The sequence below is a fragment of the Nicotiana tomentosiformis genome, chromosome 4 (genome assembly GCF_000390325.3).
Source record: "Nicotiana tomentosiformis chromosome 4, ASM39032v3, whole genome shotgun sequence".
Taxonomy (NCBI): Eukaryota; Viridiplantae; Streptophyta; class Magnoliopsida; order Solanales; family Solanaceae; genus Nicotiana; species Nicotiana tomentosiformis.
The window spans coordinates 61,791,879-61,863,967 of NC_090815.1; the positions used below are offsets into that span (position 1 = coordinate 61,791,879).

Sequence of the window (72,089 nt, forward strand, 5' to 3'; positions counted from 1 at the left end):
CCGTAGAGATAATGCCTCCAAATCTTCAATGCATGAATAATGGTTGCCAACTCTAAATCATGAATGAGGTAGTTCTTCTCATGGGGATTCAACTGGCATGAAGCATAAGCAATCAACCTACCCTCCTACATAAAGACACACCCAATACCAATCTGAGAAGTATCATAATATACCGTATATGGACCAGATGCTGAAGGAAAAACCAGAATTGGAGATGTGGTCAAGGCAGTCTTGAGCTTCTGAAAGCTCTCCTCACATTCATCAGACCACCTAAATGAGGCACCCTTCTGGGTCAATCTGGTGAAAGGTGCAGCAATGGATGAGAAACCCTCTACAAAATGGCGACAATATCCGGCCAAGCCAAGAAAACTCCGAATCTCAATAGATGAAGATGGTCTGGGCCAACTCTAAACTGTCTTAATCTTCTTCGGATCTACCTTGATCCCCTTATTGGACACCACATGCCCCAAGAATGCCATAGAATCAAGTCAGAACTCACACTTGGAGAATTTAGCATAAAGCTTCTTCTCCCTCAACATCTGTAGTACAATCCTCAAATGCTACTCATGCTCCTCCTAGCTGTGCGAGTACACTAGTATATCATCAATGAATACTATGACAAAAGAATCAAGATATGGCTGGAATACACTTTTCATCAGGTGCATAAATGTTGTTGGGGCATTGGTCAACCCAAAAGACATCACAAGGAACTGACCATAGCGGGTCCTGAATGCCGTATTCAGGATATCAGAATCCCCAATCTTTAACTAGTGCTACCCCAACCTCAAATCAATCTTAGAGAACACTCTCGCACCTTGAGACTGGTCAAATAAGTCATCAATGAGCGGTAAAGGGTACTTGTCTTAATTGTAACTTTGTTCAACTGCCTATAATCAATGCACATCCGCATAGAACTGCCCTTCTTCTTCACAAATAGAACTGGTACTGTGATGACCCGATAGGTCAACTCATATTTTGAAACCTAATTCTCTGATCCGAAGCCTTAAAAATCATATTTTAGCCTTTCTCGATTTACGTGCACAGTCCGAGTGTTCTTCCGGAAGGCTTATATGTTAAAAACTAAAAAATAAGAATTTTTGCCTTAAAAATTAATTTGAGTTGACTGTGGTCAATGTTTTAAGTAAACAGACCCGGATCCGTGTTTTGACGGTCTCGGTAGGACCGTATCATAATTTGGGACCTGTGCATATGCCCGGAATCGAATTCCGAGGTCCCTAGCTCGAGATATGGAATTTTGATAAAAAATTAAAAGTTTGAAAGTTTAATGATTTTTAGAATTGACTGATGTTTGGTCTTATTGATACCGGGTCCGTATTTTAGTTTCAGAACCCGGTACAGGTCCAATATTATATTTATGACTTGTCTATGAAATTTGATGAGAAACAGAGTTAGTTTGACGTGATTCGGATGTTCGGTTATGAAAATAGAAGTTTTAAAGTTTTCTTAAAAATTTCATTTGATTTGGTGTCCGATTCGCAGTTCTAGGCATTATTTGGTGTTTTGTTCGCGCGAGCGAATTCGTATGAGGTTTTTGGACTTGTGAGCATAATTGGTTTGGAGCCCCGAGAGCTCGGGTGAGTTTCGGATTGGCTACGGAAGCTTTTTGCACTTAGAAATCTGGGTTTTTTGTGCTTCAGCTGATATCTGGTGTGTTCTTCTTCGCGTTCGCGAAGGTACTCTCGCGAACGCAAAGAGTAAACTGGGGCAGGGTGATTTTCTTAATCGTGAATGCGGTAGCTGGATTACGAACGCGAAGCAATGGGGGTCTTACCCTTCGCGAACGCGACCAGCTTCTCGCAAACGCGAAGCTTTAGGGACCTGGGGGAGTGGTCAATCATTGTTCTACGCGAACGTGAGCATGGGCTCACGAACGCGAAGGCCATGGGGGAGCAGCCTTTGCGAACACCAAGGAGGACTCGCTAACACGAAAGCCACTCGGGCTGCTGCTCATCGTCAACGCGGCAGGCCCTTCGCGAACGCGAAGAAGGCCTGACCCCCAGACTTTAAAATAGAACCAAAACGGGATTTTACCCATTTTTCATAAACTCTCCATTAGAGCTCGGCCTAGGTGCGATTTTGAAGAGAAAACTCAATATCAATTCATAGGTTTGTACTCTTTAACTCATTTTCTTCCATTTCTAACATCACCCATTAAATTCCTAGCCCTAATCTTTGTTCTTTCATGGTAGAAAACTAGGGATTTAGGAAGAATTGGGGTTTTTTTGCAAATTGGGGATTTAGACCTCAATTTGGGGTCGAATTCCGAAACTAATTATATAATCGGGCTCGGGGGTGAATGGGTAAATGGATTTTGGTCCGAACCTCGGGTTTTGACAAAGCGGGTCCGGGGTCGATTTTTGACTTTTGGGGGGAAAGTTTGGAGAATCTAAATTTATGCATTGTAATTGATTTCTTTAGCAATATTTGATATTATTGAGTCGTTTGTGGATAGATACGAGTGGTTTGGAGGTGAATTCTAGAGGAAAAGCGGTAATTGAGCATTGAGTGGCCTTTGGAGCGAGGTAAGTATCATGGTTAACCTTGACTTGAGGGAATATGACTTGTTTGTCTATTTGCTATATGTTTAAATGTTGGGGAACAACGTATATGTGGGGTAACAAGTACTTATGCGTTGTAGTCGGGTTAAAGCATGCGGTGGGGCTTGGTTTCTTGCAATTATAGCTTCCTTTGTTCATGTTATCCGTGTTTAGACTAGTATTGCTAAATTGATCGTTCCTATCATGTTTACGGATTTTCTGGTGATAATTGAGTATTGATTCCGGAGTTGAGGTTGATATTGTGGAACCAAATGTTGAAGTAAGGCTTGTCTTTGTTATTCTATCTCCCTGTTGTTATTTGTTTATTGCATTATGGTAAAAGAGATTGTTAATGCACGAAGGATGATGTCGTGCCATATTGTGAGTGTTAATGCATGAAGGGAGATGTCGTGCCACATTGTGAGTGTTAATGCACGAAGGGTGATGTCGTGCCATGTTATGAGAGTTAATGCACGAAGGGTGATGCCGTGCCGTTTCTATTGATTTTATGGTGAGGTTGAGAGTAAAAGCACGAAGGGTGATGCCATGCATTTTTTCTTTACTGTGTTTACTTGTTCTTATTGGTTCATAGTATATTGGCTGTTCAAGTTACCATTCTGCTGTAGTTCTCTATCTCGTATTCCCCTCAGTATGTTTCCCCCTCCCAATAGTACATGTTTAGGTGTTATTTGTACATATACTGTTAAATTGTACAAGTTTGTTATGTAGGTATTTTGTCATAGCCTCGTCACTACTTCGCCGAGGTTAGGCTCGACACTTACCAGTACATGGGCTCGATTGTACTGATACTGCACTCTGCACTTCCTGTGCAGATTTTGGTATTGGTCCCAGCTGATCGAGAGGCGTAGCAGCTCGGATTGGTTCATCGGAGACTCAAGGTAGATCTGTTAGCGTTCGCAGACCTTGAAGTCCCCGTCTATCTTTTCAGTTTTTTTTTACTGTTTCTTTCGTTCAAACAGTTGTATTTCTTTCAGACTTTTATTTGTAGTAAATCCTAGAAGTTCGTGAATTATGACTCCAGATCCGGGTAGTAGTGTATATATTGAGGCTGTTATAAATTTCCGCACTCATTTTAACTCGTTACAGCTTAGTTACTGTTATTTACTGAAATGTATAAGAATTGGCTTGATGATTCTCTAACGTTGGCTTGCCTAGCAAGTGAAATGTTAGGCGCCATCACGGTCCCGACGGTGGGAATTCCGGGTCGTGACAGGTACACCCCAAGGCGACATACTAGGCCTAATGAATCCCTTATCAAGTAGCTCTTGAAGCTGTTCTTTCAATTCCTTCAACTCTGTCGGTGCCATACGATACAGAGGAATAGAGATGAGCTGAGTGCCCGTCACCAAGTCAATACAAAATCAATGTCCCTGTCGGGTGGCATGCCCGACAGGTCAGCAGGAAACACATCCGAAAAGTCTCTCACTACCGGAACAGACTCAATAGTAGGAGTATCAACACCAACATCCCTCACGAAGGCCAAATATGCCAAACATCCCTTCCCAACCATCAGTTGGGCCTTCAAATATGAAATTACTCTATTGGGAACATAGTCCAAAGAACCTCTCCACTCAATCCTAGGCAATCCCGGCATCGCCAACGTCACGGTCTTAGCATGACAATCTAGAATAGCATGACATGGTGACAACCAATCCAAGCCTAGAAGCACGTCAAAATCAACCATACTAAGCAGTAAAAGATCAACTCTCATCTCCAATCCCCTAATAATCACCACACACGACCGATACACATGGTCTACAACAATAGAATCACCCACCGATGTAGATACATGAACATGCATAACTAAGGAATCACATGGCATATCCAAATAACGAGTAAAGTTCGATGATACATATGAATAAGTGGAACCACGGTCAAATAATATGGAAGCATATTTGTGGCATACTGAAACAATACCTGTGATCACTGTGTCTAAACCAATAGCCTCTGGCCTGGCGGGAAAATCATAGCATCAAGCCTGACCACCACCTGATCGACCTCCCCCTCTAGGGCGATCTCGAGCTACCTGAGTCCCACCCCGAGCTGGCTGAGCGGGTGGTGAAGTAATTGGTGTGGAAGTCATAGTATGACCTCTCTGCTGAACTGGACCTCCCATAAGGCGGGGATAATACCTCCTCACATGCTCCACCTCTCCACACTCAAAGCAACCTCGATCCGACAATGGAGGCGGGGACTGAATCGGACCACGAGAACCAGAATAACCACTAGACAAACCTGGTACAGACGATCTCTGAAATGATGGAGCATGGGATGAACTCTAAGTTAGGAGGGAACTAAATGATAACTGACCCGGACGAGCACTGTATGAACGATGGCTAGTTTATGGCCCAATCGATTCGAATCGGTCAGTCGAACAAACAAAGACTATAGTTCGCGATCAAGTCGCATCATGATGAACCGGATGAGACATCTGAGTGGGCCTATAAGGATGACCCATGTTGTGGTGGGACTGTCCTCCAGATGAGGCACTGCTGAAACCACCTGAACTATGAGGCCTCTTGGCCTTCCTTTCCCCATGCTCCAAACTGTGAACCAACTCTAGGCGTCTAGCAATATCCACCACCTCGTCAAAACTCAGACCCGTCGCAATCTCCCGAGTCATGATGAATCGTAGTCCATAGTTGAGGCCATCAATGAACCTATTAATCCTCTCCCTCTCAGTGGGAACCAACCATACCGTGTGACGAGCCAACTCTAAGAATCTCATCTCATATTGAGTCATTGACATCCCCTTACGGCGTAGCTACTCAAACTGCTTACACAACTTCTCTCGGCGAGTCTGTGGAACAAACTTTTCTAAGAAGAGAACTGAGAACTCATGCCACATAAGTGGTGCAGTGCCGGCCAGCCTACTCAACTCATAGGCTTCCCACCATCTGTAGGTTGCCCCTGTTAGCTGAAAAGTAGTAAATAAAACTCCACTGGTCTCCAAAATCCCCGATGTGCGAAGGATCTGCTGACACCTGTCTACAAAATCTTGAGCATCCTCTAACTTGGCCCTACTGAGCTTTGGAGGCTTAAGCCTCCCAAACTGCTCTAGTCTTTTTTGCTCCTCATCACTCATAGGTGGGCCAACCTGCACCCGAGCAGCTACAATGGGCTGTGCTGGTAGTTCCCCTGGTATCTGGTGTCCCTGAGCTACCTGGTCTGGAGTACGGGGGACAGGAGTTTGAGCACCTTCCCTGGCCTGAGAAGTGGCTAGTATAGCCGGAACCGATACAACCTAAGCCATGCTCTTGCATATAGTCAATATCTGGCCAAAAGCCCCCTGAAGGCGTGGAATCACAATGTGCACAGCTAGTGCCTGAGCTAGTCCAACTGGCTCAACAACATCTGGTATCTGCCTCTTAACTGGAGCAAATGGTGGCTCCACAGGTGGTGCTTTAGCTGCAGTACAAGCCCACCTCGGCCTTGTAATACCCCAAAAAATTTCGAAGTACTTAAGTGTAAAGCCCGGTAAAGTTTGCAAAGGAAATAATGTTTCATGGTGCCGGAATAGGCTTACGTGTTTGAGGATTGTAGAGGGCTCGGACTTTTTGGGTTGAACAATGCACCGGAAAGTAAAGAAAAATTTTCGACGAAAAAGTGCATTTATGCGGTCCATTATGCGACCGCAAAACCACTCTGCGGACCGCATAATGGCCGCATAGTGAGGCAGTTGATTGGGTTAGTTGGAAGCAACTATGCAGTCGACTATGCGACTGCATAACTATTATGCGACCACATAACAGTTATGCGGACTGCATAGTGATCGCATACACAGGCAGTTCTTTTGGCTATTTTGTAACCAAATATGCGACCGATATGCGGTCCGCATATCGGTTATGCGATCGCATACCTTGTTCCGGAGCTCCATTTTTGGTTTTTTAAAACCCGATCCTATTTCGTTAAATACACTCTTTGGGCCATTTTTGAGACATAATCTGATATTTTAGAGTGAGAGAGAGTGCCCTAGAGTGAGAAGGTGTTCTTCCATAATTTTTCTTCAATTCTTGCTCAAGTTTTGGAAGATTAAGAAGGGAAGCTTACTAGGTCTTCATCCTAGAGGTAAGATTCTACACCCTAAACCCTAATTTTGAAATTTTCTGAAAATGGGTAACTAGCAAGATAAATTTCTGGGCATGAGAGTTGTTTATTTTACATGCATGTGTTATCAAAGGATTTAGAAAGATTGTTGAACTAAAAATGGTAAAGATTGGGTTGTAGGATGATGAAGTCCTTCATAAAAAAGACATTGAAACCTTATGCACACCTAGTGTTTGATAAAATACTCAAGTGAGCTAGAACTATGATCATCTTCCTAATTTTGATTCAATTTGTTATATTTCTAAAATAGATTGAAGTTGCTAAGAATTCCGGAATGTTTTAGAGTGTAAGGAAGCTCAAGTGAAGTATGTTGGCTAAACTCTTCTCTTAGAATTGAATCCCACGATATTCATGTAAATTATGTAGGTCCCGAGTGATTCATTATGAAATTGGCTATTCCGAGTAAGATTGGGTTGAAAGATATATGTTCAACAAGCATCCCAAATACTCTATTCATGTTATGTTACCAATTGAGGATGTGTTAAAATATGGGCTGTGCATTAATAATATTTTGACTTTAAGTCAAGTTCAAATGAAGGCTATTATGCCAAATTTTGTGAAATATCTCTATGTGCATTAGACTCTAAATTGCTCACATGTGTACTACACACTTTGATTTGAATTGTGTTTATTGTTGATGATGAGGATGATATTTGAAATTGATAATGTGAGCATGAAATATTGAATATGGCCAACGTGCCAAGAATGATCTTATAATTATGGCCACTAGTGCCAATGAAATGAAAAGATGTGAAAGTATTATGAAATGCGATGATTGATATAAAAAGGTTGATGTCTCAAATAAGACGGCCTAGCCGATCGGGTCATGATTGGACACCATGCCGCACACATGGTGGTGATTGTGCTGGAAATTGTAATTGAAATGGTAATTGTGGTTGATGTCCCTAATGGATAGCCTTGCCGATCGGGTTGTGATCGGACTCCGTATTAAAGACGGTGGTATTGATATTGAGAGAAATTGTGGTTGATGTCCCTAATGAGATGGCCTAGTTGATCGGGTCATGATCGGACTCCGTGCTGAGAGTACGGTGGTACTGGTTTTGTGAATAATGGTATTATGGACAATGGTATATCGATACTAAAACAATCTCCCAATGTGAGATATGAAAATTAATTTGAACATTGTCTTGATCCTAAATTGAGGTTTTATGTTGATTAAGTCTTTCATTGATATTATGATAATCTTATTTGTATTATTTGTCATTATATTGAGAGGGTGTTTAGTTATACATACTAGTACTATTCGACGGTACTAACATCCCTTTTGTCGGGGGCGCTGCATCTTTAAATGGATGCAGGTGGTTCCACAACAGGAGATATTGATTAGTGATAGCAGTGCACCTTCTTCCCAGCTAACTTGGTAAGCCCCACTTCATTCCGGAGTCATAAATCTTTTGTACTTTGTGTATTCTGTTTGAGGTATAGCCGTGACCTTGTTGTCGGCATTATCATTGTACTCTTCTTTATCTATAGAGGCTCCGTAGACATAGTATGGGTTGTGTATTGGTGCTGGGGAAAGACAAACTATGTTATGTTATGAATGTATTACTTGTCCATTTGAGACTTTAAAAATGATGAAATAATTGTAAATGAATTGGTATTGTAGACATGAACACATTTTCGTGTAATTAATGATAATATGTATTATCTCTATTCATGGATGAGTTTGGGTAGAATAAAATCTAACAGGCTTGCTCGGTCGGGTTCACTCGATTGAGCGCCGGTCGCACTCCTCGGTTTTGGGGTGTGATAGGCCTCTACCTCGACCCCGGCCACTAGCGACCCAAGGTGGTGGTACTGGTGGCCGTCCGCCTGATACGGTCACACGTGTCCTCACCATCTGTGAGAAAATAGAATAATAAAAGTTCTATTTCCGGAATCAACAAATCCGTACGACAAGAGTACAAGAAAGTGAAGTTTCCTAATGGTTCGGTAGCCTCTCGAAGATAAGTACAGATGTCTCCATACCGATCCGCAAGGCTCTAATAAGCCTCCTAATGACTCTTGATACGTAAGTAACCTAGTGCTCTGATACCAACTTGTCACAACCCAAAATCCCAACCTGTCATGATGACACCTAACACATTTACTTGTCTTCTCCTAAAGCTTAATAGGTAAACTAAATAAATTACACTGATACGTGTACATACACAAATAAAATAAAAAATACAATGTATGGTAGCACATAGTCTTAGGGATTCATGGTATTGAGCCCATGATTTTATAATTGGTGGGTTTTAATTTTGACCACATAATCTATTCTTTAAATTGTCTTTTATTTTTGAGAAAATGCATAAAGACCCCATTCAACTTGTCTGGGAAAATCATTTACACACCTAAAATTTACGGGTGTCCTAACACCCCACTATTGTTAATACAATTGTATTTATTTACTCCCTCCTAAGCCCTGGCCAGCCGCGCGTCTTAGACAACGGAATTGAGCGTGTCTTTGCTCTATTTTAATCATTAAAAAAACCCAAAAAAAGAAAAAATTAAATTTTTAACTTCAATATAACCCCCAACCAACGGTAAAATCCATTCTTGCCCAATATTTTACCAAACCCAATTGAAGAACCCTAGTTTCTTCTTCATCTAAATTCTGTCGATATTGCATCAAATTGCCCTTTGAAGTTTTGATCTTTGAAGGCAAAGGTTAATCTTTCTCCTCCTTAAGAACCCTTTTATTATTGTTATGTCTTTCTCCTAAAATCCAATTTCTCTCGGTTAAACATTGTAATGTGGCTGATATTTCTAAATTTTTCATCGGCAAACTATCTGACTTTGGTATTGTCTGTTTGTGTTCTAGTTGTTGCAATGCCTTCAAAAGGCTTGAATTTGACAAGGCTTTGCACGGAAGAGGAAGAAAATGAGTCAAGTGGAAAAATTCGATGCAACCATGGCTATGTGTTGCCTTTGTTAACAACTTAGATCCCTCAGAACCCAGGAAGAAGATATTGGGTCTGTCCATACTATGGGGTAAATAATAGTGAAAATTCTTTCAATAATTGAGTTGTGAAAAATTATCATTGATTAATTTTCTTTTGTTATTCATCTTAGGGTCCACGATCTTGTGATTTTTGGGTTTGGAAGGATTCTGAAATTGATCCTAGGTCCAAATTTGTTATTCCAAAATTGCTTGACAAAATGAGTGAACTTGAGACTGCATTAGAAGGCTTTGAAAATCTTGTCAAGCCGAGGGCAACTTTAAAGGTTGAAAACACCATAGAAGGGGAGAAGATGAAGAAGATTGAGGCTCAATTGGTGAAATTGCAAGTTGATATGGAGAAGATGAAAGAGAAGGAAAAGAAGTGGAAGAGCAAATTGGCTAGGTCCAAAGCTAGGGAAAATGTACTTTGGTTCATTATATTGGGGATACGTATTATGCTTGTTGCTTGTAGGTATCCAGGAATGTCATTGAAAGAAGATGCAATGAGTTTGCCATTTTAAATCTAATTTTGTCATCTCAATATGTATGTAGTTGTTGCTTGTAGGTATTATTTTGTATGTTTGTAATGGACCTTTCATTTGAATGTAATGAACCTTTCAACGGAATGTAATCAAGTATTGTTTCTAATGAAGTGCTGTTTTTACATTTTGAAGTGTTGTAGGTGTGTTCTTAATATGGACCACAAAAGACTTAATATGGCAGCTGCATAAACTGTATAAAAATACATATTTGGTCTCATTGACCTAAAAGAAACAAACCTAATAAACAGCCACAAAATGAGATAACAAAACATCTATTTGTTCTCATTGTAGCAGCAGCAAAACAGACACCATAAGATAACAAAATGAGAAATGCAATCTATACCTGCCTAAAAATCCTTATCATAATATAGAATTGCGGTCTATAGCTGCCTAAGATTTTATCATAATACAGTCCATTGCAATACAGTCATCCACAAAATAGTATCTTGATCAATTGGGCGGTTTTGCAGTGGTGCTTTCCTGGCTCAACTTAGCAGCCCTAGACCTTGTTTGAATGAGTTTCTTGCCTCTCAATTGTTGAAGTTGCCTTGATGTCATAGCTTCTTTGCCTTTCTATTTGACACCTCTTGTTGGTTGATGGTCAAGATCTCCAGTTACTTCTGCTGAAGACCTCACAATCTTAAAGTTTGTAGAGGACATTCCAGGCTGCCAAAATCCAACCAAAAATCAGAGAATGAATTCACCTAAATATGAGAGGTAGTGTTAGATAATACATTTTGAATTTTGAAGCCACTTTGAATGTGTAAAACTCCCATCCCAACCATATTTGGCCTGTTATATTGTGTTTTTACATCACTGCTAGTACCAACATCCTACATCAACCAATTAAAAGTAAGAATCTGTTAATTATTTAAAAAAGAGAAAGAAGACATTAAAGGGAAGAACTTTACCTTTTCTTTAGAACCTTTTGGCCTACCCCTTCCTCTTCCAGTACTTTGCTTTGGTGGCTTTGAACTACCAACACTTGCAGGCATAGAACTTGCTTAAGTAGCACCAGTATTACTTCCAGCAGCTTTATAACACCCTCTCTTGTTATGACCCTTGTTATGACAATTGCTACATGTCATTTCCACTCCACTTTTGGATAATTTTTGTAAGGCCCCGTAAAAGTTTTCCTAAAAACCCGGATTTCGTGATGCCAAAGTAGGCGTAGAGTGGTTCGGATTTTTTGGATTGAACAGTGCGCTGGGAGTTGAAGGAAAATATTGGACAGAAGTACGCATTTCTGCGGCCCATTCTGCGGCCGCAGAACCACTATGCGGACCGCAGACTGATCGCAGAGGGGGGCAGTTTTCTGGGGCATTTTTGATGTCAATTTTGCGGCCATTATGCGATCGCATAACCGTTTCATGGGCCGCACTTTGGTTGCATAATCATCCTTAGACTTTTTTGGAAAGAGGTTCTGCGGTACAATATGCGACCGCATAACCGTTCTGTGGTGCATTATGCGACCACAGAACAGGTCTGCGGGCCGCATAGTGATCGCAGACCAGATCCGTTTTTTTTTCAATTTTGACACCCTAATTTCGCGGTCATTTCACGGACCGCATAACCTTTATGCGGTCACATATGCGACCGCAGAACCTGTTCCGAAGCTTCATTTTGGGATTTTTAAACTCGACCCTATTCCGTTAAAACACCTACCTTGGACCATTTTGATCATATTTTCTGATATTTTTTGAGTGAGAGAGAGGGTCCTAGAGGGAGAAAGTGATCTTCATCAAATTGCTCTTCAATTCTCACTTAAAACCTTAAAGATTATCAAGAGAGGCACCTAGGTCTTCTTCCTAAGAGGTAAGATTCTATTACCCAAACTCTTAATTTCAAAATGTAACTAGAATGGTTCATTAGTAAGGTAATTCATGGGGATGTGAGTGCTTACCTTACATGCATGTGTTCCTAAGGTATGTGGGGAGGTTGTGAGTTAAAGATAGAAAAGAATGGGGTGTGGGTTAGTGGAGTCTTTCACAAAAAGGGCCTTAAAATATTGATGCACACCTAGTGTTTGATAATATACTCAAATGAGCTAGAATCATGATCATCTTCCTAATTTTGGTCCAAATTGTTATATTTCTAAAATAGATTAAAGTTGCTAAGAATTCCGGATCATATTAGAGTCTAAGAAGCTCAATTGAGGTATGTTGGCTAAAGCCCATTTTTCATAGAATCGAATCCCATGGTGTTTATGTAATTGGAGTAAGTCCTTGATCATTATTGAATTGGCTATTCCTAATGTGGTTGTGTTGAAGGATGTTTGTTCAATTTTTATTCAAAATGCTTCATCATGTCATCTTGCCATTTGAGAATATGTTCAAAATGTGGAATATGTGTCAGGAATGTTAAGACTTCATGTCAAGATCGAAATAAAGGTTGTTATGCCAAATTGTATGAAAAGCCTCTATGTGCCTAAGATTCCCAGATTGCTCATATGTGAATATAATGTCTTGAATGAGAAGCCTTATTGTTGCGGATAATGATAATGATATTTGAATATGGAAAAAAGGGACTGGAACTATGAAAAACGACCAAGTGCCAAGAATGACTTTATAATTGTAATCACCAGTGCCAATGAATTAAAAGTATATGAAAGAAGTACGATGTGAGATGATTGACTGAAAAAGGTAATGTATCAAATGAGATGGCCTAGCCGATCAGGCCGAGATCGGACTCCGTTTAAGAACACGGTGGTATTGTGGATGAAATTGTGAAAATGGTTGATGTCTCAAATGAGATGGCCTAGCCGATCGGGCCATGATCGGATGCCATGCCGCACACATGGTGGTACTGGAAATTATAATGAAATAATTGTAATGTCTCAAATGAGACGACCTAGCCGATCGGGACGAGATCGGACTTCGTGTAAGAATACAGAGGTATTGTGAATTATGGAATATCGGTACTAAAGATCACCCAACCTAATAATATGGAAATTGACTTGAAAACGTATTTGATCCTTAACTTGTTCTAATATTATTTGAAGCCCTTATTGAATTCTTGACTGTTCATCTTGTATTATTATTCATTCTATTGAGTTGGTGTTTAGCTTTACATACTAGTGCTATTCAACGGTACTAACGTCCCTTTTGCCGGGGGGTGCTGCATCTTTAAATGGGTGCAGGTGGTTACATAGCAGACAGTGTTGATTACAAATAGTGCTGCATCCTCTTCTCAGCGGACTCGGTGAGCCCCATTTCATTTCGGGTCATATATTGTACCTTTTGTTTATATTGTGGTCACTTTTTGAGGTATAACCGGGGTCTTATTGCCGGTACCATCTTTACTCTCTTTTGTATCTTTAGAGGCTCCGTAGACACTATGTGGGTTGTATATGGGTATTGGGAATGTTAAACAAGTTATGTTGTGTCTGATCACTTGTTCCACTCGAACTATAAGAAATGTGTATTTTGATACTTAAAGACGCAATGACTAATGAAACGATTTAAGATTGTATGAATGAGCTTCCTACTCTATAATTAATGAAATCACGTCTTTTCTTGATCATGGGTGAATTGGGTAGAAAGTATCTAACAGGCTTGCTCGGCCGGGTTTACTCGGTTGAGCGCCGGTCGCGCTTCCCGAGGTTAGGGCGTGACAATTTTCCTGTCTTATTTTCACCTGGCTCTTTTCTTCTAACCTTGTTTGGCCTGCCTGGCATCTTCTTGACATGAGGTGGTATAATAGTTGTCTTTTGTGACTCTGGCCACATATTCATACCCAAAACATGCTGAAGAAAGTAACTGTATGTTTTCACGTAAGTGGCATTACTGTACCAGTGAGAAATATAGTTTAAAGGCTCCAGATTTTTATAATACAGGGCAGCAACTGCATGAGCACATGGTATGCCTTTTAACATCCAAGCTCTACAGGTGTATGTTTGTGTATTGATGTGTCCACTAGATGCTTCACTTCACTTGCACCTGATCCTTGCTGAACTTCAAATCCAAACTCACCATTCCAGAAAATGTTACATTTCATTGACCTTTCTGTGTTCTCTTCCAAGACTTTCATGGCCATTAGTGAAAAATCAGTGATCCAAGTGTTTCCAAACTGCCTGAGTTGACCTATTCTGTTCATCATCTTCACCCTTATTTCTTCAAGCATTGTCACTATAGTCTTCTGCCTTGCTGCCAAAATCCAAGCATTGAAACATTCTGCCATATTATTGTCAACACTGTCACACTTGCAGAATGTGTTGAAATACACCTTGCTTCATCTTTCTATGTTAAAGTACAATAGTTCATCAACTATCTTGTTACCCAATTTCTTCATTTCATCTAGATTTTTCTTCAACTCCCACTCATAGGTAGACCTTACACACCTCCAGAAGCAGTTCCTTCTCTCTATGCCCCTCAATTTCTTAGACTAATTAGCTAGGATGTGCCTTGCACACATCCTATGCTCAGAATTTGGAAGTGGATCTGTTATAGCATTCTCAAGCCCCTGCAAAATGAACAATGATAGTTAGTTTTAAGTTAAATAGCAGTAGGAAAATAACAATAAACTACAAGTGCTTACCTTTTGCATGTCTGTTATAATGGTCAGATTTGTACCATCTCTAAGCTGAAGATCATCCTTTAAAAGGTTAACAAACCACCTCCAAGTGTGCATATTTTCAATCTCAACAACAGCCCAAGCAAGTGGAAGCGTCTGATTATTTCCATCTTTGCAAACTACTACAAGTAGTTGGCCTCTACATACCCCTTTTAAAAATCATCCATCCAACCCAATGCATGGCCTACAACCAGCCAAGTATGACTTCTTCATTGCATCAAAACAAATATAGAACCCAACAAATATTTTCCTCCCACCTTCAAAAGTTTCATCACTAAGCTTCACTACACATGTACTCTCTGGATTAGATCTAAGCAACTCATCACTATAATCTAATATTCTGCCATACTCGAGTTTATGATCATCCGTTATCTCATTCAACATAATATTTCTTGCCCTCCTATATCAATCCTTCCAACATACAATCCCAATTTTTTTCTAATCAACTCTTGAAACTTGAATATTCTAATGTTAGGTTGTTCTTTTATCCTCTCATTGAACCTTTTGGCCAAGAACTTTGAATTACATAGCTTGTTTCTGTTAGTAGGGTCACATTTGTGAACTGGATTGTAGTTCTTGACTATAAAATTCTTAGTCCTAGAATCATAACTAGCAACTAGAAGCTAGGACATGATGCCATCTTGCACTTAACCCTCACCCTTGTAGGTTCATTTATATATTTTTCTATAGAAACCTTTTGTTCAACAGCATATTTAGTTACAACTTCTCTGAAATTTCTCACACTTGCAAATGCAAATCCAGTTTTCCAAACTATTTTCTTGCAAGTCTTGTCAAAGATTACTCTTCTTTTAGTCTTTCTTCTTCTAGCTTTAAATTTTGTTGAACCTCACCTTCACCTTCATCATCAACATCATCTGGATCTGTTTTAAAGCTAGCAGCTTCATCTGAATGGTAATAAGGCTCATCACCACCTATCTTACATTCCAAACTGTTATTCTTCCTAGATTCATATTCATCATACCCCACACCTGGTCCTCTCTTACCTAGTTTAACGTGTTCTTGTTTAGGAGCACTTTCTTTCCCCTTCCTTCTCTCTACAGTCCTTCTTTCTGCCCTAAATGCCCTGTACTCCTCATGTGTATCACTGCCATAATCAACTTCTCCTTTAAGCAATTCCACACGCTCTAAATTTGAGTTATTATCAGTGCTGCTGCTAGATTTAGATGAGGTTGATTCAGATGAGGAGTTTGAACTATCATCAGTAGTAACAGCTCTAGGCCACTGTTATTGGCACTATTTTCAGCGGCATTGGATGCCTTTTCAGAAGTTCCCAAACCCTCACAACCCTCAAATCTTGACCAGATTCCTTCTCAAAAATAACATTACTATCACACCCTACTTGGCTGACATATTCTAATAGAGGGGGGACCACTACAATATCATCAACCATGTGATCTACATATACCTCCAAAATATCCCCACTTTTTAACTCTTCACAAATACCCATAAGGTCCCTATCAACCTTAGTTACTACTAAACCAGGACAATTAGGTGGTCTAACATAAATAACAGCAGAAGAATTATTGTACCCAAACTCTTTCACATAACCTAGAAACTCAAAATATGAGAACATATCAACATCGACATCAACACAATCAGTAATCATCCCACCAACATAATCCTCCATTGAAAAGGCATGTAACTTATCCATGGAGATTTTTCCACCATGGAAAAATCTCAGTGTAACAAGTACAAAAGACATTAAATTACCTGGATATAGTAGAAAATAAACTAATTAAGGATTAACAGTTATTATTAGACCCCGACATAACAAGTGACAACACATGCAACAAGAAAAAACTGAAATTTGGTTATTATTACACCTTAAAAATTATATTTCTGTTACTGGATTTTACATTGAAAAAGTTACAGTGAAGAAATTTGAAGCAAGTTCAAAACCCTAGTTACAAATGATATTAAACAAACTAAAATAAAGATAACGTTTAGGGTTGGTGATAGAAAAGGTTAGGGTTGATGGATTTACCTCCAAATGTAGATAATGTTTCACAGATAATTCAACTTCAACATTTGAACTTGATTCTTCAAAGACCTTCTGCTTCGAACAGGTCTTCCACCAACTCGTCAAATGAAACAATAACAACAAACGGAACCCTAAAGAACAATGAAATTGAAGGATTTTGCAACAGGTCCCTCAACTTTGGTGAGGCAAATCGAATCTTCAAAAGTTGAGTATTAGGATTTTTTAATTTGGGAATTTTTAACTAACGGGGTGAGTGAGAGTATTAGTAAATAGTGGAAGACTATAATTTTTATTTATTTTCCACTCAAGTTATTATAGTTGGGTCAGGGCCACCGGTGCCACCCTTCTCCTCTCCCTCACCGTGACAGTCACACCCGAAAATAATAGATCTGGCCGAAAATCCTCCTCCCCGACGAGGCATCCTCCTTTTCCAACTTGTTTACGTTTTGCGTTTCTCTAGATCTAGAAAGACCTGCCCGTTCTTGGTCCTCCGATGACCTTTTAGGCCGAAAATGTTTGGATCTGGACGGAGAAGCTTGAAACCAGTGATAATTTTACCTTGCTCGCTTTGCTTCTTGAGATGCTGCTCCGGTGATTCCGTAGTAGCGGCGTCACTGATTCCGGCGACTCTTTAGGCTGCCAGTCATATCTGTTGTTTGTTGATCGTTGGTTGGGACTGTTGTAATGTTATCACCGGTTTGTTGATTCACGATGTTTGATTATTTTCGTTGGCCGAAATCCGGTCTGAAAACAAAATCTGGCGACCTACAAAAACTTGCCATTCTCGTTCATTTATCTACTGCTGTTACATTCCTATTGAATTATCAATTTTGTCTATATTCTTTGCTACTGATTTTCTTAATTCTTGGTTATGATTTTTAGAGGTTTAAAGGGGTCATGCTATGGAACGTTGTAGCCTTATTCTCCTTCACTATTTCTTGGCCGCATGTGACCATCTTGGTCATTCTGGGACTTATCAGATGCTATTGTTTCTACTGAAAATTGTTTGATGCCACTGTTACTCCCTTTGTTGCCTTGGTCTAGAACAGAATTGGTTTGGTTTCCTTTATGATATTCTTGATCCATTGTTTAACTGATATTGAAGGAAGCATTATTGGACATGCTGATTTTGAACGAATACTATGCTATAAGGCCGATGAAACCCTCATGTTATTAAGGCCATGACCCTCCGAACCGGACCCAAAAAATTAACGAGGCGATGACGATAACTCATCTGAAAAAGAATAGAAGGAACGACGAACCAATAACCTTTGGACGGCGATATAGCTGGCCACCGTAGTCGCAATCAAGACAGTTTCCATTTTCATGTCTAGACGGAATCAAAATAGATCTGAGCCTCCTATAATATTTTCAAACTATTTTTTAAATACCTTTTCCAAAAATATTTTTCAAAAATCATTTTCTAAAATATTTTCAAACAAAAAACCTTTCAAAACAATATGTCACTTTATTAGTTTATTTTACATCATATTACTTCACTAACGATTGTTGTCTTGTTTTGCGAGGTACTTTATCCAAAAACACTTCGAAAAGATGTCACTCGAAGACGAAGCACAAACTCCTCCAATAAATCCCCGCTTCGTACTTCCCATTCCCGGATGTACTCAAAACACAAAATATAGTAAAGTCATAGATAGATATTATATTTGCTTGTTTACGGTATTATCTATTTGCTAAACACTTAGGGTGAATAGCATATAGTTAATAATCAAATTAAATTGCAATGTTGTGCGTTAGATAATTCTTGAAGTTTGTACATATATATATATTTAAGTTATTGAATATGTTCTACAGTATGATTAACTTATATAGGTGTGCACTTATCTAATTAAATTGGCCATGGACGTAGATAATAGTGTGTCGTAACCTTTTCCTAAAATAAATAATTAATACTAGCATGCTTATTGAAACAACTTATTTGTAAATGGTATTTTATTAACCCACATTTGATTAACATGACTCTTGAACGAATTTAGCATAACATAATCTTATGAGATATTAGATTCTTTTCCGTTTCATTCTTAAGTTAATAGATTTGGTACGTGATTTGGCATCATAGTTTAATTGTAAGTTGTCTTTACATTTCATGAAAATAATTTGATTTTCCAAAATACATAGTTATATAATATATAATTTTCAATTTCTTTCAATCTTTTTATATTATATTCATTCTTTTGATAACTCTTCCTATATTCTCATTTGTTAAATCAATTCTTAAAGTCAATAATTATGCAGTATGTACCAAGGTTGTTTATTAATTTAAATTAATTTTTTTTCCTTTTTTGGTCAACTATTTTATAGAAGTCTTTCTTATCCACTTATTTAGAACAATTGACCTTGAACGTAAATCAAATTTGTCCAAGATTCTTCTTTTATTCAAAACCTATTTAATTAATTTATAGATACTTTACTTCTACCACTCGTTCTTTTCATTTTACCATGTTCTTTTCATTCTACCAAGTCATCAAAATATAATTCTAATGTACTTTAGTCACACCCTTTGTATATTATGTATTATACATAGATGTTTATATTTTACCCTGTGACACTCTTGTTCAATCACTCTTCATTCAAACCGCTTATACCATTCTTTGTATATATCAAATTACTTATTATTTACTTAATCCCTCATTTATTTTATCGAGTCCACTAGAGTGATATTTTGTGGATTTTGAGGGATGCCTAACATCTCCCTCTCGAGATAATTTAAATCCTTAACCAGAATCTCAATAGTTTCGCAGACCATAATCTAAGTGTACATTATATAGTGTAGTATAGGTGTCCTAGTATACCTTAAATACTAAGTGGCGACTCTAAACCCTAAATAATCTTATGGAGTACTATAAGTTGTATGTTGTTTTAACTTGTGCAGAATAGGGTGCAACAACATGACGACTCTGTTAGAAAAATCTTCAGGTTCTAACCACAACGGACTGGATCAATCTAAGTGTTACCCTTTTTATTGCTTCACACTTGTGTGTTTATGTCTTTATGGCTTGTGGGGTTGATTAGTTTCGTTCTGAGAACCTTTCAGGTTGATTTGGACCCTTGATTCTAGACTTAAAAGCTTTAATTTGAAAATATTGATCAATCTTTGACTTTTATGAAAACGACCTCGAAACTGTGTTTTTATGACTCCGATAGCTTTGTATCGTAATTTTGAACTTGGGCGTATGCCCGGAATTAATTTTGGAAGTTCGTAGGTTGATTTACCAAAATTTGGTAATTATAAGTTGAAAAGTTTGACTGTAGGTTGACTTTTAGCTATTGAGCTCGGAATTTGATTTTGATACTTGGAATAGGTCCGTTATGGAATTTGGAACTTGTTTGCAAAAATTGGCATCGTTCAGAGTTGATTTGATAGGATTCAGACGCTTAGTCGTGATTTTAGAAGTTCTTGAAAATCTCTTTGAAAATCATGCGTTTTAGAGTTCAATTCATAGTTTTAGATGTTATTTTTGTGTTTTGATCATGCGAGCGAGTTTGTATGATATTTTTAGACTTGTGTGGATGTTCGGTTTGGAGCCCCGAGGGCTCGGGTGAGTTTTGGATGCTTTTGTTAGAAATCAAAGTTGCTGGTTTTTCTGCACAGGCCTCAAATCTTGCATTGGCGAGGTCTGAGTTCACATTTGTGAAGGTAAGCCAAGTCTGCTGGGTTTGCATTTGCGAAGTGCACCTAGGGAGAGCTTGTTCGCAGTTGCGATCAACATGGTCGCATTTGCGGAGATCCATGGTTCGCAATTGCGAAATTGCGATGACAGCAGAGATGGAAGGGTCTTCGCATTTGCAGGGTTCACAATTGCGAACCCCAGGTCACAAATGCGACTTCTGCGGCTGGACAAATAGCTGAGGGATGGGATTTTGAGTTCATTCTCTCATTTTTGAACCCTAGACTCGGTAGGAGGCGATTTGGAGAGGGGATAGTCAAATTATCCTTAATTGTGTTAGACTATCCTTAAATACCTTAGTTGACTTGTTTAGTATTTGTCCTACATTCTACTTGGTAAATTGCTCCCATGCTTTAGTTGAACTTGTTGTCCCCTTTATTGTTACATGTTATCTCTTCATTGTTAATTATCATTGTTTGAATTAATTGGTCGTGTTACCCCCTTTACTTGTTGATTTCCATTATTTGAGACTCATTGTTGAATATTATTTCCTTTATTGTGAGTCAGTCTTATCTAATATTGTGGTTATACATTATTTTCTCATTGTTGAGTTAATTGGCATGGAAGTTGTGAAAGTCGTTAATACGTTGAAGCGATGTTAGTTATTGTTGAAAAATCTATCTTATTGAGCATTTTCCATCTATTATTGTTGTTGATATTCTTGTATACTTTATGGTGGAGCTATGGGCTATTGTTGTGGAAACATTGCTATTGTTGTTGTTGGCAAGTTATGATATGTGATCACTTGTGGTGCGAGTTGTTATTGTGATATGATATTGATGCGCATACGGCAGTATAAGGCTTGGGTTGATGTGCATGCGACGATATAAGGTGGGACTTATGTGCGTGATTGCTTGTAGGGGAACTACGTGAAGCCACGCATCATCATAAGGTGGGCTAAAGTGTGTAGCTTTTTCGGAAAAACTGTTTTCAAAACCTATTTTCAAATGTAAGGCTCACGCGGCGGTATAAGAAAAGATTATGATTTAAATTGAGAAATATGAATACGAGGCGGTACCTCGGTTTGATTTCATTATACACAAGGCGGTACCTCGTTCTATTTCTTGTTGTTTGTTTCATGTTGCAAAGTGTTGTGGAAGGAATATTTCTTGTTGCTTCATTCTTTATTATTCTAGTAGTTGTAGTCCGTACATGATCATTGTAGCACTTTAGTTGCTTCTTTTATGCTATTTCTATTGTTAACTGATAGTAGGTTAAATTTATGCAATTTAGATACTATTTACACTCTAATTTAGCCGTACTTAATTGATATTTGAATGCTAAAAGATAACAAAATGCTCTAATTAAGAATTTGATGCTTTGCAGGAGCAACTCCGAGCTAGGAGGGAGCTAGCGAGTATTTTGGAGTCAACATGGAGTGTGGAAGGCCAATCGAAGGTTAGCCCGGTCGAAAAGGAGCGATAAAAGCAAGCGAGATAACCCCTCCAGGTGCGCGACCGCGAACTCAAGGCAGTGAGGCAATGGAAATCCGCGGTCGAATCCGCGGCCGCGGACGGGCGGACGAAAGCCAAACACGTAGGGTTAATTATGTAATTTTCTAGGTGACTAACCTAAACCTATATGAAGCCTAAACCCACCCAGAAGTCAGATATAGCTGGTTTTAGAAGATTTTAGAGGCAAGAACAAGGGAGAGAAGACGGATAATTTCCTAAGAGTTTTCATCTTCTTCTTCATACTTCTATTTGTTGATTATGAATTATTTTAGTGATTTATTTTCCATTAGTATGAGTAGCTAAATGTATTATCTAGGGTTGATGGAACCAATTGTTGGATGAAGTCTTGACTCTATTTTATTATAATTGAGCCGTGTTTGTTCTATGATTGTTCAACTACGTATTGTATTGTGGTTAATTGAAAGAGCCCTTGATTAATCGTGTCTAGTTACCTTGTGTTGCTTGAGAAAGAACACTTGGTTAGATTGTTGTTGAACAACACCACTTTTGGGTAAGTTAAGAGATTAATTACTTGAATTTAAAAGTGGGGTTAGAAATAACGAAGCTTTGGTGGGATAATTCTGAGTTGCATAAATTGTTAACTAGAGTAGTTCGAGAGAATGCTTCTAGTAAATTATCATAATTGATCGAGAGATAATTACGGTAGCCCGGAACTCATAATTCTCATAGAGTATTACGACGATATTATAGCTAAAGAGTTAAGAATTAATCCGGCAATTGGGGAAATCAATAGCCCTAGATCCTTTTACCCTTGAATTCAATTTTAGTCTTGATTATTGCTAATTTTATTGTCATTTTTCCTTAGCTAAATAAGTTCCACTGATTATTCATAAAACTATTACATCCGGAAGTTGTCTGAGCTTATCATTAGCATTATTTAAAGTTGTAGTAAATAGGTTAGTTCCCTGTGGGATTCGACTCCAGACTTGAATCGGGTTATATTTGCAGCGACCGCTTAGTCCTTTTTACAACGCATAGTTGGGCGCGATCAAATTTTGGTGCCGTTGCCGGGGAACTAATGGTGTTATTTATTACAACTTAGAAGAATTGCTAGGATTCTTAGTTTAGATCAATTTCTTACGGTGTTTAAATTTTTCCATTGAAATTCTCACGTTTGAATTCTCCTATGACTCAGGTGTATGCCTAGAAGCTCTTCGAGGACTGGTAAACTTTTTGAAGGACTCTCAGACCCCGAGAAAGCATTCAGGGCATTAAATCGAGCCAACAAGAAAAACAAACAGTTACAACAAAAATAGACACTCGAAATTGATATGGAAAACGTGGATGATGTCAACAAAAACAATATGAATAATCGGGTTGACCCAAACAATGGAGTGGTGTCACTTATTCTGCCAAAAGCTTCTCTTTATGATTGGGTACAACCAACTGCTGATAACCTGGCCACCGCTATTGCTGTACCTCAGATACAAGCAGAAACATTCTAGATCACCAACAACATGCTGCATCTGTTGCAAAATAAGGGACTGTTCTCCGGGTCATACATTGAAGACCCACAACAACATCTGAAGAATTTCCTATCAATATGTGTGACCCAAAGACAGCCGAATGTGACTCCTGAAGCCATCAAGCTATTACTGTTTCCATTCTCTGTGACAGGAGAGGCTCAAACTTGGCTGAATTCGCTTCCAATAAACTCCATTGCCACTTGGGAAGAATTAGTCAAACAGTTCTTAAACAAGTTTTATCCTCCTAACAAGACTGCAAGGCAGATTGATGAGATATTGCAGTTCAGGCAGAAACCAACTGAGACCTTGCAAGAAACATGAGAGAGGTTCAAGGGTATGCTAGTAAAGTGTCCACACCATGGCATTCCAGATCAGATGCTGGGACAGAGATTCTACATGGGTTTAGTAGACAGTTTGAAGGCCAATGTAGATGCTTCAGCTGGGGGTGCATATTTGAGCAAGACATTCACAGAGTGCAAGATTCTTCTTGACAAGATGGCTCAGAATTCAGGCTGGATGACTAGAGGTATGACACTTACACCAATAGTGCATTCTGTTGCTCTTGACCCAAACAATTCCCATGCAGAGAACATAGCCACACTCATGACTCAGATGAGCATACTGACAAAGAAAATTGATGAGATGGGTACAAAGCAAGTGCACATTGTTGATACAACAAATGGAGGATTGTGCACTCCTTGCATAAACCAGTTATATGTGTGCTCGTGGAGTGGAGAGAATGACAATCAGGGCTTCAGAGAAGACATGAATTACATCAATAATTTTGGAGGTTAGAGGCAAGGTGGAAAACAATGGGGACCAGCACCAAACCAGCAGTACAGACCCAACCTTCCATAACACAACCCCAATTCTGGAGGCGCACGACCACAAGGTCAAGTTGTGCCTTATCAAAGGCAGCATGGCTATAATCAGCAACACCAGCAATAGTTGGCCTACCAACCACCTCATCAACATCAGGACAACAACATGGTAAAAATCAGGGGCATGCTGCAACAACTCATTGGAACAAATGGTAAGATGCAAGAAAAGTTAGCAGCACAAGATTCAGCAATCAAAGGCATTGAAACTCAACTGGGACAACTGTCTATAGCCTTGAGCAATCGCCCCCAAGGAATATTGACTACAGATACAAATATTAACCCAAAGGATCAAAACCTAAATCAGCTAATGGCAGTGAGTCTCAGGAATGGAAGAGATTTAGACAGAGAGCAAGCAATTGCTCAATCTAGGAGAGAAACTATGCCAACTACTCCAGTTACATTAGAGGCAGATGGGTCAGCAGAGCTCACCGAGGTGGTAGTTTAACAAGCAGATTTTGAAAAGGGTAAGGCGAAGAAAGGTGAACAAGTCTCAGAAAAGGTGGCACCTCTTGTGCCAGAAGCTTCCAACAAAGAAAAGACATCAAGTAGTGGACAGAGGTTGACTCCTGCACAATTCCCTCAGAGATTGGAAAAACAAAAGAAAGATGATCAATACAGGAAATTCATGGAAATTCTTTGACAGATTCAATTGAATATTCCACTGATGGATGCTTTGAGGGAAATGCAAGGGTATGCAAAAATGATGAAGGACCTGATGTCGCAGAAATTTGACTTCCAGGACCTGTCTACTATAACTCTGACACAGACCTACAGTGCGGTAGTGACAAGACCTATGGCTCAAAAGGTGTATGATCCAGGTAGCTTCACTATCCCATGCACTATTAGGAGTTATGCTTTTGCTAAAGCATTGTGTGACTTGGGAGCCAGCATAAACTTGATGCCCTTGGCAATCTATACAAAATTGGTCATTGGCAGAGCTAGAACGATCTCAATGTTGCTGCAACTGGCTGATCGCACAGTCAAAAGACCGACAAGAATTCTTGATGATGTGCTTCTGCAAGTGGGGAAATTTGTATTTCCTGCAGACTTTGTTATTCTTGACTGTCAGGTGGATGAAGAGATACCCATCATTCTGGGAAGGCCATTCTTAGCCACTGGGAGAGAATTAATTGATTGTGAGACTGGAGAGTTAAAAATGAGGTTGAACAATGAAGAAATAATATTCAACATTCAACAATCCATGAGGAGAACCAATGAATTTGCAAACTGCTCACTAGTGGAGGCCGTGGATGTGATACTGCAAGAAGAGGATGAGACCCTTAATGTGAAGGATCCACTAGAAGCCTGCTTGATGAATTTGGAAGAGATGGACGGTGAAGGGTTGGCAAAGTGGGTCATGGCTCTCAAAGGTCAAGGATTCTGAAAAAGGGAAACTCAGTTCGAGCTCTTACGCTTAGAAGAGAGAGCAACACCACCTGCAAAACCATCAATAGAGGAGCCACCACAGCTGGACTTGAAACCGCTTCCAGCCCACCTCAGGTATGCTTTCTTGGGGCCTAATTCTACTTTGCCTGTTATTATATCATCTGGTTTGCTAGCTGTGCAGGTAGAGCAACTATTACAGGTATTGCAAGAATGTAAGACTGCCATTGGTTGGACCATGGTAGATATAAAGTGTATCATCCCAGCCTTTTGTATGCACAAGATTCTTCTGGAAGAGGGGCACAAACCTTCCAGGGAACATCAACGACGGCTGAACCCGAATATGAAGGAAGTAGTAAAGAAGGAAGTGATCAAGTGGCTGGATGCGGGTATCATCTTCCCCATCTCTGACAGCAACTGGGTCAGTCCTGTCCAATATGTGCCGAAAAAGGGAGGAATGACGGTCGTACAAAATGAGAATAACGAGTTGATCTCGACTCGTACAGTCATGGGGTGGCGGATTTGCATGGACTATCGGAAACTGAACACAGCCACTCGAAAAGACCATTTCCCATTGCCTTTCATTGACCAAATGTTGGACAGGTTAGCTGGGCGGTCCCACTTCTGTTTCTTGGATGGATACTCGGGGTATAACCAGATCTCAATAGCCCCGGAAGATAGAGACAAAACATCCTTCACTTGTCCATATGGCATCTTTGCCTTTCGGAGAATGCCCTTTGGACTTTGCAATGCACCAGCTACATTCTAGCGGTGCATGTTAGCCATTTTCACTGACATGGTGGAGGATATTATGGAGGTGTTTATGGATGATTTCTCTGTGGTGGGGGAGTCATTCAAAGATTGTCTTCACAACTTAAGAAGAGTGCTCAAAATAGCGTGGAGACAAATCTGGTGCTGAATTGGGAAAAGTGCCATTTTATGTTACAAGAAGGAATAATGTTGGGGAATCGAGTGTCCAGCAAGGGCATTGATGTCGACTATGTCAAGGTTGATGTGATTGAGAAGCTGCCACTGCCCACTTCGGTAAAGGCAGTGAGAAGTTTTCTTGGGCACGCCGGGTTCTATAGGCGATTCATTAAAGATTTTTCCAAAATTGCTAACCCCTTATGTAAGCTGCTTAAAAAGGATAAGCCCTTTGTGTTTTCTAATGATTGCAGGTTGGTTTTTGAGGAGCTGAAGACGAGATTGGTGACTGAACCCATCATAGTTGCACCCAACTGGGAGAAACCGTTCGAGCTCATGTGCGACGCCAATGATTATGCTATAGGAGCAGTCTTGGGGCAATGCAAAGACAAGATGATGCACCCAATTTACTATGCAAGCAGGACGCTCGGTAGTGCACATCTCAATTACACTATAATGGAAAAGGAAATACTAGCTGTAGTATTTGCCTTCGACAAATTTAGGTCGTACTTAATTGGTTCAAAAGTTATTGTTTATACTGACCATGTAACAATTAGGTACTTGATAGCAAAGAAGGAGTCAAATCCACGCTTGATTCGCTGGGTTCTTTTGCTACAAGAATTCAATCTGGAAATCCATGACAGAAAGGGGACGAACAATCAAGTGGCAGACCACCTCTCAAGATTGGAAGGAGCTGAAAAGAGAATGAAGGTTGAAGACATAACAGAGACATTCCCGGATGAACAGTTACTTGCTGTTATAATGGAGGAGACACCATGGTATGCTGATATTGCTAACTATTTAGCAAGCAGTATTGTACCTTATGAACTCTCCTCAATTCAAAAGAAAATCTTCTTCCGCGACTGTCGAGCCTATTATTGGGATGAACCTATATTATTTAAAATATGTGTAGATAACATGATCCGGAGGTGTATCCCTGAGAAAGATCAACCTTCTGTTTTGCAGGCATGCCATGCTTTACCATATGGTGGACACTTTGGAGAAATCCGGACAGCAGCAAAAGTGTTGGAATCGTGATTGTATTGGCCTACCCTGTTCAAGGATGCCCATGCTTGGGTCAAACGTTGCAATGAATGCCAAAGGACATGCAACATATCTCGCCGTCACGAGATGCCGATGACCACAATTCAAGAGGTGGAGGTTTTTGACATGTGGGGGATCGACTTTATGGGGCCGTTCGTCAGCTCGTATGGTAACAAATATATATTGGTAGCGGTTGACTATGTCTCCAAGTGGGTCTAAGCGGTGGCTCTCCCAACCAATGATGCAAAAGGGGTAACAAGTTTCCTAAAGAAAAACATCTTCACACGTTTTGGCACCCCGAGAGCTATAATCAGTGATGGTGGAACCCATTTTTGCAATAGAGCGTTCGCACGTCTGTTGGAAAAGTATGGAGTTTGCCACAAAGTAGCCATACCGTACCACCCACAGATGAGTGGGCAAGTTGAAGTGTTTAATAGAGAAATTAAAAGAGTCCTGACAAAGACAGTGAATGCAACAAGGACTGATTGGGCGAAGAAGCTGGATGATACATTATGGGCATACCGCACAGCATTCAAAACTCCAATTGGTATTTCACTGTACAAGTTGGTGTTTGGAAAGGCATGCCACCTTCCGGTAGAGCTCGAATATAAAGCACTTTGGGCACTGCGGCAGTTGAATCTGGATATAGAGGCCGCAGGCACCAACAAAGTCACTGAGTTACATGAGCTCGAGGAATTTAGGTTCCATGCATTTGAGAATGCTAGATTATACAAAGAAAAGATGAAAATGATCCATGATAAGCACATCTTAGATCGGAACTTCATGCCCGGAGATCTAGTGTTGTTATACAACTCGAGATTGAGATTGTTTCCGGGTAAGTTGAAGTCCCGATGGTCAGGACCCTTCAGAGTGGTGCAAGTGTTCTCAAGTGGAGCTGTAGAGATTGAATCCGAAGATGAGACAAACAAGTTCACGGTAAATGGGCAAATGTTGAAACATTACCTTGGAATGGTCGAAGAGAAAGGGGATAGAGTGGTGATAACTTTGGAAGAGCCCCAGTACACGAACGAGGAGTGATAATGAAAGCATGCATCATGCTGCGACATTAAATCAGGCGCTTCCTGGGAGGCAACCAATGGTTTGTTTTAAATCGTCGTGCCGCGACGTTAACTTAGGCGCTTTTTGGGAGGCAACCTATTATTTTTCTTACTTTGGTTGTTGTAATTGATTTTGAACGACATTGACCGATCTACTAGTGTGCAGGGCAAAAATTATGCGCATCAGAAGGATTCGGGGGTCGAAATTAACCCGAGAATAGGTAAAAATACGACAAAGATAAAAATTGGTTGGAGACGGAGATCCGCGACCGCGAATTGGACCGCGGATATGGCCGCGGATTTTGGCCTGTGTTCTGTCCCCCGTCCGCAGCCGCGGATTAGACCGCGGATTGGGGTGCGGATTTTTAATCCCCCTCTGCCCAGAATCCGCGACCGCAGATAGGACTGCGAGTCTTGGCGCGAATTTAAAGCTCCCCACTGCCCAACATCCGCGACCGCGGACGTGACCGCGGATCTGGACGCGGATATGGGGCATGTCCAGGTAAGTTTCTTTTTATTTTTAGTCAATTTTGTTTTATATCCCCCCTTATTTTCCCTAACTTAAACGCCCACCACCCTCACTTCCCTTCCCACTTCCCCCACTTCTCTTCTTTCCTTCCTAACTTCAAGTCCCAAAACCCCTACCTTCCCCCATATTTTTCTTTCAACACAAGACTCTTCTCCTTCCTTTTCTTCTCCACTCAACCAATCTCCAACCTCCGTTCTTCTCAAGATCTCTAAGTAAGTACATAATTTTATTCCTCTTTCTTAGTATTTTTCTTTTTTTTCTTTTCAGTTTTTCTTTTCCTTTTTTGTAATTGTTTTTCAATCTTTTCCCTTGCTATTGTATGTATAGGGTAGTAAAATCATAGGTGCTTTTGTCTGGAATTTGGATTGTGATTTATATGTGGTATATGGAGGCTATTTGAATTGGTTGATTTGGGGGAAGCCATTGTTGGGTTTGTGAGGAATGGTAGTCTAAATGGGTCTTTGGGTGACTTGGGGGGACATATGCACACTACCTGTTTGTTGATTTGCCTTAATGTGTGTTGAATATTAATTGTGACCAATTGTGCGAGTGAAGTCAGAGTAACCGCCATTGGGTCACATATTCCGCTCTCCACTGATAGTATTATTTATTGTGTAGGTAACATGAAACCTTCAAGGAAGAGACGCGCTACCAGAGCCTCATCAAGTGGTCATGGAGGCTCATCTCAGGGACAGGCACCAGCCAGTGCAGCTTTGTTTGATCGCACCAAGTTCGTCTCCAGAGCTGCCCAGGAACGGTTCAGTTTGAAGGCTACCAGGAAGCCTGTACCGGAAAGGGGTATTGATAGAGCATCTCTCCAGGATGACTGCCCTAATATGGATTAGGAGCTGATCAGGCGTGGGTTGGACAGCTTCTTCGAAGAACCGGAGGAAGGTAACTTGATGCTTGTCCGGGAATTTTATGCCAGTTGCCCCGAACATGAGGATAGAATTTGCACTGTGCGGAACACAAGGGTGAATGCCTCCTTAGAATCCATCCGGAGAGTATATCGCTTGTCGATTTTCGATGGGGAGGAGGATTTCTATGATACCTATAAAAGAGAACCCATCATATGGTACAAGTTTTTCCGAACTATCTGTGTACCTGACAAAGATGTCCTGTGGGTGGTGCCGAGTAAGATCTTGCATTCTGCCTCGATCACTTTTGAAGGCAAGTGCTGGTTGCATATCATCAATAGTTGCTTGCTGCCATCCCACAACACCACTGAGGTTAATGGGCCGAGAGCTGCTTTGATCTAGTGCTTCGTGAATGGCCACGATTTTGATGTGGCCAAGGTTATACAGTCTGAAATGTTCGTCCGTTCACCATTGAAGAGGTATGGATTCTCTTTTCCCTCTCTGGTTACAAGATTGTGTCGGGCAACAATGATGCCTGAGAACCCAAATGCGGATGGCAAGGTCAGGTGAGAAGCTAAGTTCCGAGCAGACAAAGTGACCATCGGGAGAGACCCTGTGGCACCTGGGGTGACTCATAGTGACGATTCTGATACGCTGGAGGAGGGCGATGAAGGGCAGGAGGATATTGGGCCTTCCTCACCCCCACAGGAACAAGTTGCCACAGTTGAGGGACCATCCCAGGGCAGACGGAGCACGCGAATGACAGCCCTGGCACAAGACATGGCAGGACTGCGCACTTCCATCACGGAGTTGGGGGCTAGAGTTGATGCTTTGGCCATCCAAAATGCGAAGTCAGAAAAGAAAATCATGGGCTGGCTGCGTGCGCTGGGGAGAGCATGTCATCTCGACCTTGGCACTGTCTCCGATCAAGACTGATCCACCAGGGAAGTTCCTTTACCTCGCATTACTTTACTTTGTATGACATGGGGACATGCTATCTTTTTAAGTGTGGGGTGGGGGATACTTTGTTGTATGTTGTATGTAGATAGTTTTGTAGTTTATTTGTATAAATCAATTACGACTTGGCCCGATGATGGATATCATTCGACGGGTTTCTTGAGGGACTAAAGTTGAAAGAAAAAAAAAACCAAAAAGATTTTCTTGTGTAGTATTGTATCAATTCCCCCTTGGTTTTTCTTTAAACCACGGTTCTTTTCCAAGGGTTTTGTTTGAACCGGGTGTAGTTAGATTTTTATTTTTAGTTAGGAACTTATGGGCTATGGGCAGAATTAGAATAGGATCCCTTAGTTTCGTAATGCCTTGAATATAGCGGTTAGTTTAGTGTGACGCTTAGGCTCATTTGTTGATTCTTGTAAGAAGGCCTTAAAATGTATGTTCTTAATTTGGCTTAAGTACCCTGATCTGAGTGTTTGATGATCTAATCTGGAATGAGTCATGTGCCATGTGTGTGTGAGGCTTGTTATATTCTGTGCACGACATTTAACGCCTTGAACTTGCCCCGTGTGTCTGCAAAGCGAAATGGTAGTTTTGTTTAGTCTGGAAAGTGATATAGGCATTTCTTTGTTGAACCATATATATACATACTCCACCCACCTATTTGCTATGTACCATAGTTAACCCCATTGAGCATGTAATCCTATTTCCTTGGCAACCACATTACAAGCCCTATCCCTTGTTTGAATTGACCATCTTTTTGAACCCTTTACCTCTCGTAAACACTTGAAATACTATGAATTTACAAAGGATAAAGTGTGGGGTAGTTGGTGGATCTTTTGAGTGGAACTAGGGAAATAAGGAGAAAGGTATATCTTGTTGGAAAAGCCACTTGTGAAAAAAAACAAAAAAGAAGAATATTGTTAATAGTGTATCATGTTGATTGGTAATAATTCTTTGGTGGCTTTTAAGGTGATTGTGCTCAAAGAATAAATGTGGGGTGTTATATGTGGTGTTAATGATGAAAATATTGGTTTAACTTAGGTGTGGACTTGATTGTAAAATAAATGTATTAAAGTGCTTAGGGAGGTGTAGTCAATATTATATCCAAATATATCCTACCCAACTTGTAGCCTACATTACATCCAAATAAAGTCATACTTGATCCTAGACTGAGTGAGCTCAATTAGTAGAGTAGTACACTACAGGCAAGCCTATGGTGCATTTTCTGTGGCACAAGAATGTCATTTCTGAGGGTGAGTGAATTCTGTTCCTTTTAAAGTTCCTCAGTGTATGTGAATTTTACTGATTGTGAAATGAGTCTCTTTTGTTGTGAGCATGCACTTGATTCATGAAGGAGAGGTAAGTATGGACCACTGAATTAGAGTAAGTAAGCCGGTTAGGAACATTGCGTGGCTAGAGGGAGTCAACTCTTGAGGTGTAGATGTTGCACTAATGTCCTCAATTTATGTGAAATATTCTTGGTGTGACGAGTAGGGAAGTCGCTCAGTGAAGTTAGGCCTCTTAGAGTGTGGTTTGATTGCTCAGGGACGAGCAATGGTTTAAGTGTGGGTGTTGATAGTAGGCTATATTTATTCAATTTAGACTCTATTTACACTCTAATTTAGCCACACTTAATTGATATTTGAATGCTAAATGATAACAAAATGCTCTAATTAAGAATTTGATGCTTTGCAGGAGCTACTCCGAGCTAGGAGGGAGCTACCAAGTGTTTTGGAGTCAACATGGAGTGTGGACGGCCAATCGAAGGTTTGCCCGGTCGAAAAGGAGCGAGAAAAGCAAGCGAGACGACCCCTCCAGGTGCACGGCCGCGAAGTGGGCCGCGAATTGGCCCGCGAACTCAAGGCAGTGTGGCAGTGGAACTTCGCGGCCGGATCCGCGATCGAATCCACGGACGCGGACGGGCGGACGAAAGCCAAACATGCAGGGTTAATTATATAATTTCCTAGGCAACTAACCTAAATCTATATGAAGCCTAAACTCACCCAGAAGTCAGATATAGCTGGTTTTAGAAGATTTTAGAGGCAAGAACAAGGGAGAGAAGACGGATAATTTCCTAAGAGTTTTCATCTTCTTCTTCATACTTCTATTTGTTGATTATGAATTATTTTAGTGATTTATTTTCCATTAGTATGAGTAGCTAAATGTATTATCTAGGGTTGATGGAACCAATTGTTGGATGAAGTCTTGACTCTATTTTATTATAATTGAGCCGTGTTTGTTCTATGATTGTTCAACTACGTATTATATTGTGGTTAATTGAAAAGGCCCTTGATTAATCGTGTCTAGTTACCTTGTGTTGCTTGAGAAAGAACACTTGGTTAGATTGTTGTTGAACAACACCACTTTTGGGTAAGTTAAGAGATTAATTACTTGAATTTAAAAGTGGGGTTAGAAATAACGAAGCTTTGGTGGGATAATTCTGAGTTGCATAAATTGTTAACTAGAGTAGTTCGAGAGAATGCTTCTAGTAAATTATCATAATTGATCGAGAGATAATTACGGTAGCCCGAAACTCATAATCCTCATAGAGTATTACGGCGAGATTATAGCTAAAGAGTTAAGAATTAATCCGGCAATTGGGGAAATCAATAGCCCTAGATCCATTTACCCTTGAATTCAATTTTAGTCTTGATTATTGCTAATTTTATTGGCATTTTTCCTTAGCTAAATAAATTCCACTGATTATTCACAAAACTCTTGCATCCGGAAGTTGTCTGAGCTAATCATTAGCATTATTTAAAGTTGTAGTAAATAGGTTAGTTCCCTGTGGGATTCGACTTCGGACTTGAACCGGGATATATTTACAGCGACCGCTTAGTCCTTTTTAAAACGCATAGTTGGGCGTGATCATTAACATCCGTTACTAGTTCTTGCTATTATCTTGTTCTGTATAAGTTATTCTTCACTTTGCGTTACTTATTCGCATTACATTTTTTATACTGTCTATTTCATATCCTATGTAAGGCCGCAAAAAATTTCGCTAAGGAATTTAAGGTTCCGTGGTGACAAGGTGGGATAAATTATTGTATTCTCGGACTTTTTGGGTTGAATAGTGTGTTGGAAAGTTGAATTGTTTTGACCTTGCGAATCCAGGTCTGTAGCGCGCTAGACCGTGCTATAGAGCTCGCAGCACAAGTTTTGTAGCACGCTAGACCATGCTATAGAGCTCACGGCGCAAGGTCTGTAGCGCGTTAGACCGTGCTACAGAGCTTGCAAAGACTGGTCTGTAGCCCGGTCTGGATTTCGGAGGGTCCATTTTTCTATCCTTATAACCCGACACTATCTCGTTAAATAGATGTAAGGGACCATTTTTGAAGGGGATATCGGATATTTTAGAGAGAGGAAGTTCTCTAGAGTGAGAGGATAAATCCCTAAGCTAATTGTTCCTCAAATTCTTGCTCAAGCCTTGAAATTCAACAAGAAACCTCACAAGTTCTTCATCTAAGAGGTAAGGTTCCATACCCTAGTTTTCAATTTTGAATTTGGGTAGAAGATGGTTGATTGGGAGTATGATTCTTGGGTGTAATAGTATTATTTATACATGCATGTACAAATAAGGTTTGTGGAAAGATTGTTGAGCTCAAATAAATAAAGATTGGATTGTGGAATGAAGTAAATCTTGTAGAAGAATCTTGTAGTCAAATTTGCACACCTAGTGTTTGATAAAATGCTCAAATGAGCTGAAACCATGAATATCTTCCTAATTTGTGTTCAATTTTGTTATGTCTCAAAATAGATTGGGATTGCTAGGATTTTTGGAATATTGTAGTAATTTAAGAAAAGCTCAAAGCGAGGTATGTTGGCTAAACTCTTCTCTTAGAATTGAATCCCATGGTATTCATGTAATTTATGTAAGTCCCGAGTTGTTAATTATAAAATTGGCTATTTCGAATAAACTTGTGTTGAAAGATATATGTTCAATATGTATCCCAAATGCATTTATCATGTTATGTTATCATTTGAGAATGTGTTCAAAGTATGGGTTGTGCATTAAAAATGTTTCGACTTCAAGTCAAATTCAAACGAAGGCTATTATGCCAAATTTTGTGAAAAATCTCTATGTGCCTAAGACTCTTAATTGCTCACATGTGTACTAAAAACCTTGATTTGAAATGCTTTATTATTGTTGTTGATGTTTGAAAGTGAAAAAGGTAAGCATGAAATACTAATTATGACCGAGGTTCCAAGAATGATTTTATAATTATGGTCACTAGTGCCAATGAAATGAAAAGATGTGAAAGAAGTATGAAACGAGATGATTGGTAGAAAAGGATGATGTCAATCCACACATCATTGTGGTGAGACGGCCTAGCCGATCGGGTTGTGATCGGATGCCATACCGCACACATGATGGTGATTGTGCTGGAAATTGTAATTGAAATTTTAATTGTGGTTGATGTCTCGGATGAGACGGCTTAGACGATCGGGCCGTGATCGGACTCCGTGCTAAAAGTACGGTGGTATTGTGAATGATGGCATATTGGTACTAAAGATCTCCCACCTTAAGATATAGAAATTTATTTGAACACTGTCTTGGTACCAGCCTCAGCTTTCGGTACCAGTGTTTCTGATGGGGACCTTAGGGGAGCCATACAGATGTTGGCTCAGATAGTGGCTTCCCAGGCCCAGAGATCGAATACTGCACCTACTTCTTCCAGCCAACGAGGGGATTCTTTTAGTTCCAGGGTGAACAGGTTTCTTCAGTTAGATCCTCCAGTGTTCATGGGTATTAACCAGAGGAGGACCCCTAGGACTTCACTGATGAGATGCACAAGACTCTCCGAGTTATGCGTGCTACTGAGATAGAGGCAGTGGAGTTGGCCTCCTACCGCCTGAAAAAGGTGGCATATTCTTGGTTTGAGCTATGGGAGGAGTCCCGTGATGAGCCCTCCGGCGAGGTGGGGTGAGTTTACCGATGCCTTCATTGATCATTTCTTGCCTGCTGAGACTAAGGCAGCCCGTGCCGCTGAGTTTGAAAGCCTGAGGCAAGGTAGCCTGAGTGTGTGGGAGTACCATATGAGATTTGCGCATCTGTCCAAGTATGCTATTTACATGTTGCCCACTATGGAGGCTAGAGTGAGCCGGTTTGTGCATGGCCTTAGTCCCTTAGTAATTAATGAGGCCACTACAACTGCCTTGAATTCTGATATGAACTATGGGAAGATGGTGACATTCGCTCAAGCCACAGAGACCCGCAAATTGGAGAACAGAATGGAGCGAGAGGGTAGCAATAAGGCCCGGTCCACGGGCAACTTTGATGGTTCTTCTGGTGGTGGCAAGTCAGCATTCAGGGGAGGGTCGTCATGGCCATCTTAGTCCTTTGCTTAGTCTTCTGTTAGTGCACCGCCATTAGGGCCCAATCAGCAATAGTGGAGCCGTTTCAGGCCCAGTTAGGGCAACGTGAGCTCCTACCAGCAGGGTCGGCATGGTGGTAGATTCTAGCAGTAGCAGAGGCCCCCATGCCCTAGGTGTGGAAACATGCACTTAGGAAAATGCTACATGGACTTACCCATATGCTACGAGTGCGGATTGAGGGGTCACATTCAGAGAGATTGTTGTTCGTCCCGCCAGGGTGCGGGCAGGGGCACCGCACAACCAGCCAATTCTGTAGCTACTACATCCGTAGCACTTCCTCCAGCTCGAGGCACTACAACACCCGCAGGGCATGGTGCAGCTAGGGATGGAGCACAGAGTTGGGGAGGATCCAGCCATTTCTTTGCTATGAGGTGTCACCAGAATTCAGAGGCTTCTCCAGAGTTGTCACAGGTATATTGACTGTCCAATCTCATGATATGTATGCTCTTATTGATCCCGGTTCCACTTTGTCATATGTCACTCCTTATGCTGCTATGGAATTTAGGATAGAACCGGAACAACTTCATGAGCCATTCATTGTATCTACTCCAGTTGGTGAGTCTATTTTGGCCCCGCAGGTTTACAGGGATTGTGTGACCACGTTGCGTGGTCGGGATACCATGGCCGATCTCATTGAATTAGGGATGGTCGATTTTGATGTAATAATGGGGATGGAATGGTTTTATTCATGTTTTGCCAAGCTTGATTGCCGAACTAGGACCGTTAGGTTCGAATTTCCAAATAAGCCAGTTATTGAGTAGAAGAGGGATGATGTGGTGCCGAAGGGTAGGCTTATTTCTTACCTTAAGGTCACAAAGATGATCAACAAAGGGTGTATTTACCATTTGGTCCGAGTTACGGACACTGATGCTGACCTACACTCAGTCTATGCCAATTGTGAATGAATTTTTGGAGGTCTTCCGGAAGAGCTCCCTGGGATCCCATGTAAGACCCCATAAATTTTTGCCAAGAAATTTAAGGTTTCTTGATGCTGAGGTAGGCTAATGGGTTTGAGGATTGTAGAAAATGAGCCACAATACGGACATTTTGGGTTAAAGAATGCACTAAAGTGTTGATGAGAATTTTTGATAGAAGAATGTGATTCTGCGGTTAATTTTGCGACCGCAAAATGGTTTCGCGGACCGCATAAGCATTGCAAAGTGGAACAGGGAACGGGCAAACTTTGAAAAAACCATTCTGCTGGCCACATAATGATTCTGCTATCGCATAATTGATTTTGCTGCCCACATAATCGATTATGCTGCCCACATAACAATTTTGCTAGCACATAATTGCACCACATAATTGACTTCGGGGGTCATTTTTGAAAAATTTCTTATCCGACCCTATTTTGATATAAGGCCTTAGGGGGTCATTTTACAAGGTACTGATTTTTTAGAGAGAGGAGAGAGATATTTTAGAGAGAGAAGGAGAAGACCTAGCATGATAATCATCCATTCTTTCCCAAATCTTCAAGAATCAAGGAAGCCAATCACAAGATCTTCATTTAAGAGGTAAGGTTCTACTCCCTAGCCCTAAATTCGGGATTTGGACTGAAGGTAGGTCATGAGAAGTATAATTCTTAGGTGTGGGAGTTGCTCTTTGTGCATGAATGTAACTATAAGTGTGGTAGGGAGGTTATTTAAATAAAAGGAGTAAACTCTTGATATTGAATTTGTTGTGGGGTGAAGAAAATCTTATAGAAGAAACTTGTAGTCAAATTTGCACACCAAGTATTTGATGAAATGCTTAAATGAGGTGAATCCACGAATATCTTCCTAATTATGGTTCACTTTTGTTATGTTTCTAAATAGATTGAAGTTGCTAGGATTTTCAGAACATTGTAGTAATCTAAGGAAAGCTCAAGAAAGGTATGTTGGCTAAACTTCTCTCTTAGAATTGAATCCCACGATGTTCTTGCAAGTCCCGAGTTGTTCATTATAAATTGACTATTACGAATAAGCTTTGTGCCTAAGGAGATATGTTCAATATGTGTTCCGAATGCTCTTATCATGTTATGTTATCCTTCGAAAATGTTCAAAGTATGGGTTGTGTATTAAAATGTTATGGCTTTGAGTCATGTTTCAAATAAAAGTTATGATGCCAAATTGTGTGAGAAAAACTCGATATGCTTAAGACTCTTAATTGTTCATATGAGTACCTAAGGTCTTGATTAGAAATGCCTTGTTGTTGATAACCCACATAGATGATGGAAAGTACAAGAAGTGGGTTGGAGATGTAAAGTGTGTCCACTGTGCCAATAATGGAAATTATACTTGTGGCCGATGGTGCCAATGAAGTGAAATGATATGAGAAAGGTTATGAAATGAGCCTTGATTCACCCGTTCTAAATTGACTTCAAAAATAATTTTCCTAAAAGCTTATGTCCTCAACTCATGCCCCAATGTGACTGCTTTGACTAATGCTATGCTTTGTAAGTATTTCCAATGTGTTTTATGCCTTTACATATTTATGAGTTGAAATTGTGTATTGCCCTTTTGGGGAAAGGTACTTCAAGAATATTCTATATGTTGATGTTTTTGATGATGAGCCTTGAAAGTAAAGAAATGAAAGTATGGAATATGAGATACGACCACCGTGCCATGAATGAAGAATAATATGTATGGCCAAATGAGCCAATGAAATAATGATGTTGTAAGTAGTTGAAGGTACTAATGAAGTGATATATGATGTGAAAGGTCATGAGATGAACGTATTCGTACTTATGTTTCCAATGTGCTATAATCTCCTACGCCCTCATGAGGAGAGGCTATGGTGTTCCTAAATGTTTTAAATGTTTTTAATTTCTTGTGACCACCCATGGCAAGTACAACTAAGTGATAGTATGAACATAAAATGTGGCCGTTTGCCAAAATGAGAATTTTGAGGCATTGTATGTCCCAATGGTTTCGAATCATAGTATGTATGCTTCTAAAATAATAAATGCAAATGACTGCGTTGTTAAGTCCCCAAGAATTATGAACTTAGCTAATGACCTTAAGTTGACAAGAGGGTATATAATGAGGTGGAGGAGAGATGTCCTATGCTAAATGATGATGAACCTTATGAAAACGAATTTGGGCCATGTGCCATTGAAATCGACTTATTGATTCCCCATGCATGTGCTAATGTAATGAGCTGTGTTTCTCCATGATGAGCATGAACATGAAGTATTCCAATGATATGGGAAATTACGACCTTAAATGTAATGTTAATCATGTCGCTTTGAGTTTGTAGATGGTTATGTGCATAAGGATATGTTATGAATCCTATGAACGGTCTATGAAACGCATAGGTATATTGTGTATGAAATCCTATGAACGGTCTATGAAACGCATAGGTGTATTGTGTATGGAATCCTATGGACGGTCTGTGAAACGCATAGGTATATTGTGTATGGAATCCTATGAACGGTCTATAAAATGCATATGTGTATTGTGTATGGAATCCTATGGACGGTCTATGAATTGCATAGGTATATTGTGTATGGAATCCTATGAACGGTCTAGTGCAACACATAGGTGTATTGTGTATGGAATCCTATGGACGGTTTATGAAATGCATAGGTATATTGTGTATGGACTCCTATGGATGGTCTATGAAACACATAGGTGTATTGTGTATGGAATCCTATGGATGGCCTATGAAACGCATAGGTATATTATGTATGGAATCCTATGGACGGTCTATGATATGCATAGGTGTATTGTGTATGAAACGTAGAGGTGTACGGTATGAATAAACACTATAGACGGTCTATGAGATGCATATGTGTATAATATGATATGTGAACACTATGGATGGTCTATCAGACGCATAGGTGTATAATATGATATGTAAACACTATGGACGGTATATGAGACACATAGGTGTATAGTATGATATGTGAACACTAAGGACGGTCTATGAAATGCATAGGTGTAAAATAAGAGAGGGATATGGGCGGTCTAGTGAGATGCATTGTTAACGCAGACAATAGGTGCCACTTTCATTGACCTTGTTTATACATGTTGTTTCAATTACATTATATTATGTATTCCACGTATAGTTCTTATGGCTCAGTTGATCCTAAAAGAAGTTTAGAATGATGCAAGTATAATAAGACTTGAAATTTGATTCTATGGGATGTTTCGTAGATTCTTGATATACTTTATTTGCCTCTTATTTGAGTTACCATATTTTCATATGTTGTTTTGACTGCCTTACATACAAGTACTATTCCATATTTACTCACATCCCTTTTGCCGGGGGCGCCGCATCTTTTAATGGATGCAGGTATTCTTCTACAGGATGATATAGATCTTTGATAGGGATGTTCTTCACTACTCAGCTTATGGTGAGCCCGCTACAGTTCTAGTGGGTGTTTGGGTCTAGTTCATTTTATGTATTTAGGTATATATTATCATAGAAGCTCCATGTATACTGTGGGTCATGTACTTAAAGTTTTGAGTTTTGTCATGTATTTATGTTTACATCATTTACAGCTATTTAAAGCTATGTATCCATCATGCGGAGAGCTTTAGGCCATTGAGCCAAATGTATTCAATTTGAAAGTCAAGATCTAATTATGTTATGGTAAATCATGCATGAGTAATGATGAGAGGTTAATGTAAATTAGGCTTGCTCGACTGAGTTTTCTCGGTTGAGCGCTGGTCGCGCTCCTCGAGGCTGGGGCATGACAAACTTGGTATCAGAGCACGGTTTAAGAGTCCTAAGGTGTCATGGAGCTGTGTCAGTAGAGTCCCTCTTATCGGTGTGTTGCCGGCCACACTTATAATAGTGAGGATGCAACAACATTTAGGAAATGTTTCTCTTCTTCTATCCTCGATCGTGCGTTAAGGTTCCGAGTTAGTCTCAGAGTTCCCTTGTTAATATCAAGGAATGTTTGCACATTGTGCTACGAAATGAGAAAGGCCTAAGGATTAAAGAAATGAAGCACATAGTAGGCATAATGTGTGAAGTGCCCACTTGTCCTCGTAATAGAGGAAGGAAAAGTCAAGGATACGACCAAGGTAAGCAAGAGTTGGCCTCGAGAGTCATGGTTGTTGTTTTCATGTATATGGTGCAATGTGGTGTTATCTATATGTTGTTTAGGATTGATTTCTGAGATTCTCTTACAGGTAGATATGCCCAATTACAAGGGAAACTCTGTCGAAATTTCTGGAATATTCGTGGAGTTAGGCAAATATGAGACTTGGGAATGTGAGAGCTAAGTCATATTGTGTGTTTTGTGGCTTGCCCTAAACCTCATTCGAGGACGAATGATCCTAAGTGGGAGAGAATGTAAGACCCCGTAAATTTTTTCCAAGAAATTTAAGGCTGCCGAGGTAGGCTAATAGGTTTGAGGATTGTAGAAAATGAGCCACGATACGGACTTTTTGTGTTGAAGAATGCACTAAAGTGTTGATGGGAATTTTTGACAGAAGAATGTGATTCTGCGGTCAATTTTGCGACCACAGAACGATTCCGTAGACCGCTTAAGCATCGCAAAGTGGAGCAGAGAACTGGCAAATTTTGAAAAAACCATTCTGCTAGCCGCATAATGATTCTGCTATCGCATAATTGATTTTGCTGCCCGCATAATCGATTCTGCTGCCCACATAAGGATTTTACTACCACATAATTGCACCACATAATTGACTTCAGGGGTCATTTTTGGAAAATTTCTTATCCGACCCTATTTTGATATAAGACCTTAGGGCGTCATTTTACAAGGTACTAATTTTTTAGAGAGAGAAGAGAGTTATTTTAGAGAGAGAAGGAGAAGACCTAGCATGCTAATCATCCATTCTTGTCCAAATCTTCAAGAATCAACGGCGCCAATCACAAAATCTTTATTTAAGAGGTAAGGTTCTACACCCTAGCCTTAAATTTCGGGATTTGGACTGAAGGTAGGTCATGAGAAGTATAATTCTTAGGTGTGGGAGTTGCTCTTTGTGCATGAATGTAACTATAAGGGTGGTAGGGAGGTTATTTAACTAAAAGGAGTAAACCCTTGGTATTGAATTTGTTGTGGGGTGAAGAAAATCTTATAGAAGAACCTTGTAGTCAAATTTGCACACCAAGTGTTTGATGAAATGCTTAAATGAGGTGAACCCACGAATATCTTCCTAATTATGGTTCACTTTTGTTATATGTTTCTAAATAGATTGAAGTTGCTAGGATTTCCGGAACATTGTAGTAATATAAGGAAAGCTCAAGAAAGGTATGTTGGCTAAACTTCTCTCTTAGAATTGAATCCCACGATGTTCTTGCAAGTCCCGAGTTGTTCATTATAAATTGACTATTCCGAATAAGCTTTGTGCCTAAGGAGATATGTTCAATATGTGTTCCGAATGCTCTTATCATGTTATGTTATCCTTCGGAAATGTTCAAAGTATGGGTTGTGTATTAAAATGTTATGGCTTTGAGTCGTGTTTCAAATGAAAGTTATGATGCCAAATTGTGTGAGAAAAACTCGATGTGCTTAAGACTCTTAATTGTTCATATGAGTACCTAAGGTCTTGATTAGAAATGCCTTATTGTTGATAACCCACATAGATGATGGAAAGTACAAGAAGTGGGTTGGAGATGTAAAGTGTGTCCACTGTGCCAATAATGGAAATTATATTTGTGGCCAATGGTGCCAATGAAATGAAATGATATGAGAAAGGTTATGAAATGAGCCTTGATTCACCTGTTCCAAATTGACTTCAAAAATAATTTTCCTAAAAGCTTATGTCCTCAACTCATGCCCCAATGTGACTGCTTTGACTAATGCTATGCTTTGTAAGTATTTCCAATGTGTTTTATGCCTTTACATATTTATGAGTTGAAATTGTGTATTGCCCTTTTGGAGAAAGGTACTTCAAGAATATTCTATATGTTGATGTTTTTGATGATGAGCCTTGAAAGTAAAGAAATGAAAGTGTGGAATATGAGATATGGCCACCGTGCCATGAATGAAGAATAATATGTATGTCCAAAGGAGCCAATGAAATAATGATGTTGTAAGTAGTTGAAGGTACTAATGAAGTGATATATGGTGTGAAAGGTTATGAGTTGAAGCTTATGTTTCCAATGTGCTATAAGCTCCTACGCCCTCATGAGGATAGGCTATGATGTTCCTAAATGTTTTAAATGTCCTTAATTTCTTGTGACCATCCATGGCAAGTACAACTAAGTGATAGTATGAACATGAAATGTGGTCGTTTGCCAAAATGAGAATTTTGAGGCGTTGTATGTCCCAATGGTTTCAATCATAGTATGTATGCTTCTAAAATAATAAATGCAAATGACTTTGTTGTTAAGTACCCAAGAATCATGAACTTAGCTAATGACCTTAAGTTGACAAGAGGGTATATAATGAGGTGGAAGAGAGATGCCCTATGCTAAATGATGATGAACCTTATGAAAACGAATTTGGGCCATGTGCCATTGAAATCGACTTATTGATTCCCCATGCATGTGCTAATGTAATGAGTTGTGTTTCTCCATGATGAACATGAACATGAAGTATTCCAATGATATGGGAAATTACGACCTTAAATGTAATGTTAATCATGTCGCTTTGAGTTTGTAGATGGTTATGTGCATAATGATGTGTTATGAATCCTATGAACAGTCTATGAAACACATAGGTATATTGTGTATGGAATCCTATGAACGGTCTATAAAACACATAGGTGAATTGTGTATGGAATCCTATGGACGGTCTGTGAAATGCATAGGTATATTGTGTATGGAATCCTATGAACGGTCTATGAAACACATAGGTGTATTGTGTATGGAATCCTATGGATGGTCTATGAAATGCATAGGTATATTGTGTATGGGTTCCTATGGATGGCCTATGAAACACATAGGTGTATTGTGTATGGAATCCTATGGATGGTCTATGAAACGCATAGGTATATTGTGTATGTAATCCTATGGACGGTCTATGAAACGCATAAGTGTATTGTGTATGAAATGTAGAGGTGTATGGTATGAATAAACACCATGGACGGTCTATGAGACGCATATGTGTATAATATGATATGTGAATACTATGGACGGTCTATTAGACGCATAGGTGTATAATATGATATGTGAATACTATGGATGGTCTTTGAGACGCATAGGTGTATAATATGATATGTGAACACTAAACACTGTCTATGAAATGTATAGGTGTAAAATAAGATAGGGATATGGGCGGTCTAGTGAGACGCATTGTTAACGCAGACAATAGGTGCCTCTTTCATTGGCCTTGTTTGTACATGTTGTTTAAATTACATTATATTATGTATTCCACGTATAGTTCTTATGGCTCAGTTGATCCTAAAAGAAGTTTAGAATGATGCAAGTATAATAAGACTTGAAATTTGATTATACGTGATGTTTCATAGTTTCTTGATATACTTTATTTGCCTCTTATTTGAGCTACCATATTTTCATATGTTATTTTGACTGCCTTACATACGAGTACCATTCCACATGTACTCGTGTCCCTTTTGTCGAGGGCGCTGCATCTTTTAATGGATGCAGGTATACTTCTACAGGATGATATGGATCTTTGATAGGGATTTTCTTCACTACTCAGCTTATGGTGAGCCCGCTACAGTTCTAGTGGGTGTTTGGGTCTAGTTCATTTTACGTATTTAGGTATCTATTGTCATAGAAGCTCTATGTACATTTTGGGTCATGTACTTAAAGTTTTGATTTTTATCGTGTATTTATGTTCACAGTACAGTTATTTGTAAAGCTATGTATCCTTCATGAGGAGAATTTTAGGACATTGAGCCAAATGTATTCAATTTAAAAGTCAAGATCTAATTATGTTATGGTAAATCATGCATGAGTAATGATGAGAGGTTAATGTAAATTAGGCTTGCTCGATTGGGTTTACTCGGGTGAGCGCCGGTCGCGCTCCTTGAGGTCAGGGCGTGACATCCCACCAGACAGGGAGATTGATTTGGGGATTGATGTGATGCCAGGCATGTAACCTATATCTATTCCACCCTACAGGATGGCACCGGCAGAATTGAAAGAACTAATGGAACAATTGAAGGATTTATTAGAGAAGGGTTTCATCCAGCCGAGTGTGTCGCCTTGGGGTGCACCTGTTCTCTTTGTAAGGAAGAAGGAAGGGTCACTAAGAATGTGTATCGACTATCGGCATCTCAACAAGGTCACAATCAAGAATAAGTACCCACTGCCAAGGATAGATGATTAATTTGACCAATTGCAGTGTGCTAAGTACTTCTCCAAAATTGATTTACGATCCGGGTATCACCAATTAAAAATCAGGGAGCAGGATGTTCCGAAAACAACTTTTAGAACCCGATATAGGCACTTTGAATTTTTGGTAATGTCTTTTGGGCTAACAAATCCCCCCGTAACTTTCATGGATCTTATGAACCGGGTGTTCAAGCATTTTCTTGACTCATTCATGATAGTGTTTATTGACGATATCCTTGTATATTCGCAAAGCCGAGAGGACCATGTCAGTCATCTCAGGGCAGTTCTACAGACCCTATATCAGCACAAGTTGTATGCAAAGTTTTCGAAATGTGAATTTTGCTTGAATCTGTAGCGTTCTTGGGTCATGTTGTCTCCAGAGAAGGAATTGAGGTTGACTCCCAGAAAATTGTAGCCGTGAAGAATTGGCCTAGACCTACTACCCTAACAGAGATTCGTAGTTTCTTAGGCTTAACTAGATATTACAGTAAGTTTGTGGAGGGGTTCTCTACTCTTACCTCTCCGTTGACTAAATTGACGCATAAGGTGGTCAAGTTCCAATGGTCAGATGCTTGTGAAAGGAGCTTCCAAGAATTGAAATCAAGATTAACTACGGCACCCATTATGAGTCTACCAGAGGGTACGGATGGGTTTGTGGTATATTGCGATGCTTCAAGGATCGGACTCGGGTGTGTATTAATGCGACATGGAAAGGTGATAGCTTATGCTTCTAGGCAACTCAAGAATCATGAAAAGAACTATCCAACACATGACTTAGAGCTTGCGGCGGTGGCATTTGCATTGAAGATTTGGTGTCATTATATGTATGGGGTCCATGTATATATATCATGATCTTAAGGAAGTCTATTGGTGGAATGATATGAAGAGGAATGTAGCGAACTTTTTGGTGAGATGTCCAAATTGTCAGCAAGTGAAGTGTCACGCCCCGAACCTGGGGGCGAGACCGGCACCCGGTTCCTCACCCAACCTAGCGTACCAACGTGTGACTAAGGGACTCTAAATATATAATGTCATAATTTGGCCATGGGGCCACATTACAAGACAATTTGCGAAGCAAAATATAAAACTGAACAGAAACTAGCACTGACTAAACATCAATATAAAGCTGGGTCGACAAGGCCGTCATAACTACCACAGCTGACAAACCAACAAAATATACATACCAGGCCTACAAGCCCAACATACTGCACTAACTGACAGGATATGTCTACAAGCCTCTACTTATGGATGTACTGTGATCGAAATAGGGCCCCGACCTACCCATGACATATATATATATATACATACAAAAGATGTACACAAAACCCTAGACCCGACAACTCTGAAGGACATGGAGCTTACCGATCAGTCTGAACTCGGGCAACACCTACTGAGGAGGTCTACCCGTCTGTCTATCTGAACCTGCACGCATGAAATGCAGTGTCCCCAGAAAAGGGACGGCAGTACGAAATAATGTACCGAGTATGTAAGACAATAAAATAACTTAAAGCTGAAACTGAACTGATAATATAATAACTGAAAGTAACTGGGAGCCAAAGATAATCTGAAGATATGCTTACCTGGTGATACTGACTCATCTCTCTCAATGTAGTAAGTAAAATATCTGTCCAGCCCTATAAAGATCAGTATGTGTAACTGCTCTGTAGTAGTAGGCTCGCTCATAAGCGCTCGGCCATACTAGGCTCTGTATCTTGGCCATTCTGGGCTCGCTCATAGGCGCTCGGCCATAGTAGTCTCGGTATATAACTTACCATCTGATTAGAGGTTGCCCAATAGGGGCATGCCCATCGATTATAGCTCGATGGTGGTGAAAGTACTGTAATACTGTATATATATAGACTCTCTGCTTTAAGTATATTGGGAGAAAATCTCAGTTACATTTGACCCAAATTTCAGTAAAACTTATGAATGTAACTTGTGATGACTTTCATCGACTTAATTTCCACAACTCGCTTTACTTCAAAACATAACACACGACTATCATACGACTAACATAACTCACAACATAACCTCATTATCATATTAAGCACCCTAGTCTCACCCCAAAAGTACATGTTATAACATTCCCAACTTGTCGACTTTCGACGAAACCTTATTTCTTCATTTCCATTAGCTTCTGAACCTTCCAACCCTCTTTGTACTTGTTGTTCGTGATCTTCAATATTTGTAACCTCCGAGGTAACATGATTAACTTACTTTATATACTTTCAAATATGATCTCATTTTGGGTCCAAGTTTGTCATGCCCAACCTCGGGAAGCGCGACCGATGCTCAACCGTGTGAACCCGGTCGAGCAAGCCTGTTAGATACTTTCTACCCAACTCACCCATGATAAAAGAAAGGACATGATTCCATTAATTAGACAGTAGGGAGTTCATACATACAATTCTAAATCGTTTCATTAGTTACTTCACTTTTAAGTTTCAAGATACACACATTCTTATGATTCAAATAGAACAAGAGACCAAAACATAACATAATCTGTTTGACTTTTCTAGAACCCATGCACAACCCACATAGTGTCTATGGAGCCTCTAAAATATACAAAAGAGTGTTATGATAGTGCCGGCAACAAGGCCCCGACTATACCTCAATACGTGATAGCAAAATGTATAAAAGATACATGACCCCGGAATAAGGTGGGGCTCAACAAGTCTGCTAGGAGGAGGTGTACTGCTATCGCTGATCAACACTGCCTGCTATGGAACCACCTACATCCATTTAAAGATGCAGCGCCCCCGGAAAAAGGGACGTTAGTACTGTCGAATAGTACTAGTATGTAAAACTAAACACCATCTCAATAGAATGAATAATAATACAAGGGGGAAACAGTCATGAGTTCAATAATAACTTCAAACAATACTAAAACATCAAGTAAGGATCACATAAGTTCTCAAGTCAATTCTCATGTTATTAGGTTGGGTGATCTTTAAAGCCAATGTACCATAGTTCACAATAGCTCCGTATTCTTACACAAAGTCCGATCTCGACCCGATCAGCTAGGTTGTCTCATTTGAGACATCAACCATAAGCACAAATTCATTATAATTTCCAGCACAATTACCACCATGTGTGCGACATGATGTTTGATCACGGTTCGATCAGCTAGGCCGTCTCACCCGAGACATTACCTTTTTCAGTTTATAATTTCTAGCACAATTACCACCATGTGTGCGACATAGCGTCCGATCACGTCCCGATCGACTAGGCCGTCTCACCCGAGACATTACATTTTCAATCAATCATCTCACTTCATACTTATTTCATATCTTTTCAATTCATTGACATGAGTGGCCTCAATTAGAAAGTCATTCTTGGCACTTGGCCGTATATCATAATTCCAGTTTCCCCTTTCCACATTCAAACATCATTATCATTGTCAACAACAATAAGATTTCCCCTTCAAGACATTAAATTCACATATGAGGAATTTGGGAATCTTAGGCACATAGAGGCTTTTCATATAATTTGGCATAACAACCTTTATTCGTTCTTGACATGAAGTCTTAACATTTCTAACACATATTCCACATTTTGAACACATCCTCAAATGGCAAGATGACATGATGAAGCATTTAGAATAAATATTGAACATACATCCTTCTACATAAACACATTAGGAATAGCCAATTCTATAATGATCAATTTGGGACTTGCACCAATTACATGAACACCGTGGGATTCGATTCTAAGAAGAAGGGGGTTTAGCCAACATATCTCAATTGAGCTTCCTTAAACCTTTAAAAGGTTGCAGAATTTTTTGCAACTTCAATCTATTTTAGAAATATAACAAGTTGAACCAAAATTAGGAAGATGGCCATGATTCTAGCTCATTTGAGCATATTATCAAACACTAGGTGAGTATCAATGTTTTAAGGCCCTTTTGTGGAATATTCCATCATTCCCCAACCCATTCTCCACCATTTTTAGCTCACAACCTTCCCACATACTTCAAGAATACATGCATGCAAGACAACAATCCCCACACCAAATAATGTTCTTTCTAATTATCCCATTCTTAGACAAAATTCGAAATGGAGGGTTAAGGTGTAGAATCTTACCTCTAGGATGAAGACCTAGTGAGTTTTACTTGTTAATCTTCAAAGATTAGAGCAAGAATTGAAGGACAATTTGTTGAGGATCACTCTCTCACTCTCTCACTCTCACAATGTCAGATTTTAGCTCAAAAATAGGACAAAACGTCTAATTAACGAAGTAGGGTCGGGTTATAAAAACCCAAAAATAAAGCTCCGGAATAGGGTATGCAGTCGCATATGCGACCGCAGAATGGATATGCGGTCCGCATAATCGGCCGCACAATTTGGGGCCAAAAACTGGGAAACATCTGCCTGGGTCTGCAGTCACTATGCGGCCCGTAGACCTGTTCTGCGGTTACTATGCGGCCCGCAGACCTGTTCTGCAGTCGCATAATGCGCCGCAGAACCTCCTTCCGCAAAAGTCCAAGGTTGATTATGCGATCAAATTGCGGCCCGCAAAATGGTTGTGCGATCGCATAACTAGCCGCGAAATTGACATAAAAAATGGCCCAAATAACTGCTTCACTCTGTGGCTATTCTGCGGCCCGCAGAGTGATTATGTGGCCGCATAATGGGCCACAAAAATGCCTATTTCTACAAAATATTTTCCTTCAACTCCCCAGCGCACTGTTCAATCCAAAAAGTCCGACCCCGACATTAACCTCCATGCCAACCCCGGCATCACGGAACCTCAATTTTTAGGAAAAGTTTTACGGGGCCTTACACCTACATTAGTTTGCTTACGACACACTTTTACGTACAAAAATATAGGGTGTAACATGAAGGCCGGACACCAAAGGCCCGGTGGGTTGGCACAGAACATAGAAATTCCAATGTGGAAGTGGGAAATGATTAATATGGACTTTGTGGTAGGACTACCTCGTACTCCTTGTCACGACCCAAACCGATGGGCCGCGACGGGCACCCGGTACCTTACTCAACCGAGTACCAACGTAACGTATCTTTTCGTATCTTACTATTATAGGTAAATGAGATGGAAAGGCTTTCGTGAGATAACTAGAATAAAACATGAGGGAATACTCGACATAGGATGATCCAACATGTAATACAAACTTATACATATGACATACGGGCCTATAAGACCAAAATGATCACTCGTATATTAAACATAGGCCGACAAAGCCATACAATCTTTCACATACATGACATATGTCTACAAGCCTCTAAGAGTATATAAATATAATAAAGGTCGGGACAGGGCCCCGCCATTCTAATCAAAATATGTCCAATTCATATCGACCAAATAAGAAACTCCGGAGCAAATGGAGCGCACCAACACCTTCCGCTGAGCTGATAGCCTACTTAGAAGACTCTCAACCTGTCTATCGGGACCTGCGGGCATGAAACATAGCGTCCCCAGGCAAATGCGATGTCAGTACAAATAATGTACCGAGTATGTAAGGAATGAAAATCAGAAAATAAAAGACATGAGAGAAACATGGAGTAAAAGACTCAACATGTAAGTCTGAATAGCTCTATGAATCATTTCATATTTATAATGTCATGCATATGCATATAAATGTCATATCATGCATAGTTGTATGCGTACATAACATCATCAAGCCTCTGAGGGCATCCCATCATATCATCTCGGCCACTGTGGGCAAATCATCAACGTATACCAGCTGATCAGGTGGTGGTGCATATATAACACCTTAACCTTTTCCCATATCCCACATACACATAATATATGCGTATATAATGCCATCTGGTCATGGGTCAATATACATGTATAAACGCATGAAATGCATAAGATGTGCGTTAATAAGATTTCTCGGAATGTCATAAGATCAAGATGCCTTTCGGATAAACTTTATCAACTACGTTTTTTTCTAAGACCCATGAACAGAAGATATAATAATAAGTCACATGGGGAATTAAGAATCCGTATGATATTCTTGAGAAAGATTGTACCGAACTCCCTTGGAATTTGCAATTCATGCTGCTATAGCATTGTAAAGGTTCATACGAATTCCTTTTTGATAATTCCCTCCGTTACTTAGCAAGCTATACATCTTACTTTAATATCTTTATCAAAGTGGGTGTGGGCCCCACTTAGGTGACTACTTAGCCACAATTTCCTCTAATTATGCCACCTAGAATACAAACCAAAGAGTCATGGGTTGAACTTGGCAAATATTGCCCCTTGCTGCCACGTTTGGGGGGGGGGGGGGTGATCTTTCCACTAAATAATTATCCACCCATTTCTAATTACATGTTAATCTCCCACTAAAAATCACTAATTAACCAATTATCCATATAATAAAGAATTATCTCAAATTACTTAAAACACTACTCACTTTTAACATACTTTATACACCTTACTATCGTGGTGATGTGGTACATTGTATGACACTAGTTCATAAATACCGGGTATTATAGCTCGAACCGTATTTTATCCCAAAATGTCAAACTTCGACGAAATTCATTTTCTTTCATTCGTTTACCGTCTAAGCTTCACGACAATTACTTATTGCCTGTTATAAATAGCATAAATGCTTATAACATCAAAAATAATCTCATTCCCGAGTCTACGTTGATTAACTTACGACGAAACTTTAACGTACGAGAATGTGGGATGTAACATCTCATTTCCAAGCTTTCATCAATTTACTTATGGCGTACTTTCACGTACGAAAACATAGGGTGTAACATCACTCCCCCCTTTGGTACATTCGTCCTCAAATGTTGACTGATGCGCTTATCATTATCATAACCTATAGCTCTTGCGAATACTTTAGTACTCTCCTTGCCATCTAGGCAACTGTTCAGTGAATAAATCCAAAGGCCAGGGCATTCCCCCCTTTAGGCCTCTTTCTCATACCATGACTTGTGGTCGGAATTCTTCCAATCTCGTAACTATTGCTACCTTCTATCATGCAGTCTGTATGACTTTTTCCTTGTATGTGCGCCTATGCGACCCTTCTCTCATTTTTCATCCAGCTTTTAGCTAATCTCTAGGCCTCACTTTGTGAACATATACAGAATTATGACAAGTTGTACCTCTGGGTGTCTATGGATTTACTACATCTAAGTAGGTCATACTATACCATAACTCTTACTTCGGTTTACTGTTACTGAGGTCTGCTACCAAACTCCAGGTTACTCTCGTTGCTTATCCCATATGTATAAATCTAAGTCCTTTAATGCTTCCTCATTATAGTTCATCTTAAGAATGACGGCGTAATCTCATCTCATACTTTGTAACTTTTATCCATCCATTGTTGATTTACCTCAATATTGATCTACAATCTACCACTGATAACTTAAAACCTCTTACGTAATCACCAGGGCTCATGCTGCATTGAGGAACATTTGAAGTGATTTTCCCGATCCACCTGGGGGCGATACCATACTTCCATAACCGTATTTTATAGCATCCCAATGTGATTCACCTTATGTGGGTATTTTAATCCTGTACAATTCATGAAATCCCCTTCTTTTTTTCTTTTTTTTTCCAAAGCATTACTCAATCCAAGGCCCAAACATCATCCTTTATCAATCACAATTACACCCTTATTCTACTACGAGGGCAGCATTCCATCTCTTCTAAATGCTATTAGTCTTATACTATTTTGAGTTCATTCAGGATATATTGAACTTTCTATAACTTAGAGAAACTATTAGCTTTCTTGTTTTCATGGGCTTAATCCCGAGGACTTATCCATTCTCGTCACCCTCTCACTTGCCTTTCCTTATCCTTACTCATGTCTTCTTAAAACCTTATCACTCTACCATACTTTAGCTTACGATCTACACATATCCATTTATACTACTCGCAACTTTACTTCAATTTGCGTGCACCATAGATTGGCTTATGTTATTCTGGAATATCAAGCGAGACATCACATCATCTCAAACTCTTCTTTACTCTTTTAAAAAGACCTCTCGATACCTAGAAACCATAGGCTGGAAGATATGCCACTATCATTCCTGGATACTGAATCCCAATGCTTCTATCCCTCGATCTGAAGTATGGATTATTCATAAACTTCTGCACCTGAGTATCTCGTACGTTGTTCACCTTTATGTTACTTACCTTAAAATCTCGCATCGTATCTTCTATCTCTTTCATAACCCCCCCTTCCACATAGGTATGATTCATACCCATAACTTGAAGCTCTATTATAATACTTGCACCTCTGGCGCATACACAATCCGGTGGGAGCTTCATACTGACTTCTTATGAGGCTGGTATTCTTCTAACTAGCTTTATCATAGAGCCGTTATAGAATATGGTTGTTGTATTATCTCTATTGTACCTCTGATACTAAGAGTGATTCTGCAATGTTTTCAATCATGATTTCTATAATTTTCTGGGTCCAGTAATCAGACTCCTGATTTACTTAGTTGATATAACTCTTTAGTTTCCTCTTCCCTCTGATCAGCTATTAGGTAGACTTAAGCTATCTTTCGATCTGCGGCTCATAGTATTAGTTATTACTTTAACCTTTCATGGGTGCTATGGAATATCCATGATACAATCTTCTAATAATTCAATCCTTTTTCTATGACCTGGACTCAATTTTTTCTTTTAACTTTTACCGGACTCTTCTACGGCTGTATCATTGTCAACATATATGCTGCATGGATAATACTCTGAAATCTTAAGTGCGTTCATAACGTACCAACTTTGGATCATTGATCGAATAATTCCTTTCGTTCCTTCTCAGCTTTATGCCCCCTTGTTGCGTGCATACTTAGCTTATCTTAGTTCCCACAGTATGCCGGAATTTTCGTACAACTCATATGATCTCGAATATTACTTTTGATTTTACTTCCCATTCATTAGCCACAGTAGGTATATCACTTTCTTATGGAGTGCATACAATGTTGTTGTGAGACTGTCTTTACATGACCATTTCTTCTTTAAGTTACTATGTTTAGGTTGAAGCCTTCTTCCTTATTTTCTCAGCTAGTCTTTCATTGTATCACTTAGGGAGGACCCTCTGACTCTTGTAAAGCTGCGAGCTTATTACATTGTATACTCGACGGAATTTTCGATGTCCTTCCTGGCCTATAATTATCCGTAGTTACTTACCTCCACGCCCTTGTGCTTGTAGGGTTGCTCCTGAACTGATATTTTGACTGTCTTTCTAGTGGTACTCTCTTTTATTTCCGTAACACTCATACGGTACCTTTAATTACCCCAAATTCAATCTGATTTTTTTTCTTTTTTCAACAATTGCGATCTCGTATCTGCGAGACTGAATTCCCTATGCTGGGATACAATACATTTATCTTGCACGATCTGTTGATTTATTTGTATCCTCTTATCTAGCCATAACTAGACTCTTCCTGAATCAACTGCTAACTACTCGTTGGTCCATTCTCATATCTATATTCCGCGTAATCTCTCTTGGGTTATATACTTCGTCTTAACTTACCTCTCGCACTGGTTCCTTATTAATCAATAACTTCTCGGGGGAACCCTTACTGCCTCTTCTTGGTGTCTTGCTTGCATAATGTTCTGGAATCGTAGCATATCTATAGGATTTGAATAAATGCAATCTCGTTCCTTTCACCTTTTCACCGCATTCTTCCTTTACTATTACATAGTTACCTCTTCTTCTTTGGCGTTTTCTTTCCACATCTTCACTGACATCTTACTCGCCTTGCGGTAACCCTTTTATATCAGGGATAGTTAAATTTCTTATGCACAAGGGTGATACTTAGTGTAACTGGCACACTTAGTCCGTTAAGCTTAACTCTGCTCACCTTCTATTACTCTGGGGGTCTAATTTTTCCTTCTGGTAATCACGTTAGAGTCACGAATTTATTTCTTTAAATGAGGATATGACTTTATGGCCTATACTCTTTTTTTGTCTCAAGGCGTGACACCTCTCGTCTTTTCCTTCACTTGACTATAGACTTTGTAATACTGTCATTTTCTTTTATCTACCGTTGTCATCCATGTATCACATCTTACTCGTAATGCTTCATTAACTCTCTTCTTATTTCCCTGCTAACCTTTATGTCTATCACTTTATTCTGAAAACTTCAACAAGACATTTTTTTGCTTTTAGCACCCCTTTCTCCATCTACTGGCTCTTCGGGTTGCCTGACATTCTTTCTCTACTAGGGACGGGAGCCATACTAAGATAATATTTATCCCTTCTAGGCTTCCAGTGCCTATCTTTGTAGTACTCATATCTAGCTGTACTATTTTAGAGTGCACTATCTGGGTGTCTCACAAGGATATCTATTAGCACATTTTAATATCCTTCGGAAATGTCAACTAATGCTAATAATCTATCCACAATTTTGGGTTACTCTAACCCCAGCTTGATCCTAATATCCCATTTTTCTCTTAAACTATATCTGTCAGCTCCCATAGGGCATAATTGAGATGGGTGTGGCTAATTGTATATATCTCCGTTATTGTTGAATGTAACTCGGAATGCTTATATTTCTCTGCTTGAATTGTAAATACTGTTAATCTTCATTAATTGGGTATCTCGTACCCTTTTTCACCTTGCTTCTTTTACTTGCTGAAACTTGTGTCTACCTTCCGATTCTCTTATTCCTTTTTACCATACGGGTGGATAGATGTTATTGCCTTAGGGATCCTTATCAAGAAGCTTACACGTCTTAGTATACACATGTTCTGCTGAAGACCTCACATTTATTCATCACAAGCATGATGCAAAATCGAGTTTCTCTGACTCAACTCTTCCACATCCACATTCAATCTCTTACCAACTATCTTTTGGATGTAGGTATCGTCTTATTACGAATAAAATAGAATTTAGGAGTTTAAATTCTTACAACTGAGCTCTACCACATGATCTAGAGTAATAAGAAAGAGTGACAGTCCTAAAGGCCCTGTAGCCCCCTGCTTATAAGTGTGGTGCACAACACACCCATAAACAAGACTCTAGTAGACACGGCTTGTAGACTCCCTAGGACAGAACTGCTCTGATACCACTTTTGTCACGACCCAAACCGATGGGCCACGACGGGCACCCGGTACCTTACTCAATCGAGTACTAACGTAACATATCTTTTCGTATCTTACTATTATAGGTAAATGAGATGGAAAGGTTGCCGTGAGATAACTAGAATAAAACTTGAGGGAATACTCGACATAGGACGACCCAACATGTAATACAAACTTATACATATGACATACAGACCTATAAGACCAAAATGATCACTTGTATACTGAACATAGGCCGACAAGGCCATACAATCTTTCACGTACATGACATATGTCTACAAGACTCTAAGAGTATATAAATATCATAAAGGTCAGGACAGGGCCCCACTATACTAATCAATACATGTCCAATTCATACTAACCAAATAAGCAACTCCAGAGCAAATGGAGCGCACAAACACCTTCCGCCGAGCTGATAGCCTACTTGGAGGAACGCAGCGTCCCCAGACAAATGGAACATCAGTACAAATAACGTACCGAGTATGTAAGGAATGAAAATCAGTAAATAAAAGACATGAGAGAAACATGAAGTAAAAGACTCAACATGTAAGTCTGAATAGCTCTATGAATCATTTCATATTTATAATGTCATGCATATGCATATAAATGTCATACCATGCAAAGGTGTATGCGTACATAACATCATCAAGCCTCTGAGAGTATCCCATCATATCATCTTGGCCACTGTGGGCAAATCATCAACGTATACCAGCTGATCAGGTGGTGGAGCATATATAACGCCGTAACCTTTTTTCATATCCCATATACATATAATATACATATATATAACGCCATCTGGTTATGGGTCAATATACATGTATAAATGCAAGAAATGCATAAGAAGTGCTTTAATAAGGTTTCTCGGAATGTCATAAGATCAATATGCCTTTCGGATAAACTTTATCAACTACGTATTTTTCTGAGACCCATGAACAGAAGATATAATAATAAGATACATTGGAAATCAAGAGCATAGTCACCCCAAGCACTTCTATGAATAGAATCATTTATGAAAGTTTCGCATTTGCTCGTTTCGTTTTATCGTATGAATCATGCCAATAAGAAAAAAAGGGGTAGCCTTAAAATACCTGAGCTAATTCTCTTGACAATCCCTCTAACACACGTCAATCGCGATAAAACACATAACAGCGAGATCGAAGTAGGAAAGAATCCGTATGATATTCTTGAGAAAGATTGTACCGGGCTCCCTTGGAATTTGCAATTCACGCTGCTATAGCATTGTAAAGGTTCATACGAATTCCTTTTTGATAATTCCCTCCGTTACTTAGAAAGCTATACATCTTACTTTAATGTCTTTATCAAAGTGGGTATGGGCCCCACTTAGGTGACTACTTAGCCAATATTACCTCTAATTATGCCACCTAGAATACAAGCCAAAGAGTCATGGTTTTAACTTGGCAAATATTGCCCCTTGCTGTCTCGTTTGGGGGGGGGGGTTGATCTTTCCACTAAATAATTATTCACCCATTTCTAATTACATGTTAATCTCCCACTAAAAAATCACTAATTAACCAATTATCCACATAATAAAGAATTATCTCAAATTACTTAAAATACTTCTCACTTTTAACACACTTTATACACCATACTATCATGGTCATGTGGTACATTGTACGACACTAGTCCATAATTATAGGGTATTATAGCTTGGACTGTATTTTATCCCAAAATGTCAAACTTTGACGAAATTCATTTTCTTTGAATCGTTTACCCTCTAACCTTTACGGCACTTACTTATCGCCTGTTATAAATTGCATGAATGCTTATAACCTCAAAAATAATTTCATTCCCGAGTCTATGTCGATTAACTTATGACGAAACTTTAACGTACAAGAATGTGGGATGTAACATCTCATTTTCGAGCTTTTATCAATTTACTTATGGCGTACTTTCACGTACGAAAACATGGGGTGTAACATCATTTCCCCCTTTGGATCATTCGTCCTCGAATGTTGACTGATGTGCTTATCATTATCATAACCTATCGCTCTTATGAATACTTTAGTACTCTTCTTGCCATCTAGGAAACTGTTCTATGAATAAATACAAAGGCCGGGGCATTCCCCCCTTTAGGCCTCTTTTTCACACCACGACTTGTGGTCGGAATTCTTCCAACCTCGTAACTATTGCTACCTTCTATCATGCAGTCTGTACGACTTTGTCCTTGTATGTGCGCCTATGCGACCTTTCTCTTACTTTTCATCTAGGTTTTAGCTAATCTCTAGGCCTCACTTTGTGAATATATACAGAATTATGACAAGTTATACATCTGGGCGTCTATGGCTTTACTACATCTAAGTAGGTCATACTATACCATAACTCTTACTTCAGTTTATTATTACTGAGGTCTGCTACCAAACTCCAGGTTACTCTCGTTGCTCGTCCAATATGTATAAATCTAAGTCCTTTAATGCTTCCTCATTACTGTTCATCTTAAGAATGACGGTCTGATCTCATCTCATACTTTGTAACTTTTATCCATCCATTGTTGATTCACTTCAATATTGAGCTACAATCTACTACTGATAACTTGAAACCTCTTACGTAATCACTAGTGCTCACGTTGCATCGAGGAACATTTGAAGTGATTTTCTTGATCCACCTGTAGGCGATACCATACTTCCATAACCGTATTTCATAGCATCCCAATGTGATTCACCTTATGTGGGTATTTTAATCTTTTACAATTCATGAAATCCCCTTTTTTTTCTTTTTTTCTTCAAATCATTACTCAATCGAAGGCCCAAACGTCATCCTTTATCTATTCTAAATGCTATTAGTCTTACACCTTTGAGTTCATTCAGGCTATACTGAACTTTCTATAACTTAGAGAAACCATTAGCTTTCTTGTTTTCATGGGCTTAATCCCAAGGACTTATCCATTCTCGTCACCCTCTCACTTGCCTTTCCTTATCCTTATTCATGTCTTCTTAAAACTTTGTCGCTCTACCATACTTTAGCTTGCGACCTACACATCCATTTATACTACTCGCAACTTTCATTCAACTTGCTTGCACCATATATTTGTTTATGTTATTCTGGAACATCAAGCGAGACATCACATCATCTCAAACTCTTCTTTACTCTTTTAACTAGACCTCTCGATACCTAGAAACCATAGGCTAGAAGATATGCCACTAATGGCACCGCTATCATTCTAGGATACTGAATCCCAATGCTTCTAACCCTCTATATAAAGTATGGATTATTCATAACCTTCTGCACCTGAGTATCTCATACGTTGTTCACCTTTACGTTACTTACCTTAAAAGCTCACATCGTATCTTCTATCTCTTTCATAACCCCCCTTCCATATAGGTATGATTCACACCCACAACTTGAAGGTCTATTATAATACTTGCACCTCTGGCGCATACACCATCCGGTGGGTGCTTCATATTGACTTCTTATGAGGCTGGTATTCTTCTAACTGGCTTTATCATAGAGCCGTTATAGAATATGGTTGTTGTATTATCTCTATTGTACCTTTGATACTAAGAGTGATTCTGCAATGATTTAATCACGATTTCTATAATTTTCCTGGTCCAGTAATCAGACTCTTGATTTACTTTGTTGATATAACTCTTTAGTTTCCTCTTCCCTCTGATCAGCCTTTATGTAGACTTAAGCTATCTTCCGATCTGTGGCTCATGGTATTAGTTATTACTTTAGGCTTTCATGGGCGCTATGAAATATCCATGATACAATCTTCTAACAATTCAATCCTTTGTCTATGACCTAGACTTAATTTTTTCTTTTAACTTATACCAGAGTCTTCTACGGCTATATGATTGTCAACATATATGCTGCATGGATAATACTCCAAAATCATAAGTGCGTTCATAACGTAACTAACTTTGGATAATTGATCGAATAATTTATTTCGTTCCTTCTCAGCTTTCTGCCCCTTGTTGCGTTGATACATAGCTTATCTTAGTTCCCACGCATGCCGGAATTTTCGTACAACTCATATGATCTTGAATATTACTTTTGATTTTACTTTTCGTTCATTAGCCACGGTAGGTATACCTCTTTCTTATGGAGTGCGTACAATGTTGTAGTGAGACTGTTTTACATGAACATTTTTTCTTCAAGTTACTATGTTTAGGTTGAAGCCTTCTTCCTTATTTCCTCAGCTAGTCTTTCATTGTAGCACTTAGGGAGGACCCTCTGACGCTTGTAAAGCTGCGAGCTTATTACATTGTATACTCGACGGAATTTTTGATGTCCTTCCTTGCCTATAATTATCCGTAGTTACTTACCTCCACGCCCTTGTGCTTGTAGGGTTTCTCCTGAACTGACATTTTGACTGTTTTTCCAGTAGTACTCTCTTTTATTTCCGTAACACTCATACGGTACCTTTAATTACCCCAACTCCTATCTGAATTTTTTTTTCTTTTCTACAATTGCGATCTCGTATCTGCGAGACTGAATTCCCTATGCTGGGGTTCAATACATTTATCTTGCATGATCTGTTGATTTATTTGTATCTTCTTGTCTAGCCGTAACTAGACTCTTCCTGAATCTACTGCTAACTACTCGTTGGTCCATTCTCATATCTATATTCCGCATAATCTCTCTTGGGTTATATCCTTCGTCTTAACTTACCTCTCGCACCGACTCCTTATTAATAAATAACATCTCGGGGGAACCCTTACTGCCTCTCCCCAGCGTCATGCTTGCATAATGTTCTGGAATCGTAGCATATTTGTAGGATTTGAATAAATGCAATCTTGTTCCTTTTTCCTTTTCACCGCATTCTTCCTTTACTATTCCATAGTTACCTCTTCATCTTTGGCGTTTTTTTTTCACATCTTCACTGAAATCTTACTCGCCTTGCGGTAACCCTTCTATACCAGGGATAATTGAATTTCTTACGCACAAGGGTGACACTTAGTGTAACTGGCACACTTAGTCCCTTAAGCTTAACTCTGCTCACCGTACTTGCTTTAGGGAAGCGTCTTCCTGAATGAACTTTAAAGGTCATTCTTCAGTTGTCTATTCTATTATTGCTAGAACGCGATCTCTGAAATTCTCACGATGTCGACTATTATCAAATCTTCCGATTCCTAGTTCATGTTCAGTATATCTTGTTCACTAGTCCATACTGATTTATATTACTCTGGGGGTCTAACTTTTCCTTCTAGTAATCACATTAGAGTCACGAATTTATTTTTCAAAATGAGGATATGACTTTATGGCCTATACTCTTTTGTTGTCTCAAGGCCTGACACCTCTTGTCTTTTCTTTCACTTGATTATAGACTCTGTAATACTGTCATTTGTTTTTTTATCTACCATTGTCATCCATGTATCACATCTTACTCATAATACTTCATTAACTCTCTTCTTATTTCTCTGCTAACAATTCTTTCTATCACTTTATTTTGAAAACTTCAACAAGACATTCTTTTGCTTTTAGATCCCCTTGCTCCCTCTACTGGCTCTTCGGGTTGCCTAACATTCTTTCTCTACTAGGGACGGGAGCCATACTAAGATAATATTTATCCCTCCCATGCTTCCAGTGCCTATCTTTGTAGTAATCATATCTAGCTGTTCTATTTTAGAGTGCACTATCTGGGTGTCTCACAAGGAGATCTATTAGCACATTTGCAATATCCTTCGGAAATGTCAACTAATGCTAACAATCCATCCACAAGTTTGGGTTACTCTAACCCCAGCTTGATCCTGATATCCCATACTTATCTTAAACTATATCTGTCAGCTCCCATAGGGCATAATATAGATGGGTATGGCTAATTGTATATATCTCCATTACTGTTGAAAGTAACTCGAAATGCTTTTATTTCTCTGCTTGAATTATAAATACTGTTAATCTTCATTAACTGGGTATCTTGTACCCTTCTTCACCTTGCTTCTTTTACTTGCTGAAACTTGTGTCTACCTTCCGATTCTCTTATTCCTTTTTACCATACGAGTGGATAGATATTCTTTCCTTAGGGATCCTTATCAAGAAGCTTACACGTCTTAGTACACGCATGTTCTGATAAAGACCTCACATTTATTCAACACAAGCATGATGCAAAATTGAGTTCCTCTAACTCAACTCTTCCACAACCACATTCAATCTCTTACCAACTGTCTTTTGGATGTAGGTATCGTCTTATTATGAATAAAATAGAATTTAGGAGTTTAAATTCTTACAACTGAGCTCTACCACACGATCTAGAGTAAGAAGAAAGAGTGACAGTCGTAAATGCCCTGTAGCCTCCTGCTTAAAAGTGTGGTGCATAACACACTCATAAACAAGACTCTACTTGACACGGCTTGTAGACTACCCAGGACAGAACTGCTCTGATACCACTTTTGTCACGACCCAAACCGATGGGCCGCGATGGGCACCCGGTACCTTACTCAACGGAGTACCAACGTAACGTATCTTACTATTATATGTAAATGAGATGGAAAGGCTGCCGTGAGATAACTAGAATAAAACATGAGGGAATACTCGACATAGGACGATCCAACATGTAATACAAACTTATACATATGACATACGGGCCTATAAGACCAAAATGATCACTCATATACTGAACATAGGCCTACAAGGCCATACAATCTTTCACGTATATGACATATGTCTACAAGTCTCTAAGAGTATATAAATACCATAAAGGTTGGGACAGGGCCCCGCCATACTAATCAATACATGTCCAATTCATACTGACCAAATAAGCAACTCCGGAGCAAATAGAGCACACTAAGACCTTCCTCTGAGCTGATAGCCTACTTGGAGAACTCTCAACCTGTATATCAGGACTTGTGGGCATGAAACGTAGCTTCCCCAGGCAAATGGGATGTCAATACAAAAAATATACTGAGTATGTAAGGAATGAAAATCAGTAAATAAAAGACATGAGAGAAACATGAAGTAAAAAACTCAACATGTAAGTCGGAATAGCTCTATGAATCATTTCATATTTATAATGTCATGCATATGCATAAAAACGTCATACCATGCATAGGTGTATGCGTACATAACATTATTAAGCCTCTGAGGGCATCCTATCATATCATCTCGGCCACTGTGGGTAAACCATCAACGTATACCAGCTGATCAGGTGGTGGAGCGTATATAACGCCGTAACCTTTTCCCATATCCCATATACATATAATATACGCGTATATAACGCCATCTGTTCATGGGTCAATGTACATGTATAAATGCATTAAATGCATAAGAAGTGCGTTAATAAGGTTTCTCGGAATGTGATAAGATCAATATGCCTTTCGGATATACTTTATCAACTACGTATTTTTCTAAGACCCATGAACAGAAGATATAATAATAAGACATATGGGGAATCAAGAACATAGGCACCCCTAGCACTTTTATGAATAGAGTCATTTATGAAAGTTGTTGTCATGCCCCGAACTTGGGGGCGAGACCGGCGCCCGGTGCCTTACCCATCCTTGCGTACCAACTTGCGACTAAGGGACTCTGAACATATAATGTCATACTTTGGACATAGACCACATTGCAAGACAATTGAATGCTGACTAAACATCTATATAAAGCTGGGCCGACAAGGACGTCATAACTACTATGGCTAGCAAACCAACAAAATATACATAAAGGCCTACAAGCCTAACATACTGCACTAACTGACATGATATGTCTACAAGCCTCTACTGATGGATATACTGTGATCGAAACAGGGTCCCGATCTATTCATAACATATATATATATATATATATATATATATATATATATATATATATATATATATATATATATATATATACAAGATGTACATAAAGCTCTAGACCCGACAACTCCGAAGGGCATGGAGCTTACCGATTAAGCTGAACTCGGGCAACACCTAATGAGGAGGTATACCCGTCTGTCTGTCTGAACCTGCATGCATGAAATACAGCGCCCCCAGAAAAGGGACGTCAGTATGAAATAATGTACCGAGTATGTAAGGCAATATACTGAAAGCTGAAATTGAACTGATAATATAATAGCTGAAAGTAACTGGGAGTCAAAGATAATCTGAAGATATGCTTACCTGCTGATACTGACTCAACTCTCTCAATATAGTAAGTAAAATAGCTATCTAGCTTTATAAGGCTCGGTATATGTATATATCTGCTCTGCCATAGTAGGCTCGCTCATAGGCGCTCGGCCATACTAGGCTCTGTATCTCGGCCAACTGGGCTCACTCATAGGCGCTCGGCCATAGTAGGCTCGGTATATAACTTACCATCTGATCAGAGGTTGCCTAATAGGGGCATGCCCATCGATTATAGCTTGATGGTAATGAAAATACTGTAATACTGTATATATAGATTCTCTGCTCTCATGACTGGAAAAAAGGAAATACTCAATTGCATATGAAATCCCGATAAGGAGAATACTGTAACTTACAAGACTAGGAAAATATACGTAAATTCCAGGATATGAATTTTTCTTTATGCCTCGTTATCAAACTCGTGTAATTACGAGGTCATGCCAAAATGAAGAAAGGTCTTAGCCTTATCATACCTGGAGTAGAGAAAAATTCATACGATATTCTTGAGAAAGGTTGCACTGTACTCCCTTAGAATCGCAAAATCTCACGTTTCTTAAGATGCTAAGAAATCTCGTTGAATTACCATGAAATCATGTTGAATTTGTTGAAGATGCTAAAGTTCCCATGTTACCAGGATAGAGAAATATTTTAAGTGAGTTGAATTTTGAAGATTAACGTTACTGTTGAATGACTTCTTAAGTTTTAAGAAGTCTTATGATGTAGGCCCCACTTTAGGAATGATTTGGCCACAAAATTCCTTAACGTGACACCTATTTTAAATGACTAAAGAGTAATTGCTTGGGCTGCCACGTTAGACACCTCAAGCTTATCCAAATTTGTTTCTTTAATTAACCACTAATCTCTTGATTAACTTAATAATCTCTCACTAACCAATAATTAACTAATTACCCATATAATTAAGAATTATCTCAAATTACTTATAATACCACTCACTTTTAACATACTTTATACACCTTACTATCATGGTCATGTGGTACCTTTTATGGAACTACTCCATAAATATCGGGTATTATAACTTGGACCGTATTTTATTCCCAAATTGCCAAACTTTGACGGAACTCATTTTCTTCGATTCGCTTAGCCTCTCACCTTCACGAATTTACTTATCACTTGTTTTGAAATAGCATAAATGCTTATAACCTCAAAATAATCCCATTCCCGAGCGTGCGTCGATCAACTTACGACGAAACTTCAACTTCCGAAAATGCGGGATATACCATCTCATTTCTGACAATATATCGATTTACTTATGGCATACTTTTATGTACGAAAATATGGGGTGTAACATCATTCCTCTCTTTGGAATATTCGTCCTTGAATGTTGACTGGTGCACTTATCATTGTCATAACCTATGTCTTCCGAATATTTTAGTACTTTTCTTGCCATCTGGGCAACTGTTTTGTGAATAAATCCAAAGGCCAAGGCATTCCCCACTTTAGGTCTCTTTCTCACACTATAACTTATGGTCAGAATCCTTTCAATCTCGTAACTGTTGCTACCTTCGGTCATGCAGCCTGTACGACTTTTTCCTTGTAGGTGCGCCAATCTCTAGGCCTCACTTTGGGAACATATACAGAACTTGACAAGATGTCCCTCTGGGCATCTATGGGTATACTGAAGTTCTTTGCTCGGTATTTTGTTGAACTTGCAATATTGCTATACCTTATTTCATAGACCCGGTTATCTATCTGCATGACTTTACTTTATCTAAGTAGGTCATACTATACCATAACTCTTACTTAGATTTATCGTTACTGAGGTCTACTACCAAACCCCAGGTTACTTTCGTTGCTTATCCCATATGTATAAATCTATGTCCTTTAATACTTCCTCATTACTGTTCATCTTAAGAATGACGGCCTAATATCATCTCATACTTTGTGACTTTTTTTCATTCATTGTTGATTCACCTTAATGTTGATCTATCATCTACCACTGATAACTTGGTCTCTTATGTAACACTACCGCTAGGGCTCACGTTGCATCGAGGAATATTTGAAGTGATCTTCCTGATCCATTTAGCGGCGATACTGTACTTCAATAACCATATTTTTATAGTATCCCAATGTGATTTATCTTACGAGGGTATTTTAATCCTGTAGAATTTATCAAGTCGTCACTCAATCGAAGGCCCAAACATCATCCTTTATCTATCACAATTACTCCCTTATTCTATTACCAGGGCAACATTCCATCTCTTTTAAATTCTACTAGTCTTAGACTCCCTTGAGTATATTCAAGCTATACTGAGCTTTCTATAATTCTTGTTCTCATGGGCTTAATCCCGAGGACTTATCCCTTCTCGTCACCTTCTCACTTGCCGTTTCTTATCCTTACTCCTGTCTTCCTAAAACCTTGTCGCTTTACCATACTTTAGCTTGCGACCTACACATATCTATTTATATTACTCGCAACCTTCCTTCGACTTGCTTGCACCATAGATTTCCTTGTGTTATTCTAGAACATCAAGCAAAACATTGCATCGTCTCTAACTCTCTTAACTAGACATCTCGATATTTAGAAACCATAGGTTGGAAGATATGCCACTGATGATGCCGCTATCATTCTTGGATACTGAATCCCAGCGCTTCTAGCCTTCTATCTGAAGTATGGATTATTCACAATCTTCTGCACCTGAGTACCTCATACGTTGTTCACCTTTACCTCTTTATCTCTTTTATGACCTCCCTTCTACATAGGTATAATTCACATCCACAACTTGAAGTTCTATTGTAACACTTTCACCTCTGGTGTATACACAATCCGATGGGAGCTTCATACTGACTTTTTATAAGGCTGGTACTCTTCTAACTGGCTTTATCGTAGAGCCGTTATAGAATATGGTTGTTGTACTACCTCTCTTGTACCTCTGATATTAAGAGTGATTTTGCAATATTCTCAATCACAATTTCTTCAAACTCCTGATTTACTTGGTTGATGTAACTCTTTAGTTTCTTCTTCCTTCTGATCAGCCTTCATGTAGACTTAAGCTATCTTCCGATCTGCGGCTCCTAGTATTAGTTATTACTTTAGCCTTTCATGGGCGCTATGGAATATCCATGATACAATCTTCTAACAATTCAATCCTTTATCTATGCACTGGGCTCAATTCTTTCTTTTAACTTATACCAGAGTCTTCAACGGCTGTATGATTGTCAACTTATATGTTGCATGGATAATACTCTGAAATCTTAAGTGCGTTCATAACTAACTCTGGATCATTGATCGAATAATTCATTTCGTTCCATCTCAGCTTTCTTCAAACGTAAGCAATTACCTTTCCTGATCGTTTTGCCCCCTTGTTGCATGCATACTTAGCTTATCTTAGTTCCCACGCATGCTGAAATTATTGTGCAACTCATATGGTCTCGAATATTAATTTAGGTTTTACTCCCTGTTCATTAGCCATGGTAGGTGCCACTTTCTTTTGGAGTGCGTACGATTTTGTAGTGAGACGGTTTTTACATGACCATTCCTTCTTCAAGTTACTATGCTTAGGTTGAAGCCTTCTTCCTTATTTCCTCAGATAATCTTTCATTGTAGTACCTAGGGAGGACCCTCTGACTCTTGCAAGGCCGCGAGCTTATTACATTGTTTACCCGATATAATATTTGATGTTTTTTTCTTACTTGTAATTATCCTTACTTACCTCCATGCCCTCCATGCCCAGTGTCACTCTCTTTTATTTCCGTAATAGTTATACTGCACCTTTTAACTACCCCACTCTTGTCTGAATATTTCTCAAGGATCACGATGTCATAACTGTGAGGCTGAATTTCACATGTTGGGGTTCCCTATGTTTATCTTGCACGATCTGTTGATTTGTCTGTATCCTCTTGTCTATCCATAACTAGGCTCTTCCTGAATCAACTGCTAACTATTTGTTGGCCCATCCTCATATCAATATTTCGCGCAATCTTTCTTGGATTATTTCCTTTGTCTTAACTTGCCTCTCGCACTGGCTCCTTATCTATCAATGACATCTCGGGCAGGAACCCTTACTTCCTCTCCTTGACGTCGTTTTTGCATAATGTTATGAAATCGTAGCATATCTGCAGGCTTTGAATAAGTGCAATCTCATCCCTTTTTTATTTTTTTATCGCATTTTTCCTTTACCATTCCATAATTACTAGAACCACTTAATTCTGACTTAATGCCATATCACTCCATATTCCCCCCTTTAGGGGAGTACTAAGAGTTGGAGCTACGACGACCTACCTATAGATGTTTTATCTCTTCTTCTTTGGCGTCTTTTCACATCATTGATGCCCCTTACTTGCCTTGCGTTAATCCTTCTATACCAAGGATAACAAAATTCCTTACTCATGAGGGTGACACTTAGTGTAACTGGCACACATAGTCCTTTAAGCTTAACTTTGCTCACATTGCTTGCTTTAGGAAAGCGTCTTCCTGAACGACCATTCTCTGAATTCCTCATGAATCTTCTTCTGTTGTTCATTCTATTATTGCCGGAATGCAAATCTGAAATTCTCATGACGCTGACTATTATCAAATCACTTAGCCACTAATTCATGTTTAGTTTATCTTGTTCACCAGCCCATACTGTTTTCTATTACTCTGGGGTTTAACTCTCCTTTCTGGTAGTCGCGTTGGAGCCACGAACTTATTTCTCGGAATGAGGATATGACTGTATGGCCTATACACTTTTGTTGTCTTAAGGCCTATCACCTCTCGTCTCTTCCCTCAATTTGCTATAGATTCTGTACTACTGTCATCTTTTTGATCTACCGTTGTCATCCATGTATCATATCTTACTTATAATGCTTCATTAATTCTCTTCTTATTTCCCGCTAATATTTATGTCTATCACTTTATTCTGAAAACTCGAACAAGATATTCTTTTGCTTTTAGCGTCCCTTGCTCCATCCATTAGCTCTTCGGATTGCCTAACATTCTTTCTCTACTAGGGACGGGAGCCATACTAAGGTAATATTTATTCCTTCCAAGATTCCAGTGATTGTCTTTGAACATTCTAGTATTCATATCTAGCTGTACTATTCTAGAGTGCACCATCTGAGCATCTCACAAGGAGATCCGTTAGTACATTTGCAATATCCCTCGAAAATGTCAACTAACGCAAACAACCCATCCATCATTTTGGGTTACTCTAACCCCAACGAGATCCTGATATCCCGTCCTTCTCTTAAATCATATTTGTCAACTCCCATAGGGCATAACTAAGATGGGTGTGGCCGATCGTACATACCTCTATTACTGTTGAAGGTAACTCAAAATGCTTATTTTTCTCCGCCTGAGTTGCAAATACTAATAATCTTCATTAACTGGGTGCCTCATACCCTTCTTCACCTGGCTTCTTTTACTTGTTAAAGCTTGTATCTAGCTTCTAAATCTCTTATTCCTTGTTACCGTAAGAGTGGATAGATATTCTTGCCTTAGGGATCCTTATCAAGAAGCTTACACGTCTTAGTATACACATGTTCTGCTGGAGACCTTACAATTACTCATCATAAGCATGGTGCAAAATCGAGTCCGTCTGACTCAATTCTTGCACAGCCATATTCAATCCCTTACCAACCGTCTTTCTAAATGTCAGTACCATTGTAATACGAATGTAATAGAATTTAGGAATATGAATTCTTACAAGTGAGCTCTACCACACGATCTAGAATAAGAAGAAAGAGTGACAGTCCTAAATGCCATGTAACCTCCTGCTTATAAGTGTGGTACACGACACACCCATAAATAAGACTATACTAGACACGGCTTGTAGACTCCCTAGGACAGAACTTCTCTGATACCACTTTTGTCATGCCTCGAACCTGGGGGTGAGACCGGCACCCGGTGCCTTACCCATTCTTGCGTACCAACTTGCGACTAAGGGACTCTGAACATATAATATCATACTTTGGACATAGACCACATTGCAAGATAATTGAATGCTGACTAAACATCAATATAAAGCTGGGCCGACAAGGCCGTCATAACTACTATGGCTAGCAAACCAACAAAATATACATAAAGGCCTACAAGCCCAACATACTGCACTAACTGACATGATATGTCTACAAGCCTCTACTGATGGATATACTGTGATCGAAACAGGGCCCCGACCTACTCATAACACACACACACACACATATATATATATATATACACACAAGATGTACATAAAGCTCTAGACCCGACAACTCCGAAGAGCATGGAGCTTACCGATCAAGCTGAACTCGGGCAACACCTAGTGAGGAGGTATACCCGTCTGTCTGTCTGAACCTGCACGCATGAAATGCAGCGCCCCCAGAAAAGGGACGTCAGTACGAAATAATATACCGAGTATGTAAGGCAATATACTGAAAGCTGAAATTAAACTGATAATATAATAGCTGAAAGTAACTGGGAGTCAAAGATAATCTGAAGATATGCTTACCTGCTGATACTGACTCAACTCTCTCAATATAGTAAGTAAAATAGCTGTCCAGCTTTATAAGGCTCGGTATATGTATATATCTGCTCTGCCATAGTAGGCTCGCTCATAGGCGCTCGGCCATACTAGGCTTTGTATCTCGACCAACTGGGCTCACTCATAGGCGCTCGGTCATAGTAGGCTCGGTATATAACTTACCATCTGATCAGAGGTTGCCCAATAGGGGCCTGCCCATAAATTATATCTCGATAGTAATGAAAATATTGTAATACTATATATAAAGATTCTCTGCTCTCATGACTGGAAAAAAGGAAATACTCAATTGGATATGAAGTCCCGATAAGGAGAATACTGTAACTTACAAGACTAGAAAAATATATGTAAATTTCGGGATATGATTTTTTCTTTATACCTCGTTATCAAACTCGTATAATTACGAGGTCATGCCAAAATGAAGAAAGGGCTTAGCCTTAACATACCTGGAGTAGGAAAAAATCCATACGATATTCTTGAGAAAGGTTGCACCGTACTCCCTTAGAATCGAAAAATCTCACGGTTCTTAAGATGCTAAGAAATCTCGTTGAATTACCATGAAATCATATTGAATTTGTTCAAGATGCTAAAGTTCCCATGTTACCAGGATATAGAAATATTTTAAGTGAATTGAATTTTGAAGATTAATGTTACTGTTGAATGACTTCTTAAGTTTTAAGAAGTCTTATGATGCAGGCCCCACTTTAGGAATGATTTGGCCACCAAATTCCTTAACGTGAAACCTATTTTAAATGACTAAAGAGTCATTGCTTGGGCTGCCACGTTAGGCACCTCAAGCTTATCCAAATGTATTTCTTTAATTAACCATTAATCTCTTGATTAACTTAATAATTTTCCACTAACCAATAATTAACCAATTACCCACATAATTAAGAATTATCTCAAATTACTTATAATACCACTCACTTTTAACATACTTTATACTCTTTACTATCATGGTCATGT

At 39.4% G+C, this 72,089-nt stretch overlaps 2 protein-coding genes, 2 long non-coding RNA genes and 1 other non-coding gene across 5 annotated transcripts; 4 read left to right on the forward strand and 1 right to left on the reverse strand.

Annotated features, from left to right (window-relative positions):
• Positions 1-9,224: 9,224 nt before the first annotated feature.
• Positions 9,225-10,220, forward strand: LOC104110853 (uncharacterized). The gene is made up of 3 exons (XR_689555.4): positions 9,225-9,359; positions 9,514-9,683; positions 9,765-10,220. It is a non-coding gene; the product is annotated as an uncharacterized lncRNA (long non-coding RNA).
• A 3,688-nt stretch (positions 10,221-13,908) lies between these two features.
• LOC138908963 (uncharacterized) lies at positions 13,909-15,083 on the forward strand. Its single transcript, XR_011415422.1, has 2 exons — positions 13,909-14,033; positions 14,094-15,083. It is a non-coding gene; the product is annotated as an uncharacterized lncRNA (long non-coding RNA).
• Positions 15,084-23,637: 8,554 nt separating this feature from the next.
• On the reverse strand, positions 23,638-23,744 carry LOC117280210 (small nucleolar RNA R71). Its single transcript, XR_004510696.2, has one exon. It is a non-coding gene; the product is annotated as a small nucleolar RNA R71 (small nucleolar RNA).
• A 622-nt stretch (positions 23,745-24,366) lies between these two features.
• Positions 24,367-27,605, forward strand: LOC138909786 (uncharacterized). The gene is made up of 5 exons (XM_070201000.1): positions 24,367-24,696; positions 24,904-25,324; positions 25,499-25,630; positions 25,679-26,246; positions 26,822-27,605. The coding sequence occupies exons 1-5, from the start codon at positions 24,367-24,369 to the stop codon at positions 27,603-27,605; spliced, it is 2,235 nt and encodes a 744-aa protein (XP_070057101.1).
• A 414-nt stretch (positions 27,606-28,019) lies between these two features.
• Positions 28,020-28,649, forward strand: LOC108943685 (uncharacterized). The gene has a single exon (XM_018768033.1). The coding sequence runs from the start codon at positions 28,020-28,022 to the stop codon at positions 28,647-28,649; it is 630 nt and encodes a 209-aa protein (XP_018623549.1).
• Positions 28,650-72,089: the final 43,440 nt, after the last annotated feature.

What these genes read in the sequence shown, in the direction of transcription:
- LOC108943685 (XM_018768033.1), top strand. Translation starts at nt 28,020, where the DNA reads ATGAGTGGGCAAGTTGAAGTGTTTAATAGAGAAATTAAAAGAGTCCTG.
- LOC138909786 (XM_070201000.1), top strand. Translation starts at nt 24,367, where the DNA reads ATGGTAAAAATCAGGGGCATGCTGCAACAACTCATTGGAACAAATGGT. An exon ending in CAGCAGAGCTCACCGAGGTG is followed by an intron (nt 24,697 to 24,903) that starts GTAGTTTAACAA and finishes ATTCTTTGACAG; the next exon opens with ATTCAATTGAATATTCCACT. An exon ending in AGACTTTGTTATTCTTGACT is followed by an intron (nt 25,325 to 25,498) that starts GTCAGGTGGATG and finishes ACTGCTCACTAG; the next exon opens with TGGAGGCCGTGGATGTGATA.